At 38.8% G+C, this 54,069-nt stretch overlaps 3 protein-coding genes across 5 annotated transcripts in view; 1 reads left to right on the top strand and 2 right to left on the bottom strand.

The window, feature by feature from the left end:
* tti1 (TELO2 interacting protein 1) overlaps nucleotides 1-4,767 on the bottom strand; it is a 19,715-nt gene extending 14,948 nt beyond the window's left edge. The window contains exons 1-3 of the mRNA XM_049462965.1: nucleotides 4,716-4,767; nucleotides 1,901-4,237; nucleotides 468-632 (exon numbers count right to left, since the gene is read on the bottom strand). Of these exons, the coding sequence (XP_049318922.1) occupies nucleotides 468-632; nucleotides 1,901-4,237; nucleotides 4,716-4,767 (2,554 nt within the window). The remainder of the gene's footprint in view (nucleotides 1-467; nucleotides 633-1,900; nucleotides 4,238-4,715) is intronic.
* A 3,732-nt stretch (nucleotides 4,768-8,499) lies between these two features.
* On the top strand, nucleotides 8,500-27,634 carry rprd1b (regulation of nuclear pre-mRNA domain containing 1B). Of its 3 annotated transcripts, none has more exons than XM_007233436.4 (8): nucleotides 8,500-8,633; nucleotides 15,864-16,122; nucleotides 16,367-16,496; nucleotides 18,660-18,799; nucleotides 20,006-20,133; nucleotides 20,248-20,374; nucleotides 21,529-21,704; nucleotides 23,102-27,634. In XM_007233436.4, exons 2-8 carry the CDS (start codon nucleotides 15,972-15,974, stop codon nucleotides 23,249-23,251), a joined length of 1,002 nt encoding a protein of 333 aa, XP_007233498.1. In that variant the 5' UTR covers nucleotides 8,500-8,633; nucleotides 15,864-15,971; the 3' UTR covers nucleotides 23,252-27,634. The 3 variants fall into 3 exon arrangements, with proteins under 3 accessions (XP_007233498.1, XP_022524304.1, XP_007233497.1); XM_022668583.2 differs by having other exon boundaries at nucleotides 8,501-8,633; nucleotides 15,868-16,122; nucleotides 20,003-20,133; XM_007233435.4 differs by having other exon boundaries at nucleotides 8,501-8,633; nucleotides 20,003-20,133.
* A 2,167-nt stretch (nucleotides 27,635-29,801) lies between these two features.
* LOC103031113 (protein-glutamine gamma-glutamyltransferase 2) lies at nucleotides 29,802-50,301 on the bottom strand. Its single transcript, XM_022668584.2, has 13 exons — nucleotides 50,219-50,301; nucleotides 47,283-47,471; nucleotides 43,759-43,986; nucleotides 42,985-43,103; nucleotides 42,762-42,890; nucleotides 39,819-39,996; nucleotides 38,940-39,069; nucleotides 38,691-38,794; nucleotides 35,654-35,896; nucleotides 33,800-34,075; nucleotides 31,732-31,892; nucleotides 30,966-31,102; nucleotides 29,802-29,971 (listed from the first exon to the last, which is right to left on the bottom strand). Exons 1-13 carry the CDS (start codon nucleotides 50,226-50,228, stop codon nucleotides 29,824-29,826), a joined length of 2,052 nt encoding a protein of 683 aa, XP_022524305.2. The 5' UTR covers nucleotides 50,229-50,301; the 3' UTR covers nucleotides 29,802-29,823.
* Nucleotides 50,302-54,069: the final 3,768 nt, after the last annotated feature.

The following is a 54,069-nucleotide window of genomic DNA, read 5'->3' as shown; positions in this document are numbered from 1 at the left end:
GCTACCAAAAAAATGACAGCATTCTCTGTGTAATTTTCACTCACATGTGACTTTGATTAGAACAGTTGTACAGTTTTGAGTAGAAAAGCTCTAATGAGGCACATATATGACCGGAACAGCACTCCTAAAGTAAATACATGATTAGAATTACACTGCTGAGGTAAATGAACTGGGCTTTGTTCGTATTGCACTTCTGTAGTTGCTTTTTTCTTTCAAAACAAGACAAAAATACATTTTATTTAATTTATTCAGTGATGAATGTGTAACAAAAGTGTAAATATAAGAATGAAAACTTAATGAGAAAAGTTGTTTGGTACTTCTCTTAATTTTGTTTGGATTTTTTTTTTTTGCCCAAAATTCGAATTCAGCTCATTTCAGTGCATCTCTAAAACATCTGTAACAAATAAAAAAAATCAGAAGGTACAACCCTTTTAAAAAAATAAATAAATAAATAAAAAAGCACAAACCTGTTTCACCTGGATCTTCCTCTTCAATGCCGATTCCTTCAGCCAGCTCTTTCTGCTTTCTGTAGTCCAGCAGAAACTGCCGCAGGTCCAGCGGCTCGGGGTTCTGGGTCTGTGTGATTGTAGACGGCTGCTTGTGGCCTCGAGCACTGGAAGGAAACCATCTCACTGCAGAAGATGATGTGAAAAATGTTACGGATTTGACTTTTAAAAACATACATTATACACTGGTAAACAAACAAACAAACAAAAAAATATATCTCTTTTTGGAAAACTAAAATCTGGTTACCCTAGTTTATTGACTCTACTTTTCTCAATTTTCATTAGTTTTCCTAACACTGACTTTTTTTTTTGTTTGGGGTAGAACAATAATATAATATTATTGTTGTAATAATAATATAACAATAATATAATATTATGAAATAATATATTATCAGTATTTCTGTGCTAATATGAGGCTTGAATACATTCTTAGTATTGTAATGCACATAAAGATGGTGTTTTCTGTTTAGATTTAACAGTTCAGTCAGTATTGCTGATATAGTTAAACAGAAGGTACGATGCCTTTTATCAGGCTCCCCAATACCATCAATAAATGAACAAAAAACAATGCAATGATTTGCAATCTCAAACTTTGATTCATCTGACCAAAGGATGTAGATGGCAGCATTTCTGGATAAGGACTTGAATTGCGGCTGTTTCTCAGCATGATACAGCTTTAACTTGTATTTATGGATGGCATGGCAAACTGTGTTCCCAGCAGTGATTTACAGAACAGAATCATGCCTGTTTGGTGTAATGCCACCTGAGGGCCCAAAGATCACCAGCAGCCAATACTGGCTGTCGGCCTTGTGTCCCACGAATACCGGAATTTCACCAGATTCTTTGAATCTTTTGATGATATTATGTACTGTAGAGGCTCGGATATCAAAAGTCTTAATTGTACGTTGAGGCACAGTTTCTGAAATTCTTTTACAGTTTTAGACCTAGTTTCTGGCAGATTGGGGACATTCTGTGTATCTTTGCGTCTGAGAGATTCTGCCGTCACAATGTAAATAAAATGTGGGTCTATTAGATAGATAGATAGATAGATAGATAGATAGATAGATAGATAGATAGATAGATACTTTATTGATCCCCGGGGGGATCAATAAAATGTGGGTCTATTAGATAGATAGATAGATAGATAGATAGATAGATAGATAGATAGATAGATAGATACTTTATTGATCCCCGGGGGGAAATTCTTGTTCTTATTAGATTTGCAAATCACTGCATACTGTTTTCATTTACATTCATTTACATTTTACACAGAACTATTGGAGTTGTATCTAATATTGTCTATTTGAGACAGAATTTGCTGTTTGCTGAAACAATGTTTAATTTCTATGTTTAAAAAAATATTCTGAATAAAAAAAAGTGACATAATATCTCACCCAGTGCCTTCAGGAGTGAGTGCAGTACTTTACACAACTGCAGGGACCTCTGGTCGTAACTCAGATCAAGCGTTGTCAGAACGTCCTGCACCACGTCGGACACAATCGGTAAAAGAGAGGCATCTGAATGGGTGAACATCACGGCGAGGACTCGCGGGGCATGAGGGTGAACGCTGGGTCTGCCCAGGTTTAGCGAGACGTCGTTTAGCAGGTAGTCGGCATTGCTGATGACCAGTTCTTTGAGAGAGCTGTAACTGCAAGCTACACAAAGGTTGTGCATGGAGCAGAGAGCAGACTGGCTGACCAGCAGAGACTCGTCTCCGGCCTTCTCCAGCACTGGGTAAAGGGAGGTCATCAAGAGAAGACGGAAGTCTACGCCCAAAGCCAAAGCAAAGGAGCCAATCCCCTCCAGCTGGATGCATATCTGCCAGATGTTGCTGTTTAGCTGGTGGAGCGTTAGAGGTTTGGTACCATCCCTAGAGGCTGAAAGCATCTGCAGGCTGTTTCCTTCATGGCCACTCAAAATAGAGGAGACTGGAGATGGAAGTTTCTCCTGGTGTTCTCCATCAGAGTGCTCTGTTACTGTGGGGAGATGCCAGTTGCTCAAACTGATGTATTCCTCAATGATGGACATGACTGCAGATTTCAGGTCCTCCTGGTTTGTTTCAGAATTATCTGAATGGTTGACTGTACTGGTTGAACGTTCTGCTTCCACGTCAAATCCTGCAGCTCCCAAAATGATCTCATTGAGAACCAGGGCAGCTTGCTTACGATAAACCGAAGACTCCTTGTAGAGATCTAGAAAGTGATCTACCAAAAGGTATAGGTTTCCATGCTGACCTAACATCCGGCAAACTTGCTTTAAGGCAGAAAAGATCTTATCATCTGTAAAGTAGAGAAAGTATTTTCTCTGACACGGTGCCTCATGAGCACCAGACCCCAGGTCCAACGAAGGCACAAAAGATCTTTCTTCTATAATCCTCACATCTGTGACATCCAACTCCAGCACCTGCATCAGTGCTTTGGAGATCCTTTGAAGATGCGCTGCTGACGACAGCACCAAATCCACCTGGGGTCCTAGGATCTTCAGGTACCCCAGGAAGACGTTGAGCACAAAGAGCTTGTGCTGGTCATCTGTTGTTCTCATGAGTCGAGGCAGCGAAGATGCCAAGCCGTGCAAGTTTTCCGACAAGACGTCTTTGAGAGCTTGGCCTCCATTAGCTTGGTTTCTTTTCGATACTTTATCCAGGACTGCATGGCATCTTGCCTTCACTTTAGGTTCTTCATCATTGATTGCTCCAACCAGTGCCTCTAGAAGAGAACCAGTACTCTCTGCTAAGGACTTACTGCAGTTGGTGAGGAGGTAGTCAGATAGATTGACCAGTTCCAGTCTTACTCTCCAGTGCTGATGTGCAGAGGTACAAGAAATGATTTTCTGCAATGCCAAAGCAAGTCTTTTGGAGGTAGTCTTGCTCCAAGAAGGAGTCCTTTTAACCATAAGTTCTCCAACCTTACCCAGTTCAGACGATTTCACATTCTCTGGCCCAGCTTTTTGAAGCTGGTCATCATCCATAACAAGCCCAACTGTGGTGTACCAAGCCCTCATGGCTTTTACTGTCACTGCATGCCCTTGTCTTACATCTCCGCCAATAACTTGACTCAAGGCCCTTGTAACCCCAGGTAGAAATGTGGCCAAAGTCCTTCCAAGAACATGCCTCTCCATTTCTTTTGGTTCAACGTGAGTTCCTGAGCAGTCACACTGCAGGAACAGAGAGAGTAGGCACTTCAAAGCTGCTGTCTGCACTTCTCTGGACTTCTCTTGCTCTGCCAAAGCCAGGAATAAAGACACAGCAGCTCCGATTCCAGGCAGCATAGCAGGTTCATAGAGTTTAAAGACAACATCCCCATATGCTGAATGCAAGAGAGCATCCAGGCATCGCAGAACCGCCAACTTCAGCTCCTCCGAACCTGGAGATGGCTTTCCAGGGTCCGTTGGCGAGCACAGGCAAAGGCACAGTTCCGAAAACAGATCCCGTAGAGATTCCCAGCTTCGAACACAGGTGTTTTCCAGAACGTAGGCCATGGCCTCCATGACGGCCTGGACAAGACCCTCACGCTTGGATCCAGGGGTCTTGAGGACAAAGCGAAGGGGGAACAGGACATAGTCCTGAAGTTGCTGGAGGGCGACATCACTAACATCACGGAGGTGGCCACTCAGAGTCTCTATGTTGGAGAGAGTGGGCTCTTTGGTCAAAAGAACACAGGAAGGACGCAGATAAGCAAATGCGATCTTGGGGTCATCGATCTGGTGATCAGCCATTTTCCATGAGTGGAGATCTGTTTAAAACAATGAATTACCAGTGAAGAAATTGTATTAAAAATGGGAAACTTGTGTGGCTCTTGACCAAAATATAGCAAGTCTACTTAGCTGGTCTACAAGAATGATCAACCAGACAAAGCTACACAACCAGCATGAACAAACTTAATCATGCTGGTTGACCACCATGACTTTGCGTTTTCCTGTAAAGTTGAGATATTTTACAGATAGTATATTTTTGTGTGACAGCAACAAATTTATGTATTTAATTTTTTTCCCTATGTTTTCTCCCAGATTGGTTATCCAATGGTACCACCCCTTTGTGTGTCCCCATCACCAGTGGCATCTGCGACTTTAGGAGGATGCGGACGAGCACATGCCTCCACCGACACGTGTGAAGTCCGTCACCAATTTTTTCGAGCTGCTGCTGATGAATCATTGCCTAAACGGCTAGCGCGCTCAGAGGAAAACACAACGACTAAATTCCGAACCTCTCACTTCCTCGTGCCGCCCGGCGCCACCTTTGAGCGTTATGGGAAGAGAGCGCCATCTACCCACCAGGAGGGAGCAAGGCCTGTGGGGGCCAGCAGCTGATGGCAAGCTACATAAACGGGATTCGAACCTGCAAACTCCCGCTCATAGTGGCAGTGCGCTAGATCACTGGACCACTCAGCTTGCTATGACAAATTGCACGTATACTTTGAAAGTCTGGACAATACATTGAAAATTTTGATATATTCAAATAATTTTACACCAAATATAAAAACCTGACTACAATGACCCATAATAGATATTATCTCAATGTAATATATTGTTTCAGAATTGATATCACAATGTACACATTCGCAATATATAATGTACACATTCGCAATATACAATGTACATATTTAAAGTCAGGCAGTCAGGTTCTATGCTACCAAATATTTAATGTTATTTATGTTAAGATTATTTGTTTCTTTACTTTTGCTAATCTAGAAATACTGTGGTATAGCACAAACAGTGATATATTTTAAGTTGTTAAACATATCTACATGTTAATAACAGAAAATGTTTAATCTAAATATCTTCAGTGTACAACAAAAAGGGGAATATTCCAATACTTTTGGAGGGGACTGTATTTTGTAATCTGTAAAAAAACTCTGTATAATACATTACTGTTCAGTTAAGTCTAATTTCGATTGTTTAGTCTAAAAGAAATACAAACATAATTCTTAGACTGCTCATTGCTTTCCATAATAATAGTTTTAAAAGAGAAAGTACAGTGTTTGTGTTGGGGGTGGGGGTGTTAAACTCTCTGTAGGAGGAGAGGTTTGAGCACCATTACTCAGCACTACTGTATTTATAATCCAGCAGCAGATAAAAGAGTTTATATTACCTTCAGTCCAGCGTGTCTGACACTAGAACCAGTAGTAGCAGAGCTGAACTCTCTGCAGGGTAAATAAAGCAGCGCTGCAGCGAGTCATGTGCAACAGCCATCCATCGTGTAGCTCCAGCAGCTCGTCTATGGGTCATGTCACTAGTATGCGACGGGCGGGCGCGTTCCAATCTACGTACCTGTGCCCTAGCTAGGGAGCTAGAGAAAACTAAGATGAGCTAGCGAGTGGTGGCCACTGCTACCATACTTCAAAGTATTTAGTACTCTGTGTCTGGGTTTAGTATTAACGTACTAACTAATTTAATGTAACGAGAGTAATGCTGTCCATACACTACACTTCACAGGCTAAGATTTTACAAAGAGTAGGGATATGGCAGGGTCACTGTTTGCAAGACTGCAACAAGATTCTTTCTGAGATTATTTCCCATCATGCTTCTGGTGGAGTTTACATTCAACACCTATTACATATTAAGTTACAAATAATGTTTTATATCAATTCTGTGATTTTTTTTAGAGATTTTTGTCCCCATCAACAGTTTATTTTTCTGTTAGTTCTTGATATATCTAGAATACATTTTGTATTCAACCCCCCCGCCCCCTTTTTTTTGCTTGTATAGCAAGGAATCACTGTTTTTCTGCTGTACATTTGCCTTTGTTTTAGATGAAATGAATGCAATAAATATAAATATAAAAATAACACTGCACAGTAAGACAAACTAGTGCAACATAAAATAACTTTAAATATATGATTTTAAGGTGCTATGTGTGTTTAAAATACTGCACATCTTAAAGTAGAAACCATATAAGGCATATTAACTGCAAAATGTGTTCTTTTTAAATCGTTTGTAAAATAGCTTTACTATTGGTTGTTGACATTCTTTATATCACTATTTGCATGAGCCAAGGCTTAAGACTTGCACTAATATTTTATCGGAACACCAGGATGAGAAAAAAAGTGAATAAAACTTTTAATCCTAACCACTTTACACTGAACTATCAAGATGACGCGACTGCAATTCGACTGCAACTTGACTCTAGAAAGACTTTCGTAATTTTATCCCCAAATTTGCCTGAGACAGTGAAATCGCTTGAAAAACGTTAGGTGTAAGTTCAGCATAACTTGTATAATAGCTAGGTCAAATTAACTAATGCTACCTTGCTAAGGCTAACTTGCTAATAGATGTAAGCCTAGATAGCTTAAGCTTTGTAAACTGTTTGATCAGCTTAGCTCTTGAGCACAAATGGTTTGTTTAAGATAGAGTTTGATGGTTTGGCTGGATTACCAGAATGGTTGACAACAGTGATGAATGATGAAGTTGGGTGGCCACCCATTCTGTATAATACGGAATTGTCATCCATAGACCACTGCAGTCATGTTGTCATTTTGGCACTATGTTGTTTATGCCCATATTTGGGGTTCCGTGTCTAAGCGAGTTTTTGCCTATGAGGAAAACAAAAGGGCTTTTTTAAAAACTTACCTCTTTCAAATTTAAATTAAGAAATATGTTCAGAACCCTGTATATTTTGTTCAGTGTACATTTTTCTCTTGAACACTGGATCCTCTAAATAACAATATTGTTTAAGAGTTTTAATAAGTAAGCGAGGAAGCCTGTGGAAATATGACACCGGCTGTAGAGCTCCGGTCGTATCACATTTTGAACCATTATAATGTTGAGCAGTGTAGCCTGTGCTGAAGCTTTAAAAGTCGGATAATAAGAGAAAAAGAGCTGTAATATGCTGTAAAAATACAACTGGAATTTGCAGGTGTTGCGCCAAATCGAGTCGGCTCACGCTCTCTGCTGCTGTGGTGTGATGTCAATTCACTGCGCGGTAGCAGTAGCTTATTAAAGCTGGCACTTTTCTAAATACGACTCTTAAATCATCTAATAATTCAGAGGATGCAGTGTTCTGAACATATTCATTTACCACAGAATGTGATAGAGGTGAGTTTTTGTAAAGCCCATTCCTTTTCCCCTAGGCAAAAAAACGCTAAGAACGCGCAGAACCCCAAATATGAGCATACGAAGACTGCAGAATGACGCGTGACTGCAGTGGTTAAAAAGTTAAAAAATCAAATGACCAATTTTGGTCCCAACATCCTAATGCAATTCACTCTTAGCTATATTGAACAATGTGAAGTTCAGAAGGTAGATTACTTTTGAACTATTTCAAATAAAAAATACAGATCTTCTTTACGTTCCTCTCTATCTCTCTTTACAGTTTTCTTTCTCATATTTTGTTGTTTTTGCCTTCAGCTAATATTTATACATAGTTCACAAAGGACAATCTGTGTTCAAAGTTAAAAAGCTACAAATAAACAAACATTTGAATTTTGAACTTTCAATTATTATTTTATGTTACATTTAAAATGTGCACTTTATTTGTTTTTATATTATCTTTATTTCCTATTTTTTTACAGTGTACAGTTAGATCTAAGTCTTATAGCTGTATAATTATAAAATTATACTTCTTAACCATTATATTTTTGTTGAAAATAAACAACTAATAAACACAGTTCATTGAACATAACTTTGACATGATATGGTTTAATTAACACATATACAGTCATTCTGCATCAGTAAAATTTCCTTTATTCATGAATGGAATTGACTGTTTTGTTTTTCTTAGGTCGCAATAAGCTCTGCAAAGGACTGTGCGGCAAAATCGGCACACTGTATTATGTAACTGTGACACCAGGGCATTAATATTCAGCAGTATTATTAGAAATCGTTAGCTCAAATTAAAGAAATAGTTTGCTCAAACTAAATGTTCACTCAAATGAAAGAAAACGTGAACACAAACTGATATTTCGTTCGCTCAATTTAATTTTTTTTTAATGTAACTAAGGGGTTCATGCACTACTGAGGTGCCCTAGTTAGTACACGTGAGCCGAATGGAGCGCGCCCGCTGTGCACTGGACCCCGTGGACGCTGTGAACGCTGCGCGCCGGAGGCCGCCTGCTTGTTTGTTTACCAGCGAAACCGTCCGTTCAGCGAAACTTCTGGACAGAAACATGCGGATTCCTGCGGAATAGCGAGCCGGTAAGAAACAGCGCTGACAGTTTCTGTAGAGCAGCGGTGCAGAGTGAGTTCAGAGCCGCTTTACTGCGGGTTTAGGGCTGAAGGGGTGTGAGTGTGAGCTGGAGAAGAAGCACAGGGGGCAGATCCTCACCACCAGCGCCACCATCACTGTTTTAGCTTAGCTTAGCATAGCCTAGCTTAGCCTGGCTTAGCGTAACCGAAAAGTGGATAACCCAGGTCCAGAAAGTAAAAATCCATCCCAGGGTTTGTACCAACTACAGCAGATTCGCTCAGACAGTTGGTACGAAACCCTGGGATGGATTTTTACTTTTTAGACCTGGGTTATCCACCTCTACAAGCAGCTCGTCCCTCCAAAGGTTAGTTAGTTAGCTATCCAGCTAGCTTAGCTTAGCTTAGCTTAGATAGCTAACTAAACACTTATCCGGAATTTTCTCACAGTTATAAAGTTAATATGAAGATATAAGATAAGTGTCAGCCCTGTTGTTTTATTGTTGTAACGTTAGCTAACCTAACCTAGTTAGCTTAGCTAAAGCAGCTAAACAGACTCCAGAACTCTCTTTACTGCAGCTGAACTACTTAACCCTGGCTTTATCTTCTCCTGTGAGAGTGGCCTCATGAGTTTGGAGGGTTTTAGGAACAGATGTTTAGCTATTTCTATTTTTTCTACTCCAGTTTCATTGCATCTTAAATTGTGCAGCAGTTGTGGTGCCTTCAAGAGCTCCTCGGAAGTTCATGCTTACTACTTTGCATCTTGTACTAAATACAGCTCTGGAAAAAGAAATTAGAGCAAACTTCAGTTTCTGAATCAGTTTCTCTGTTTTATTCTATAAACTAGAGACAACATTTCTCCCAAATTCCAGATAGAAATATTGTCATTTAGAACATTTATTTGCAGAAAATGAGAAATGGTTGAAACAACAAAAAAGAAAAGATGCAGAGCTTTCAGACCTCAAATAATGCAAAAAAAAAAAAAAAAAAACAAGTTCATATTCATAAAGTTTTTAAGAGTTCAGAAATCAATATTTGGTGGAATAACACTGGTTTCTATTTGCAGTTTTTATACATCTTGGCATGTTCTCCTCGATCAGTCTTACACACTGCTTTTGGATAACTTTATGCCACTCCTGATGCAAAAATATTTCAGAGGTTTTCAATTTGGAAAAAAATCAAAGAAACTAATAATTTTTAAATGGTCTCTTATTTTTTTAATATTTTTTTTCCAGAGCTGTAGGTTAAGATTGGTTCTTATGTTGGATTTTGTCTCAAACCACACACAAACCCTGGGAAAATGTGTTTTACATTCATTTACTAAAATAATGCAGCAGTAAGGATTTGATGGAGTCTAATTAAATGTTTTGCTGAATGTAATGAGGATATACACTAATGGTCAAAAGTTTTAAAACACAGTAGCAGTGCTTTATGGCCCAAACGAGCTGCTTCTTTATTTTCCCATCCTAGCAATGACTTTATTACTGCTTATCACTTCACCTGTCAAATGTCTTAGGTCTTCTCTTCACTGCTGAAACTGAGATTTAATCCAATGTTATGCTGAGCTAACGGTGCTGTTGCCATGTGAGTCAGCCACACCTGTTCCTGTACCAGTTTTCTCCAGTTTTTGAGAGTCTTTTGAAGGTGTAGGAAACAGTACTTGCCATTCTCTGGCTTCATCTGTAATTTCTCCAAAGAAAAGACTTATATTTTGAATAGTTACAGAGTAATATCTATTTACAGTTTTTGTGTTTTTTTCTACTTATTATGATGAAAATCTGAATGTGCTGTGTGTTGTGTAAACGCTGCAGTAAAGAGAGCAGTAACATGATCAATACTTCTTTACTACAAACAAATAGGCATTTTAAGGCTCTGGCAGTTTACTGCAGCATTTCCATTTATTGACTGGACCTGAAGAGCTTAAATGGGCAAAAGTGAGGGTATTCTTAAACTTTTGACCGGTAGGTATGTGTAAGTGATGACAATAATGGATCAAAATTTTAAGTTGAAAACTGTACATTTGAAAGGAAGCTCTAGTATCCTGTAGACTATGGGTGTCACGATTTCGATATTTTATCGAAATCGATCGAAATTATGTCATGGTTTTGAGCCTCAAAGTCAAAAAGAGGATCGACGATCCCTCCCTCTAAGCTACGCAAGCACGTGCGCGCTACGCAAATGGAGCAGCACACTGTAGCCGACCTTTCTCCAGAGAATGTGGACATTCTTATCTTCTTAAAGAAAAACTTAAAAAAATATAAAAATAACAGTTAATTTGTCTAACCTCAAATATGTTAAAAATTGGTACCTTAAGGAGCTTCTGTCTCTCAGATAAAGTTAATAATATATCTTTGTTAAAGAAAAAAAAACTTGTCATTCTCAGGGACCAAGTCTTACTTTTCATGTTTAACTGTTATAGTAGGATAGAGTTCAGTTTGTTAAGGCTCTAATTGTTCTAGATGGCATTACATATATATCTTTATTCAATTATTTAAAATTGACCATTAGTGCCTAATGTGGTGTATTACAAATCACTTGTATCACTTTGCATCAGTTATATCAAGCCCACCTTTTTAAATAAGATATTGTAAATGTGATGAATCAAACCAATGACTGACCATAGACTAATCTAAAACTGGCATAGGCCTCTCTGCTGTAAAAAAGAAAATCGAGAATCGAATCGAATCGTGACCCTAAAATCGGAAATAAAATCGAATAGGGGTGTGACGAGATATCGTGCCACGAGATCTCGCGAGATTAAATGTGACGATATTTCTCGTCAAGCTTAAACCTGTCTCGCGGGAGAAAAAAAAAACAGTTTAGTGTGGACTTTTTAAGAGGGATCTGGCAACCCAGAGTGTGAGAGCAGCTCTCAGCAGACCCAATGCGGACCCAAACCGATAAACTACTGAGAAGGATTTAATTGTGCGGCGCAGTAAACTCACAGACCAATCACATGCGGGGTAAGATCACTAAACGCTCTCTTCAGTCAATCAGATCTGTGCAGACGCGGTAAGGAAATAAATAAATAAATAAATAAACACACCGCTCCTCACGCGGGATCGAACCCGTGTTGTCAGGGTCGCGGTCGTGAAAAACCGCCTTTATAAGGAGATAGGGAGCCCGAGAACTGGCGGAAAAACGAGAACGGGCGGAAACTAGTCACGCGGAGCGCGACAGAGAGACAGGGGATTAATGTAAACAAAATCTGTCCAGAGAGGCTCTTCTTCTTCTTCTTCTTCTTCTTCTTCTATATTTTTACATCATTCAATTAAAACAACCTTACAGGATATAGCACTTAAGTTAATTATTTAATATAATTAAATACTCCTGATATAGAAGATGCTTCTGCTACTTTTAAGTTGTATATCTGGCTGCATTTTGGCTCCAGTGGAAACAATAAACGGTAACAGAGTGACCAACAAGACTCAAACCATATATAAATACTGTAGGTAAATCCTACACGTGACTGTTTCATAGGCAGGTGTACTAATCCCTTAGCTCTGTACTGTATTTAAAAAACATGTTCTGTCTCTGTTTGCACTTCAAGCAAAGTCTTAATCTAACTGGTTATGTTTCTGCATAGTTAAATTACAAGAGATTTAGGAGAAAAAAAAATACACAAACCATAGTCTTAATATGACTGGTTGTAGTTTGCACTATAAGACCTAGAAAAGTTGTATTTTTATTTTTTATTCTTATTTTTATTCCTTAAAGAATCAATGTGTGAGAGAAACCAGTCTGTTAAGTTTGTGGTATATGATTTTGTCCAAAAAAAAAAAAAAAAAAGTTTTTAAGTCTCGTCTCGTTATCGTGAACCCAATATCGTGTCTCGTCTCGTCTCGTGGTATTAGTGTCTCGTCACACCCCTAAAATCGAATCAAGGATTTAGAGAATCGTGACACCCCTACTGTGTTGGTCTGCAATTTAAACCGCGAAGGTGGGAATGTATACGAGGGAAGTGGACCAATCACAGCTTTGAATGTCTGCGGCCAGCGACTACGCTGTAGCCTGCGGCGTCGCATACCCTCGCATCAGCGTAGGTTCAACACAGAAGTATAAATTGCCCTTGATTCTACTGAAATATGCCAGTTGGAAGCCCTGCAATGAAAGGCAATGCATTTGGTCTCGAAAAGTGCTGCAGTGTTGCTGAGCTGTTAGTATTAGTGTCCTCGTTTTACTACTAGAGGTATCAGACTGTTGCTCCATTTAATGTCTGTCAAGATATAACTGCCTTCAGTGTTTTGCAACAATCTGGAGTGTGATATTTGTGTTGGAAGTTAGTGTACTTGAGTGTGTTTACTGCAGAAAGCAAAAATAGACAATTGATCTATAGACAATTGTTTTTAAACAATAATGCCTTTAACAAAAGAGTACATTTAATACATTTTTTGTTTTCTAAACTGATACACAAGCCAATTTGACTGTCCTTACCTTGTCTTACGAAGATGAATGATCTATGAATCTATTACATAGGAATTTCAATGAGTTGTTAAATAGTAGGGGTGGGAATCGATTACTATCTCACGATTCGATTCGATTCCGATTTTGGGGGCCACGATTCGATTCAAAATCGATTTTTGATTCAAAACGATTTGAATTATAAAAATTTCTGCTTCTGGCTTATGAATCTTATTGAAAAAAAACCCTCCATAATATACACTGGTCCTGGAGCAGGTAATGTGTTACAAAAACAATAAAATGTGCAGGAATGTGGGTCCTCAGTGACAGAGGAATCACTGGGATATCACAATGACGTTAATGAACAATAAATAAATAATAAATAACACTGCTTTATTACCAGGCTACTAGCGGTGGTGTGTAGGTGACGCTGCTGGGCTGATGTGATGATAGCAGTGGAGCGCTAAAGTTCAGGAGCAGCTGCTGATTAACTAGTTAATTTAAGGTCGTTGTATTTCTTCAGAAAGGGGGCAGGAGGTGGAGAAATTAATTCATATTGTCCATTCCTTAATTCCTCTGTGATGAGGAGCTGAAATGAGCTCTGATTAGCTTATTGTTATTTTTCCGTTCCGCCTTAAATGCTGCAGCCCGCAGCCACCTGTAGCGTTATTTAAGGTGGAACTGGAAAGTTAGCTTGTTAGCTAGCTAACAGTTACTGAAACTAACTACTAGCGATCTTTTTTATGCTTGTTATGAAGCATTCTGCCATAAAACATTAAAACTACACGTTAATCTAAGGTAATATAGTGCTTGTTCTGCCATCTTACCGGTGATTCTCAAACACCTACTACGCTCTGTGTGGGTCTGGAAGACCTCGGTTTGAAGGGACAAGCGGGTTGCCAGGTCCAACAAAAATACCCAGCCCAAAATCAGTCCAAAACCCGCCCCTCAGAATCGATTTTGGGACATTTTAAATCGATTCTGAATCGTAGTAAATGAGAATCAAGATTCTTATGTGAATCGATTTTTTGGCACACCTCTATTAAATAGTCATGACATAATATTACACTATATTTCCACTATGAATAACCAGACACCATTTAAACACACATTTGCATTATATTTATTGCACATGCTCCAGAGTGACTTGCATGTGAATCATGCTATACAACTATAAAGTGTAGCGTTGAGGGTCTTGTTGCTGTTGTCAGGTGGGCTTGTTGTATTGTACCCTAGTTTGTCAAAGGTAGGGTAATGTTGTTAACTACAACACAGTACTAATTACCACACCCAGCTGCTCCCTGGCAACTACCAAAGAGGAACGTGACATGGCAAAAACAAACAACTACAGACTTTTCACACCAAAGCTTATTCATTGTATGTGTTATTTGTTTGTATTGTAACATACGGCATCCACATTATACTGATAATTACTAATAGAAAGTGTTATTATTATCATATAATGATGCAGCAGGCCTTTATAGTTATATATAGCAAATATTATAACTGTAAAGTTGTCTTAGAACGTGCTCTACTGACTTGCTTAACATATTTCGTGACCAGTTTACACCGCCTGTTGCAGGGAACACACAGGTGTTTGGTTGTGCCAACACAGCTAGTATTATCACCATTGAGGAGCATTTATGATGGAATAGGAAGCTCTAGAGCAGCTGCCCATGAGTCTAAGGTCACCACAGGCCAATCATTAGCTTAAGAGGTGTAGACATCCACCCCCCAAGCATTGAGCCGTGGAGCAGTGAAGCCATGTTATCTTTTCTGTACTTTTGCATCATTTGAGACGGGACTGACAGTCTTTGCTCATGACAAACTGCACAAACTGGCAAACTTAACAAGTTATCTAACTTAGCTGAGGCTCTTTGAACACTAGGTTACGTTTTCTTCTGTGTTTCTGCATGCTGCTGTAGATATTGTGCACCTTTTTGACACTATTTTGCATTTATTACTAAAAGAATGTGTTTTTATTGTTTGCAGTTGATGTAATTATGCTTTATGCTGGGGGAGATGGCAAGTCTGCATGGCCATTAGAGGACCAATGCACTTAATGTTAGAATACTTTATTCAGTTTCTGTTTTTAGCTTTCAGCGACCCACATACAGATTGGGCTGCAACGATTAGTCAATATAATCAACAATGTTGATTATTTAAATTTGTCAACTACAAATTTCATTGTCGACTAATCGCTAATTTGAAACAGTACAACATTAAACAAACTGCTGGGGACAGAAATGCAATGAGAGATGGGTTAATGATTCACTCACGCAGGTTACACTCAACTTAGTCTGTGTCTCCAAAAGTGCCCAAACACAACAGATTACATATTTAATCACTAAATATCAATACTTTCCACGTTTAAACAACATCTACACATTTAAATGCCTTTTAAAATCTCATGTTCAACCATTTCTATTGTTTTTAGAATTGGAGGACATGGCAGAAATAATCGTTGACTAATTGAAACAATAATCAGATTTGTCCACAAGCAAAATAATCATTAGTTGCAGCCCTACATACAGAGCAGCTCACAGGGAATTGTCCCAAAACTCCTTATGGCCAGTCTATCCCTGGTCGTGGTTACGTAGCATATGTTTAAATTTAACAGTTATCAAAACAATTGACCGGCTTGCCCAAAGTCGTCAACCCATATATGACCTTCTTTACAACCAGTTTGGTCAAGTTAGTCATGCTGATAGAGCTAATCAGTAAGAGCTAATTAGCTAGTCAAGAGCAAAGCTAATCACCTCTTTCAATTACACTGCTATGATTGTTGTCTATTACTGTTATGTTTGTTAAATTTCTCATCACCAGCGTTCTCTTGTTCAGGCAGTCCTCAGGTTACGAGATGTGCTAACATTGCAACAAAGAACCCAAGACGTCCCAGAAGCCACTTGAGCCGTTTATGAGGACCTGAAGGTTGGGAAAGACGCCACCATGTCGTCCTTCTCTGAGTCTGCTCTGGAGAAGAAGCTGTCTGAGCTGAGCAACTCTCAGCAGAGTGTCCAGACTCTTTCCCTGTGGATTATTCACCACCGCAAACACGCATCCCCCATTGTGAGGGTTTGGCACAGAGAGCTAAAGAAAGGTGGGTCCAGAAGTAACAATTCCAGTGATTGGATTTAAGGTAGTGTCTTTTCATGTCTTGTCTACAATACCTTGTCAGCATGTTTGCACATTTCTGTTTATGGCGGAAATCTATTTTTGAAATCATAGAACCTTCCTTAAGTACTGATTAACTAAAGCAACCCTTGCTGTAATGTATGTTTGTTGCCGTTTTCAGGATTATGTAAGTAAAAAAATTTTTTTGTGTGTGTGTGTGTGCTTTACAGCCAAAAGCAGCCGGAAGCTGACCTTTCTGTACCTCGCCAATGATGTGATTCAGAACAGTAAAAAGAAGGGACCTGAGTTCACACGGGACTTTGAGGGAGTTCTCGTAGATGCGTGCTCACATGTAGCAAGGTTAGAAACACATCATGTTTAATTCACACACTTTCCTCTCTACTAATCTCTTCTACAAGTTCACATTATAATCCTCGTTTATTAATCTATATAATTTATTAATTTATTAATTATTACTATAATTTTTTTTTTTTTTTTTTGCTCAGAACAGTTTTGGTTATCTTGATGTATATCTCAAAAAAATTAAATATCATTCAAATAAACTTTATTTCAGTAATTTAGTTCACAGTGTTAATTTCATTAATGAATAATTTTCGTCAACAAAGCTTTTTTTCAAGACGGTAACTAAATAAAAAACAGTATTAAAAAAATTAATAAAAACGAGACGAAATTAACTGACATTTAGTCAACGAATAAAAACGAGATGAAAATGTTTGGCAGAGACGAAATCCAATTAGAACTGATTTAGTTCTGTGAAAGGTAGGGACCAGTTAGGAAGAGATCCAATCACTGCTACTTTAGCGGTGGTGGAGAGGCGGGACAAGCGGGGTAGTCAACCAATCAGTACCTGTCTCTTCTGCAGCAGCGCGGTTAGATACAAAACCCGTTACTTACGGAGCTCGACTGGAAGTTAACTCGACAGTGTCAGCAGCAGGGAGAGAGAGAGAGGAGATGCGATATATTTTTCCTTTGACGTCGCGGAAAAACAAGATAACGTGTAAACCGCGTGGAGCGACTCCATCTCCGGTAAAAACACCACTAATCTTTCAGCTTCTGCAGACCAGAGTCACACAGATCTCCATGCAGAGATCAGCGTTTTAATGCTGATGTTATTTAATGAGCTGATGGTGTTTTTAACTCAGCTGTGCACTAAAAGACACCACTGCTGTTCTGTCAGTTAATGTTACTGATACTGAACTCACTCATTAATATAAGATCATCTGTTTAGTCTCACAGTGGGAAACATATAGCTAGTGTTACAGCAGCAACAGGTCAGAAAGAAACTCAATGGAAAAATATATATATATATAACAATAAAATAAGTGAATCTATGAACCCAAAAGTCTGTGTAAATTCCTTACAGCACTTTCTCATAAGTTTCTCACTTTAACTCATGAAGTGTCTTAGTTCATCCTGAGAGCATCTCTACAGGACAGTAGAGGTAGAATGTAGCAACAGTAGGTGTGCTGGGTTAGTGCTGGAGATTAAACTAGATCCTTTAAAAGCTGTTTTTCCGTCTACAGCTCTGTTCAAACTATAATTTAACTATGAAAATGTTTTATGACCTGATTTCTAGAGCAAAATTTAAAATGTAAAATATTTATAGCCACATACCTACAGTAATAATATACATTAAATCATATATAAATATATTTCACATTCAAACATTAACAATATTACACAACTGGTTAATAAATGTTTAATTTTCAAAAGTGTGTAGTTAATAATTCAAGAGAACTGATGGAAAAGCATTTACATTTACACCCTTTACATTTTAGTCGACTAAATTGACTGTAATTTTAGCCGACTATATTCTTATGATATTTAGTCAGCTAAAAAAGACTAAAACTAAAAACATTTTAGATGACTAATTTATGACTAAAACTAAATGCTACTTTTGTCACAAGAACTAAAACTAAATCAAAATTTGTTGTCAAAATTAACACTTAGTTCAAAATGTGAAAGGCATATATTATGTATATGTACTACACACAGGTGTTTATCTCTTTTATTGTTGATGATTATTTATAGCTTACAGCCAATGGAAATCCAAAGGTCTGTGTCTTAGAAAATTAGAATATAAGACCAATTGGTACTTTTGACAGTGTGGGCAGTGTGCCAAGTCCTGCTGGAAAATGAAATCCACATCTCCATAAAGGTGCTGTAAGATTTTGTGGGAAAACTCTGCACTGACTTTAGACTGGATAATAAAACACAGTGGAGCAACACCAGCAGATGACATGTCTCTCCAAACCAACACTGATTGTGTAAACTTCACACTAGACCTCAAGCAGCTTAAATTGTGTCTCTCCACTCTTCTTCCAGACTCTTCTCCCTTGATTTCCAAATTAAATCAATGATGTAAATCAGTTTAGAAACCCTTTCGGTGTGAACTGTGAATGCATAAGGCATCAGTCATCTTTTATCTTTTCCTCATAATTTAGTACTTCAGTAATATCTTATGACAAAGTGCAATAAATCTGACCTTGTGTGTGTTTGTAGAGAGACAGATGACGGCTGTAAGAAGCACATGGAGAGGCTGCTGAATATCTGGCAGGAGCGTAATCTATACCGCGCAGATTTCATCCAGCAGCTCAAACTGGCCATTGAAGACTCCAACAGCCCGAGACAAAAGACTCCAGGTACTTTTCATTCACTGACACACAAGTCAAACGACTCAATACTCAATAGTTCTGTAATATTTGGCATGGGTGTAAACATCTAGTTTTGAACCAGTAGCTTTCAAGAGTATGAATAGGAAAGAAGTTGATTTAGATACAATGTAAAACAACAGATAACCAAACTGGTTTTGGTGTTTCCGCGTTTAGTAGGCTCTGTGTTGTTTGTAGAAGTGCAAATAGTAATGGGGCAAATAGTAATATTTAACTGATTTGATTTACTATCAATAACATATATTTTGTAGCTTTTTCCAAAGTGTACTGAATGACATGTAGGGCTGGGTTTTGAAATTCTATACCAAAAAGGTACTGATCGAAATGTCTTGGTACTAGCAACCACTGAAAGGTCTAAACAAATTTGGTGCTGATATTTCTTTAAAAGAACTCTTAAAAACTGAAATGCATCCAGTAATATGCTTAGGGAAAATATCTGTAGGTTAAGCAGTTAAAGTAATGCTGTCATATTTGTTCCAAATAAAGCGCCACAAATAAACATGCTCAATGTTTTTGTAGCCTCACATGGGGACAGTATGAGGATGAGATTACTCATTTTGGCTGTTAAATAAATACGGTGTGTGAAAATAATGATCACTTTTTGTATTTTTTGGTTAGAATTTTGAAAAAGGTAGTTAAAAAAATATTAGTTGTTTAAATACCGGTATTTTTGTACAACATCTGTACAAGTTGTAAGGTGTTATCTTGAGTTGGAGCGAGGCCTGATAGTGGGTACCAGATGGATGGAATATTCCATTTTCGAAGTTGTGCAGGAATTTAACATTCCTCAATCCACATTAATGCTTGTGTACAAGGAATACACAATAGAAGGCATTACCAGCCACAGTGGACAGCACAGTAAGTGGTAATGGTCACACCCACATTCAGTGCAGCAGGCCACATGTATGTACTGGTCAGAGCAGCATTATTTAGATCCCATAGCATGTGGCAAAAGTCATGGGACACGATACTTGTTCCGTGTGTGCATTACAACGTAAACTTCAGGTTTGGAACCAGTTTTTTGTTTTTGGCACAATGTAAAGAACATTTACATTATGGCAGAAATGTCCAAATTAGAGATTATTTTTTTTTGTTGCATGAACATGATGTGTAAGAACTGGCAACACACAAATGGTTTTATTTACTTGTTCTTCTTTAATTAAAAACAACTAGTAGATGACAGGAAAGGCACAAAAAGAAGTTTCCAGAAAGTCCAGGAAGAAGAGGAGGAAGAAGATGATGATGATGACGATTATAGGGCTCACTATTCACCGCGTGAGACAGACACAAATGGTCCGCAGCTGGTATGACTGCTGCATATTTTCTGACATTCTGACATGTAAAATATTTTACTGTAACATTTTGCTGTTTAGTGTAGCTGAGAGTTTTCTGTTCTGTTTCTGTGTGCTCTCGACCAGACTGAGGAGCTGGTGAAGGCCCTACAGGATCTGGAGAACGCCGCATCAGGAGACGCAGCCGTCCGCCAGAAAATAGCCTCACTCCCACAGGAAGTGCAGGACGTTTCCTTGCTGGAGAAGATCACAGGTGAGGTTCACCAAAAGACCTGCCAATACCTGCTTCTAGTGCGCTTGCACTGTTCCATGTTGTAAAGTACACATATCCTTGAGTTCAAATGTCGCCAGGTTCAGTCAACATTTCATAAGGTTGTCAATGGAGTTGATTTAATCGCTGAGCTGCAGAGATCTGCATCTGCATGCATGCTTTCGACCAATCCAAACCACCCAGTTAGGGCTACACAATATATCGTTTAAGCACGAGGGGGAGGGGGAGTGCGAGGGAGAGGCAGGAGTAAACATGAGGTACACATGCTTGTAAACGCACGTGTTGAAAGGTGTGCACCTCAGTCCAGCACATTTTTGCGCAGATATTTACCTTTTTAAAAAGCCATTTAAATGCCTGATTAAAGAGCTGATTGCTGTTTCCTCGGGTTTTAAGTGCTCGGCGCTGACTCAGCTCTTGATCGGTCCGGACGTGAGAAAGCGAATGGGTGTGGGCGGGGCTGGTAATGTCACGGGGTCCTGCATTGTTTAAAATTGCGATATATATCACCAAAAAAAGGAACAATTGCAATGCAAAATTTTTCCAATATCGTGCAACCCTACACCCCACCCCGCCTTACTTAACATCACGCTTCAGTCAGATACTCAATTAATGAGGTGATTGGCCACTGACTACAGTTTGAACAGGATTTCTCGCAATGTGAATCATGGCTTTAGACAAAAAGAGCCAATCAACTTGCTGCTAGTGGGTAGGCTAGGCTACAGGTAGTGCGCTTTCACAACAAAATCTACTAATTTTCCCCTTTAATATTACGACTTTATTCTTGTAATATTACGACTTTAGTTTCGAAAGTCTTCCTGGTAGGCTACTGTATTTTTTTTTTTTAACCGGACATGTTAATGTTATGTAGTTTTATTTGTGTATGGCCTATATATGTACAAATTGCATATTTTTTTGTATTTAAGGGTGTGGCTTACATTACATTACTTAAAGCCAAAACTCTGATCACATGTTAAATGGGATTCAGTGTCCTTTAGGAGTAGCTCATAGTGCTGCAGATTTCAGTCACTGACTATAGTGGGAGGTACAGTTCTCACATAATGCTGCTTTAATTCTGTTCTCCAGTAACTACATGTGAACAATGAACTGAAACTCTGAAATTTGTTTCCTCACTGCAGATAAAGATGCAGCAGATAAGCTGTCGAAGACGGTGGACGAGGCATGTCTGCTTCTGGCAGAGTATAACGGGCGTCTGGCTGCAGAGCTGGAGGACCGCAGGCAGCTAGCGCGCATGCTAACAGAGTACATCCACAGCCAGAAAGAGGCACTCGGAGAGAGAGAGAAAAAACTCGAGGTATATATAAAATGGCATTAATTAATCAATCAGTAAATCAGTGTAACACAAGCACAGCTCATCTAAATGATTAGCTGTTTTTTCACCAATCTAAAGAGCCCTTTAAACAGGCAGAGGCATCTAGAAGGTTCTTTAAGCAGAAGGTGGTTCTGTTTTGATGGTTTTGATTGTTCAGAATTGTTCAAAAGTTATTGAAACTATTAAGATGCCTCTACAGAAGGTTTTTACCAGTTTGAAGAACCCTCTTACCATGCAGAATCACTGAGCTGTTCACAACCATATATAAATTGTTTTACACTAATATGATGCCCTCTCTAACCAGGCAGCATCTTCCATCCGTGTTTTTTAAATCATCATTTAAATCCTCAATTCCAATCAATTTGTTTAAACCTGAGATTTTGAACAAAACTTTAAATTTGTTGTTCATGTAAACATATGTTTTAAATAAAGGTAGGTTGAGGATTCATTTAATAATAGCAAAAATTGATTCTCTGAAAATCCCAAACAAAACCAGTTGTTATAATTAAATTATTAATAAATGAATCAACATTTAATTAAATCTGAAATTTGGGGATGGTATGGGGGTTGGATAACCCCAATTTGCAAAGGACCAGATTTTCAGTGTACGAACAGCTATAGTTAATATACAGTACCGGTCGGAAATTTGGTCAGAATTTCTTATTCCAAGTTTTTATTTGTATTTCCTACATTGTAAATATAGGAAACACATAAGGAATAATGTAAAAACTTAAAAATGTTAAACAAACCAAAATACCATGTGAAGCATGTATGTGCTCTTATCTGGGGTGCTGTTAACTTGCGGTTTCTGAGGCTGGTAACTCTGATAAACTTATCCTGTACAACAGAGGCAACTCTTGCTCTTCCTTTCCTGGGCCAGTCCTGATGAGAGCCAGTTTCATCATAACGTTTTTGATGGTCTTTGCGACTGCACTTGAGGATACTTTTAAAGTTCTTGCAATGCTTCAGAATGAATTACCTTCATTTCTTAAAGTTTTTTTCCTTTCCTTAGTTGAGTAGTTCTTGCCATATTATACATTAGATTATTACTCAAATAGGGCTATTCACTGTATACCTGTAACTCTACCTCCTCACAATCGATGCTCTCAAACACGTATTACCTATAGCACAGCTGTTAACTGAAAGCCATTCCATGTGACAACAAAACACCAAAGAAATTTGACTGGTACTCTGTTTGAATTACAGTTTTTCAGGCAATACAGGAACTTAATATTGGTGTTGGTGTTTTTTTCATTTTGCTATTGTGAGATTGGTCTTAATTTTTTTCTTCTAGTTTTAAAAAGATTTATGTTTAATTTCTTCATATCTGCAGATATTTGTTAGAGATTAAACCTGATTTTATGTTGTGGCCGTTGCAGGAATACAAGCAGAAGCTGGCGCGAGTCACACAGGTGCGCAAGGAGCTAAAATCTCACATCCAGAGCCTGCCTGACCTTTCTCTACTGCCCAGCGTGACTGGAGGACTGGCCCCACTCCCATCTGCAGGAGACCTGTTCTCCACTGACTGAGCTACACAAGCTCCTGTACTCACATACATACACACACATACTCCCAAAACTCACCACAGGATCGTTCCTCTTCCTCCAGCCATCCAGCCCTCCCTCCGTCTTCCTCAGACTCCAGCGCAGCCAGCCGAAAGGTCTGCAGAAATATCGGCCACCAGAGGCCAGCGTGGAGTGCAAAGGCAACCGAACTGGGATTCCACTGTCCTCAGCCAGGCAGTGCAGATCCCTCTCATCAGTCCTCATCCAGCGTCTTTTCGTTTGGTTTTTAGAAGTCTGTTGGCCACTGACATTGATTAGTGAGCGTGGTCTTTTGCTGGTCCTGCTTTCTTAATTTTTTTTTTGACCCTGCTGTGAAAAATAACAGCCTTCCATGCTGTTTTGTTTTCCGCTAGAGTTTGAGTTTTATTGTTTTAGTGTCGTTTCACTGCTTCGTTTTGCTTCGTTTGCTGATAAACACATCCGTGGGATGTTGGGTATGTCCTGCATATTATGAAGAGGTGGCTTAAGAGATTATGTCGCTCATTTACTGAAAAAAATTGTGTACATGAAATTCTGAAAGGTTGAAATGTTGGGTGTACTTTTTGAGTTTCCGCTAACAGAAAATCATACACTTTTAAAATAAATAGACAAAAAGTGCTTCCAGTGGTTCTTTTAGCAGAGCCATAGAAACACCGGAAAGTCCAGATTTAAACCGGTTTAAACCAAGTTTGATGTGTTTCTTACATTTTATGGTGTTAATTTAAGGACGTTTTATACTTTAGTGTTGAACCTACGCTGAAGCCTATGCGTACTCAACGCTCACCTCCCTAGAAACGAAAGTACGTGGACAGCAGCAGCCGTGATTGGTCCACTGAGCCTTGTGTTCCCACCCACACCTTCCTGCCCTCATGGTTTAAATTGAAGAGCGATGTAGAGTCACAGACGCACAGCGCAGAAGTATAAATTTACCCTATTATAGGGTTTAAGTATAAACCAGCCTTTAGTGTGCAGTTTAGAACTTTACTACATCCTGTCTTCGTCACCTACGTGCTTCACACTGATTGGTTTGAAGAATGTTGTCATTTTAGCAAGTTGCCATACTAAGTGTTGTGCTAAATTCTGCCTCCCAGTCAGAATCCGACTCCCTTTTAAGTGCTGGCACATCCCAAAGCAGAATGTGCATGACAGATTCCTCTGATTCCTTTTATTTCTGTTTATAAATAAGGGTTGATCTACAGTTACAGTAGATACAGAAATCACCAGTGTAATCTGTTGTATTTATACTGCCTGCGCACCAAGGGGAGTCTGTTTTCAGCACAGCACTGCTACTTTTCCAAATTTCTATCCTTTGAGTTGACCCGTGGTCTTGATCTTGTGTTATCTTTCACACTATCCTTTTTTATTTGGACCAAACTAAAAAAAAGTCAAATGAACCATTAGTTCAAGAAAGAATCATTTAAAAACATACAGACTTTTAAAGTTTCTACAGAAACCATCCCTGGTGTGAAGATTCTGCACACTCATGTAGCTCATGGATCACTATTGCAGACATGGTTCTTCTATGGTACGGCTTAAAGAACCAATTGTAGCACTATTTTTTTTTTTATAAGAAGTGTTGGTCAATGAGTAGCGATTGATGAATTGGTGGTCCCAACTCAGACCGCTGTCAATTGTTTTGGGCTGGGCTAGCTAGGGCTGGGCGATGCATTGGGAGCTTATTTTTATAATATCAAATCTTATTAATATAAAGATGACAATTTTTGAACTATTTTTTGTGTTCAAAAGAAAGCTAAAAGTGTGCAACCTAGACAGATTTTTTTTCCCTTTTTTCCAAATCTGCGTTAGTTTTGTTATGCTATCAATTTTATAAAGCTAAAAATATAAATTGTCAAGATCTTGATACTGATTTTCGCTCATATCGCCCAGTCCTAGGTTTCCCAGCTCCAATTATGTAAGAGTGAGTAAATGATTGACCTGTTTAAGCACCAATCAGAAAGAAGCTTTCATTTCATAATGAGTGGCCTACCGCCCTATGTTTGTGTGGATCCAGATTTGGGAAATTTCAGGATTTCCTTAATCCAATGTTCAGGGTCATGTTCATTATTAAGTGGACTCCCTCTTTTTAACAGCTTGATGGAAAAGCTATAAAATGACGTCTCTTAAGGTGTGAACTTCTAACAGACATTTTCACATACATTTCACTTGCAAAACTGTTAAAAATAAAAAAGACAAGCCTAAAGCCCTATCTGGACGGGATTAGTTTCTCAGGGGGACGTCTGTGAAACATATTTCACACTTCTACTCAGTGATAAAACTCTTGCATCCAGACTGCAATTGAAAAAACAGGAGGGCCAGTGAGTTTTTGGCTTTCTCGGTCACATGACATCGCATTCGGTAGCTCCATTTCCACTCGCTGTTGTGTTTTACATGGATCTTCGTGGAAACTTGCGCCCAAAGTGTAATTACGGTGTGTAGTAGTGGACAAATTTTATTTTATTAACTGCTAGGTGACAAAACTCCGAGATGTGCGTCTGGACAGGATTAAAATTACCGGAGGACCACAGAGTTGAGTGAAAAACAGCAGTAATCTAGCCTGTAATTTTTTTTTCAGAGGACGTCTGAGAAAAACACATACATGGTCGTTCCGGACAGGAAGAAAATCACAGAAGACCACCATAAAAGAGAAATTACTCCAGGACCCTCTGAGAAACTAATCCCATCCGGATAGGGCTAAAGACAAGCTTTGTACCCTACAGACTACATCCACTGTTCAAACACTGTTACAACCGGTTCTTGTTCCACTAAACATCAGCGGACACTTTTATTTGTTGAGTGCAACAGACAGGTACTCCGATCCAGCATAAAATTATGACCACCTTTTGTTTTTACACCCATTTTAGTACGAGTGGATCAGACAGAAGTAGTTTTTAGCGTGCTTCATCATGTACTATTGTATTCTAAACATTTTAATATCATTAAAAAAAACTTAAATTCAAAATGTGAAACTCCTATATTATATAGATGTATTACACACAGACTGATCTTAAATGTTTATTTCACTAGCTTACAGCCAATGAAAACCCAAAAATCATTGATACTTTTGGCAGTGTGGGCAGTGTGCCAAATCCTGCTGGAAAATGAAATCCACATCTTCATAAAAGTTGTCAGCAGAGGGAAGCAGGAAGTGCTGTAAGATTTTGTGGGAAAACTCTGCACTGACTTTAGACTTGATAATAAAACACAGTGGATCAACACCAGCAGATGACATGTCTCTCCAAACCATCACTGATTGGTGGAAACTTCATACTAGACCTCAAGCAGTTTGGACTGTGTGTTTCTCCACTCTTCCTCCAGATTCTGATCCCTTGATTTCTAAATTAAATGCTTTAAAATTAACTGATGGTCAGTGATGGTAAGCACTTAATGCTTAATGCTTTCCTCTGCTGACAACCTTTATGGAGATGCAGATTTCATTTTCCAGCAGGACTTGGCACACTGACAAAAGTACCAATTGGTCTTATATAATATTCTAATTTTCTGAGATTCTCAGATTTTTGGGTTTTCATTAACTGTAAGACAATCATTAACAATAAAAAATAAATAAACATTTTAAATAGATCACTCTGTTTTTAATACAGCTAAATTACTGAAATAAAGTAACTTTTCAATGATATTCTATTTTTTTTGAGATGCACTGCTATAGTAGTTGTAAAGTCAGAGACAGAAGCTCTGAATCTGTTGCTGCACAATTTTGAATGTTGGTCATCCTCTAGTCCTTCATCAGTGCTCACAGGATGCTGTTGGTGGAATATTTGTCATTTGTTTAAAAACACCAGCAGCACTGATGTATCTGATCCACTCAAACCAGCACAACACACTACTAACTACTAACAAACCACCACAGTGACCCACCAACCAAATAATAGCTGCACTGTGGTGGTCCTGTGGGAGTCCTGAATATTCTATACAAAGAAGCAGGTACATTAATACAGTATGTAATTATAGAATTACATAGTATGTCATGTAATCAGTGTGGCTGAAGAATAGATAGATAATGCTTGTAGAAACATTAGGTGAAAAGGAGGTGGTCATAATGTTATGCTTGATCAGTGTATACTACAAAGCTGGATTCTCAGCATCATCATGAAATCTTAAGGTAGTCATCCACACTGTCCACACAAGTCAAGGTTTGTTTAAGCTTGTTAAGCTTTGCAGTTCACAGTGAGAATCTTCAGGGCTGCTTACCAGTAGTAGCAGTAGAATGTATCAGTGAGAAACATACACACGTTGTTTTGTTTTCTTTAATAGCATAAAAAATATACTTTGTCCCTGCTGATCCTTTTCTTTACCAGCTTTTTATTTTTCCCCTCAGAGTGAACAGACAATAAACAGGAAGAGTGAACTCCATTTGTCCTCAGGTTGATTGTGTATGTTAAAAAGTGAAAAAACTGATGATTGTGATGGTGTTTGCGTTGATCAGATGAACCATGATGTGGAACATTGTAATTGGTGATGTCACACTTAATAGCAATAACACACAAGAGGGAGTGCTATAATGTGTATTATTGGCACTGCGTAGATCAGCAAAGCAGTATGAATATAAAGCGTTATCGCATGAACCTCAAGGGTATTAGTTGAAGAGTACGAGAAAATACAGTATGTTTGGTTATAAACACTTTGCGAATTAAAATAGTTCCATTGCTGCTCTGTTTGTTGCTGCGCTGTTTAGCTCGTAAGTGCTGCATCTAGGTTGCTAGGTTACCTGTATGTGGTGGAGTAATACATGGAGAGCTATGGTAAAAGTGCATTACTGGCTGATAATGGTACTCATAGAACACCTCTCTCAGCCAATCACATTGCAGGGTCGGAACGAACCCTGGTATAATTAACCATTTTTTAAAGTGTTATGAAAAAATTAAGTTTTCTGATGAGAAACATGCCAATCTAACATCCTATGAATACCTTACCATTTGCTTAAATTTCATGACAAGTCTTTCAGCAGCAACCCTGCACTGCCCCACTAGAGGGGGACTCGCTTTCTACAGCCCCAAGTTCTTCTGGTAATTCTCTTCCCTAATAGCCATAAGCTGATGGCATCTTTCAAACTAGCAAAGGTGTATTTAAAGAACCATCTACAAGATGCTTTCCTTGTATATGAAGAAGTAAACCGCCACTGTCCAATTTCCAAAAACGCACCTTTACAGGAGAGAGTTAAGTCAGTGTAAAATAGTTTATTTTAAGGTAATTTCGTAGAATTTCTATTGGTCCATTCAACAAAAAATTTGCAGTGTAAGGGACAGTTTGTTCCAATTATGTAGTAAACTGAAAATCAACAAAGTGAACAGTGACGATATGCCTAAGGCCATACATGTCCATGCCACAGTGCTATCCAAATCACTGTGAATTAGAGCTGCAACGATTGGTCATTATAATCAACAGTTATATACATTTGTCGATTTCACATTTCAGGGACAGAAACGTAATAGTGGAGATTAAGGGCTGAACAATGAGCTCACGCTCAGCTTGCCCTGCTGAAAAATCCAGCTCAGTTCTTCTGAAGTCTTCAGAAGAACTAGCTGATGTCACTTCCTGTTCTAGATGTGACTGGTTGTAGATTGTTCCAGATGTCAGTAATGACAGTAATGATGTCAGTAACTCAGTTCAGAAAAAATTGCATCTCTAAAGGATTTTAATAATTACATTTCATGGTAAAGTTTATAGTTTACAGAGAGTGAGGACAGTTGACAAATGCTATTTTTTAGTGTTCTAAGTAGTTTATATTAATGTTTTTAATTACTTATTTTACTTTTGCAATTAAGGCAATGTTCAAGACACTTAATAATGCTTAATAATAAAATGTTAGTTATTTTGTGTGCACATTTAAACATGTAACTTCCTGGGGACAGAAATGGCACCTATTCCGTAGAATGGCATTGAACCAAAAAATATATATATATAAGTAAATACAAGTTTGTCACTTCACCAGTGGGAAGCAGGGTCTTCCAGCTAGCATGTTGATGCAGCATTACTGAAGCTGGGTAGCACAAATCATATGAAATACTGTTACGCAGATGATACCAGTAGAATTAAATGAAGAGATTTAACTCAGAAATTTGCTTTTTATGGCTGTTTTGCAAGACTAGCAATGGTTCACCGCTGTGAAATGTTTGAAATCAATCAAACATCTAGGAATGCATTATTTATACAGGTTTTTTTTTTACCAGTATCTTTTCCACTGTATACTCTTTTTGCATTTTGGCTTTTTTCCATTTATCCTTTTTTATTCGCATTTTTCAAAAATGCACAAAAACATGGTGGATGGAAAACCTTTTATCATTATGTTTAACAGATGATCTAATACTGTTTCAGTATTCAATACTTTTCTGTGTTTTTGCTGTACTTAAGTTAGATCATAAGATACATATAGAACATATTTCAAACATCTTGCCCCAAAACCAAAAATCCTTCAGAAAACAGTTGTACTTCCTCACAGTATTTAAAGGGCAAAGTCGTGCTCTTGGTCAAACTGGCCATAAATAGTTTTCTTTGGTGAGTGAAAGAATAAGCGATGACATTATGAATAAAACAATATTAATTTATTCTTCAATTACTATATTCTCAAAATCCTGGATGTTACTTAGTTTATCTGAGCTAAAATCGATCACTAATTTCCGTATTCCTGTTGCCTTGGGTGTGAACTCCAGCTCAGCAATGGTACTCTCTTCAGGACCCACCGTCCCCACCCTGAGAGGAGAGATGAAGAGAAAATGTCTTTCACATTGTTCATAGGGAGTGTTGCTATATTTTGTTTTGCAATACTACAGCTCTGGAAAAATAAGAGACCACCTAAAATTATGAATTTATTTTATTTTACCAAATAGAAAAACTAATATAAATATAATCAAGAGGAAGATGGGTGATCACAAGCCATCAAACCAAGCTGAACTGCTTGAATTATTTTTGCATCAGGAGTAAAGGCATGAAGTCATCCAAAAGCAGTGTGTAAGACTGTTGGAGGAGAACATGCCAAGATGCATGAAAACTGTGATTAAAAAAACAGGGTTATTCCACCAAATATTGATTTCTGAACTCTTAAAACATTAGTTGAGGTCTGAAAGCTCTGCATCTTTTTTTGTTATTTCAGCCATTTCTCATTTTCATGCTCTAAATGAGATATTTTTATTTGGAATTTGGGAGAAATGTTGTCTGTAGTTTATTGAATAAAACAACAATGTTCATTTTACTCAAACATAAACCTATACATAGCAAAATCAGAGAAACTGATTCAGAAACTGAAGTGGTCTTTGAATTTTTTCCAGGAGCTGTAAATTGATTTGTTTCAAATACAGAGTATTGATTTTTTTACATGTAAAGATTTGTGTCAGACACTAGAGAGCAGTGTTGTTCAATACCACTGTTCTGATTGGATAAGTAGTAAACTTTTCTTTTACTAAGATTTTAAAACTATAATAGTCGTTTTATCACCATGACAAATTTTACCACCGCAACATATCCCCTTGAATAACGAGGATATTTTTGATACTATGATTCTGTGGTACAATATAGTATTGCAAATGAAAATGCTAAAATATATCGAAATACCAGTGTTTTGTCCCACTCCTAGTCTACATGAGTCATACAAAATCAAGTGTCTTCAGGACTTCGGGACAGGATTTTCTTATGATCTATAGGATAAGATTAGATAAGATCGACAGACAATAACTTCATGTGCACCTACTCTTTAGTGATGGGAGCTCCATCAGTGAGGTTGGCTCCATGTAAAGAGAAGACGCAGTTCTCCAGTGCTTCTGGTAGAGGATTCACCAGCAGGGCTTTAACAAGTAGTGTCTTGCCAACTTTGGGTTCCCCTTCAACCTGTAGAGGATCAATAGGTAACTCAAAAAGTGTGGATATATGTGCCCCTATGCTTCTATTAATTTAAACATTTTCCAAAATATTATGCAAGTGATATTTTTCCCAGATTTTCATTGCAAATGACAGTCAGTATAATGTTTCATTACCCATTAAAGTATAATTCCAATTTTATTGAACAAACCTCCCAATGATTATTTTCTAAACATTTTCTCAGTTCTAAAGAACAGATTTTTTTATTGCAGCGCTAGGAGGTCACATTCACTAAAATCAAAAGCTATTTTAATAAAAAACATCCTAACAGGTTTTCATACCTTGACCAAGGCATTTCATTGTTTCATACTTTTCTTTCCCATATTGCTTGAAACCTGTGGCCTCCTTAATAATGTGGAACAGTGCATATTATTATTATTTTATTATCACTGTGATCATTGGGAGGTTTCTTCAATAAAATTGGATTTATATTTTTAATAGGTCATGACTTTGCAATTAATAAAATTATACTGACTGTCATTTGCATTGACCATTTAGGAAAATCAGAAAAAAAAAAATGATTTGCTTAATATGGAACACGATGTAATGCAGGACCAGTTGTGTTACTGTGCAGTTTGTGAGTAATGAATGGTTCATACAAGGATGGTGATGGAGGGGCTGTCCAGCATCAGGGTCTTGGTTGCTCTGTAAAACTCCTTGGTCTCTACATCGACGAGGAGCGCCGCCAGTTTGATCATCCTGTCCTGAGTTATGGCTTTTCCGTATTCAGAATAAAGCAGCTGAAGAGTTGCCTTACCCCCTAGAGTACAAGATCAAAACAGGTGTAAACACACAGCAACTAATGGTGATACTTCAGTGTGAAACTGTCAGTTATATTTTACCCGTTTGGTTCTCATTGTTTAGTTAGGTTTTAACTCTGACTTTTCTCCAGTTACCATGCTAGCTAATGTAACAAGCTACCTATCGATCTATCTGGTCATTTCTTTAACGTGCAAAAACCATGGTGGGTAACTGTTTAAAAACATTTATTCTGAAAGAGCGTATTGGTAGCAAACCAGACAGCACACGTTTTTTTTTTTTTTTAGAAATCCGGTGTGAAATGCACTTGGGCTGTAGCGAAACACGAGTACAAACTCTTAAGTTGATGTTGATCTTTTGTCTTATATTCATGTTTTAATATCAAACCCAAATGGTTTCAGTCTACAGCAGAATTAAAGGGAGATCGGCCTCACTGTTCCAATTCTTTTGGAGGTGAATACATTTGTTTGTGCTTATTAGACTACTAATCGTGATTTAATTCCAAGATGGCAGCGCTGGGAGAACTATGACTATAAACAGTATATTTATTAGGCTATCTGTGTACTTTCTGTGCAAGTCCTCAATGTCTCGTTTTCAACATAAGGGCCCTCAGAATTCTACCAATGAAGTGTGGAGCTCCTTTGAGTTTATTAATGGTAAAAACATATTTCCAACAGTATTTCTTTGCATGGGCAACTCTATGCCTCTTGTTAGAAATTCGCCTTTCAGGAATCAGGATTCAGGAGTCAGGAGACAGCTTGAGAAATGACTTGAGTTTATTCTCGTGCAGACAGGAAATCTACACCGGCACAGCTTAGTTGGTTGTTGCTCCCTCTCTGTGTATCTGACTAGTCCATCTGACTTGTCTGTCTGTTACTGTCTGACTGACTTGTCTCTATCTAAGACTTTACATACAGTAGAAACTGTTTTGAACACAGCGGGGGAAGAAAGGGTAGGGGTTTATGGAGGAGTATGTGGGGGGTGTCATCATTGGGGGTGTAGATAAGGGTGAGGGACAAAAGGTTAGGATTGTATAGGGGAATAGGGGGGTTAAGGAGTGAGTCAGTATCTCTCAATGTTGAAAACTTAATAAAAGTACAATTTGTTGTTGACAGAATCTCTCACCCTATTGCTAAAAGCAGAGTATTTCAGAATGCTGGCGTTCTCCTTTAAGGCTAGTGTTGAGACTAGGAATGAAGAGCAGTACAACCAAAAGATTAAAGAACAGATGCTGGAGACCTGAGGCCCCATGTCAGTGACTGGTCTGGAGAATTGGTTCGACCAGTTGGTGTAGAATTTTGTTTCACTGTGTCCTAAATAATTTGCATATAGTTAAGAATCTTGATTTGTCATTTGCCATTTGACACTAAACCACGACTGGGTCATTATCATTATAACATTGTCTGTGTTGCAGTATAATTGTTTAAATGTTTAAAATTTACTCTAAATCAACAGATTATTACATAAATATAAAGTACTGATATCCCTCAATTAAAATATTTTTATATATATTTTATAGTTTCTTTGCCTGGTTTAACTAAATAATTATTTGAAGTGGACAAATGCATGCAAGTGAAAATAAAAAGTGGTTAGGCTGTGAATGTAAAACATGATTTCTGTGTTATCACTCAAAAATTAATTTTGAGGGTCAAAAAACACAGTATTTTAATAATGACCCAGCTACAAACCATGTCCTCTCCTAGAAAAGGAAATTGTATGAAATGTGACATTGTTTATATGTATGAAATGTGATATTGTGTATTTGTAATTATATTTGTTAATTCTTCAATAAAGCTTTATTTAAAAAAAAAAGAAAAAAGAAAAGTACTGTCACTTGCTGCTGTGTCACATGCTAGTGTGAACAAACAAACGGAAAGTTGACATTAGAAAGAAGTAATAGTTTATTACCTTCTGTTGGGGCCAGATTCATCTCTGCGAGTTCCGTCAGTCCACAGGTCTCCCCGAGTTTGCCGTTGTAGGTCACAGCCTGGGCGTAGAACATCAGTCTGCAGTTCTTCTTGGCGTCTGTGTTGTTTTTGACCTGTGCATACACTTCAAAATCACTTCCCACCATTGTGTTGGAGGAGAGTTTGATCTTCACGTGAACACCAGGCTCCTCCTCGTTCTGGATGAGCCGGTTTTGATGGCTGGCCTTCTCAAACACCTGCCTCTCCTCTTCCGAACCTGCAAAGGATTTGGACAAGGCCCTCAAGACATCTGAACTGAATAGGTATTGTCTGGTTTTGTGTGTGTGAGAAACTGGAAGAAATACATTAAAAAGAAAAGGGTGTGGACAATTTTCAAAGAATCCATAAATGCCAGATTTCCTATTTCCACCCGGGTTGACATCCTTCTAAAAAAGCTCCATTATCAGAAATGGAGCAAAATGCAATTGGTAATGCTTGATAGATAAAGGCAGCTTAGAGCCCAGAAAGACTACAAGTCAGATACTGAGGTGTATATAGTTCCTCTGAACAGGTAGGCACTGAGCTTTAGCTAAGTTAATTAACCTTAATAATGTAGTTCATTACAAGCTCTAGCAAGAAGTTAGCACCTGCTCCAGCTCCGTTTTATTGTTGTTTATTATCATTTTCTATATTTCTACCATTTCCATTAAAAAAAAACAATAGTTAACTTTATTTACATGGCCTAGTACTTAGTACTAAATAGTATAATCAACAAAATATTATTCGATTGATTCATGGCTGAATCAGAATTAGCAGTTCAGCACTGTGTTGTTCTCCTCCTCTGAATAGAAACTGTTTTATGGTTCTTACATCATGTTGTTTCACACAATTATGCATAAATTTATGAGATCTCACAGCCCCGCTCTCTGGCTGAACGTAGTACATGTAACAGCAGGCCAGAAAACAATAGGCATATTGAATAGGCGGGGATACTGTCACTCACGAGTTCTGACGATGCGGTGTGTTTTTACAGAGCACGCTCTCTAGATGAGCTTCATACCCCTCGAGCGTGCGCCACATATCATTTGAACACCAAAATTGGTCTGTGAGTTTTGTTACACAGCAAAGCATCCACCTTAACAGCTAGTAAAATTCCAGCGCTTAAAATAAACCTTCCTGTGACTGGGAGATCGCTAGTTAAAATCCCAATCATGCAGCTTGCCATCAGCTGCCATAGCCTATAGAGAGCATAGTTGGCTTTGCTCTCTCTGGGAGGGTAGATAGAGCTCTTTCCCCTCATCAGTCCAAAGGGTGATGACGATCAGCACAAGGCATCTGTGAGCTGATGTATCAGAACCGAGTCGCTGCGCTTTCCTCTAAGAGCACTGTAATGTTACTTGGCAATGCCGCATCAGCTGCAGTTCAAAAAGAGGCTGTGGCTGACTTCACATGTATTGGAGGAGGCATATGCTAGTCTTTACCCTCTTTGTGTTGTGGTATCACTAGTAATGGGGGATATAGAGCTGACTAGCAGTCAATGGCTGGGACAATTGGCCTAGCTAAATTGGCTAAAATTTTAAAATTAAAAAAATATATATAAAAAAGATGCCCCTCTGAGATACAGAGATCTGATTTTTTAGTTTTGCAGTCACATTGGTTTGCCAGAGACACTCTCAGCCCTATAAAAGTGCAATATATTTTGATAGATTTGCCAAAACACATGTAAAGGACTGTCTAAGCTCAGCTTTAAAATTCTTTAACTAACTATTTTTTTGGAAACCCTATAGAATTATGTGAACGTTTAAAACAGCAGAAGCATAAGTCAACTTTACCCTCTCCCGCATGTCTCCCTCACCTTCCGGGTATTTATAGAGGTGTGTGATGTTCTCCCTCTCGTCGCTGCCCACTGCTTTAGTGCTGATGCACTGACCCACCTCTGTGGTAGAGCCGCCTATTTTCACGTGTCTGCCGTCTCTCAGAGTGATGTACTCCACCACGTCCGCGTTCACCTCCGCAAACACGAACGGTGCATCAAACTTCACGCTCAGATCACCCTCCTTAATGGCTCTCACAGGAACTGGACCACAGCAGTAAACATCTGAAAGAGGAAAGAGAACATAGTGGAAGAGAATTGGAGTAGGTTTAAATGAAAAAAAAAAAAGACAAAATTCAGTGGAATGGAAGGAGAATTATTTGAATTAGGGGTGGGCAATATTATATCGTATATAATATATCGTGACACAGAAATATCATGATATTAAAAATTCATATCGTGATAATAGGGATGGTTTGTCTTAAAAGTAGTTCATTATAGTTTATATGCATGAAAATATACTGCAATATTTTTTTTGCTGCATTATATTATTTTATGCTATATTATTTATTTTGCCACATTATGATTATACTGTTATACTAGTATACTATACTCCTGAAATTAATTAATTATTTTTTTGTTTTCCTATATTGCCAAATATATCGTTATCGCACAAATACCGTCTATCGTGCTATTATTTTAGAGCCATATCGCCCACCCCTAATTTGAATTAAATAGAAGTAGAAGTAAATTGTTTCCAAATGTACATAGACACAAGTTGTAATCTGAGAAATTAACAACTGAGAGGCATAGGTTGCTTACAGAGACCTTTAGTTAGTTGGAATAGAGTCTGTATAATCTTTATAAAATATACCCAATGCCAAAAATCAGCAGGAGAAGTATAAATCCTTTTACAGACTTTTGTCTGTAAAGCAAGTAGTGATGGGGTCCATTCAATACCCCAACACCATTACCTGACTTAACTAATGGTTTAAAGGCTGAATGCAATCAAATCCTCCACAGCACCCACCCAGCAATATGTATTAAAAAAAATGTTGACAAAAAATAAGTATTGTTTTTTGAAACTACATTAATTATTAAAAATACATATTTTTGAAGTGGTTAAAAAGATGCTTACGTTGGGAAGCACTTTCTGTGTACAGATTTGTGTTACGCCCTCGCTATGTTTTCCTGTGTTTTCCCCATTTCCTAGTGTGTTTCTCTAGTACTTTTCCATCACATGTGTCTAATTTGTAGCTCCGCCCCTCGTTACCTGTCTCCCCAGGTGTTCATTGTTTCATGTTTAGTATAAATAGTACCTGTTAATCTACGTTTGCTGTCGGTCTTTGCACCTTCCCCTGTTGTTTTGTCACGTCATGTTATTGCTTTCTCTACGTTTCATATTTACTGCCTCTTGTAGTGATGGGCAGATGAAGCCTCATTGGGTGTATGGCACATTTCCCAAACTGTATCGACACTGTGTTGAAACTGTGTTGCTGTATCACTTAATGGCGACATCTGCTGGACTAAGAAAGTCATTGCAAGCAACTGCGCGAGGAAATGCATCGGTCACGTGGTTTTCCTTAAAATGATACGCGGTCTGACACAGGGGTTCGCCTTGTTTGCTCGGTGCATGCGCTGAAGTTTCAGTGTCGTCAGACCCATCGCTACCAAACGATACAGGAAGTGTATCGGTCACGTGGTTTTCCTTAACTTGATACGCGCACCGACACGGGGTTTCGCCTTGACAGCTCGGCGCATGTGTCGAGGTTTCAGGGTCGTCAGACCCATCACTAGCCTCTTGTTTATTGTCTTTCACGTTATTTCTAGTCACGTTCATTTCCTGTTCGTTTCTTTGTTTATTTTGTATATATTTTCGTATTTATCCTTTGTATATATATCCCTAGCCTTGTTTGTACTTATCTGTTTAGCTTAGCTCTGTGTTGGTTTTCCCTGTTTGTTTATGTATATATATTTATTCGTTATTCCCCTGTTTGTTTATTTGTTTATTTGTTATTTAATAAAGTCTGTCTTACCCGCGTTTACGTCCGCCTCCCATCTGCTCGCTCGTTACAATTTGGTTGAAAGTGAAGATAAAAAATGTCAGTTTTTAAGTTGCTGAAAACAAATCTTCACAAAAATGATTTTCAGCCACTTGGAATAAAGCCTTTTCAACTCCAACCTTCAGAAAATATGAACTCACATATGTAGGGCAGTAACGAATCGACAATGTCAATTATAAAATGTATCAACTCCAAACAAAGTGCTGCGGCTGCTCACTTACTTAGTTCACACTCAGATCAGTCACCAAAAGTGACCAAACACAACAGATTTTTCACATTTTTTCAATAAATATCAGAACATTTTATTTTTAATATCTTGTGGTTTTTTTTTAGAAGGTATTTATCCTCCTGAGCACCAGACTTTTGCTTGGTGTACTTTAATTTCTTCTAGCTATTTGGAATGACTAGGACCTAACCAGTATAAAAACTACAGTCTGTTTTTGTACAGTCACTTTTGTAAAGAAACAATGTCCTCATATGTGGACAGTATTATTTATTTATTTTTCTATTGTAGCTTCCTATTATTGCTAAAATATGACAAATATGCACACCAAAATTGATGAGAATTTTTACCGGGCGTGTGTATCTGTTTGGACTGGCTGTAGAAACTTTTGACTGGGATTCCCACCCTCTTGTTTTTTTAATCAGTCGAGTGTAATGTTGTCATGTTACCACTAAATGGTATTAGCAGTGTCTCCATATGTCCATAATGTCTCCACATTTTTAAAAAATGAAGTATCATAGACCAGAAAAGCAGTAATATGATGTCCCCATATGAGGATGCAGGGTCTCAAGAGCTTTGGAGGGCCGGATTAATTGTTGAATAATTGACTAACCAGAAAAATAATCGATAGAGTAGTTGAATACCTAAATAATTATTAATTGCAGCCCTGTACATAAGCAGCCACTCCAAAAACGTGTAGTCTTTACACCTTTCACCTCCATCCACCCTCTCGCCTTCCCAGAAGAGTAGGTACAAAAGTGACTTACAGACCATGAAGCCTTGCATGAGTTACCTTCACTCTTCTCCTGTGGCGTGGGGTCACTGGCCTGCCAACCCTCATAGCCAAGCTTCAGGTCTGGACGGGTCATCCAGCTCTCCACCCACACATGAAAGTTCCTGCACACCATCAGCAGAAGTGATTTAAAGAACTACATCAAACTAATATTTTACGGATGAACAGGATCATTTCTACATATTAAGTTAAAATTCTCCACAGTTGGATTTGAGTAGTTCTAGAGAAATGTGAGATACTTTTGGTTACCATATGGAGTCGTCACCAAGATCCTCAGCAAACTCGTCATAGTAACGCTCGATCAGCAGGTTGCTGTTCGTGTCGTGAGCTGATCCGTAGTTGGTGACCACTCTGCATGGGATTCCCAGAGCCCGAGACACTTCACAAATCAGAAAGAGAAGCATTAAGATCAGGGGTCAGGGATATCTTGCCTTCAACTTCGGGCTGCATGATATATAGTTAAAGCATTGTCATTGCAATGCGTGCGTGCATGTGTAATAGTCACATCACAGGACGTGTGATGTCACTTGAGAAAAGTAAATCAAACACGTCATATTGCAGTGTTTTGATTCTTGACACAAGAAGTAGATACACAGTGATGTCTCTGTGTCTCTGTGTCTGTGTGAGTGATAGGCTGCTGCTGCCTAAGAAGCATGAGGGGGAGGGGGAGCAAGGGGGGGGGCAGAAGCTAACAAGAGGTAACTTCATGGCCTCCATCCACATGGCTGGGCACGTGCTTGTAAACGAACATTGTAAAAGAACATTTGCAATGTAATTTGTTTTGCAATATCGTGCAGCCCTACTTCAACTTGATTATTACCTTGAGAAATGGCTTGGGAATGCCCACACCTGTGTTATCTAGTGAAAAAGGTTCACTGGCCAGCATGCTCTTGGAAAGATTATGTGAATTATGGAAGGTAAAGGACTTTCCGTTTCTTGGAAGTCTTGGAAGTTGTGTGGGCATTTAACATTTCTCAATCCACAATGTCACATGTACACTAGGAATATGTCATAGACGCCATTACCACCCACAGTGGACAGAGCAGTGGTAATAGTGGTAATGATCTTGACACATTCGAATTCCATCAAAAGTTTGTAATTACATTTTGTAGCAATCTCTGAACCTACCTGTGCACGCAACTGCAGCAAAAACCCAACACTGTCCGTATTCCACTGCTGTGCAGTTCTGGTTGTACCACTGTCGTAAAATGGAGCAGCTGTCCTTCCATGCAGTTGGCCTGACCCCATCCGTATAGTCCCCAGACCAGTTCCCAACCAGCACACCCTTATCGTCCTGACTGTTGATCTGATAGAAAAAAAGTAAACAGATACAGTGGTGTGAAAAAGTGTTTGCCCCTTCATGAATTCTTATTTTTTTGCATGTTTGTCACTATAAAATGTTTCAGATCATCAAATCTAAACCCAAATCCATAAACCTAATAACTGGTTGAGACACCCTTAGCAGCAACAACTGCAATCAAACGCTTGCAGCAACTTGCAATTTATTTTTTTACAGTGCTGTGGAGGAATTTTGCTTCACTCTTCTTTGCTATATGCTGTAATTCCATCACATTGTAGATTTTTCTAGCATGAACCACATTTTTTAAGTTCATGCCACAGCATCTCAATAGGATTCATAGCAGAACTTTGACTGGGCCACTCCAAAGTCTCCACAGAGTTCACTTCACTTACTGGTGTGTTTTGGATCGTTGTCCTGCTGCAGAACCCAAGTTCGATTCAGCCTGAGTTCACAAACAGATAGCCGGAGATTCACCTTCAGGACTTTTTTGTAGACAGCGGAATTTATGGTTCCTTATATCACAGCTTCAAGTCTTCCTGAAGCAGCAAAACAGCCCCAGACCATCACACTACCACCACCATGTTTTACAGTAGGTATGATGTTTTGTCTTGTTAGTTCACAGAGTATTTTTCCAAAATCCTTAGGAGTTTTTTTAAGGCAAATTTGAGACAAGCCTTAGTGTTCTTTTTGCTCAGCAGTGATTTTTGTCTTGGCACTCTGCTATGCAGGTTATTTTTGCCCAGTTTCTGTCTTATGGTGGAGTCATGAACACTGACCATAACTGAGGTGAGAGGGGCCTGCAGTTGTTTGGATGTTATTGTGAGGTATTTTGTGACCTCTTGGATGAGTTGTCGCTGCTCTTTTGTGGTGATATTGGTTTGCAGGCTACTCCTGGGAAGGTTCACCACTGTTCCACATTTTTAACATTTGTGGAGAGTAGGGATTCCCAACACTTAGGAAATGGCTTTATAACCCTTTCCAGACTGATAGATCTCAATTACTTTCTTTCTAATTTGTTCCTGAATTTCTTTAGATCTCGGCATACCTTTTGGTCAACTTTGCTTTTTTAGGCAGGTCTTATTTGAGTGCGTTTTTAATTGAGGACAGGTGTGGCAATATTCAAGCCTGGGTGTGGCTAGAGAAATTGAACTCAGGTGTGATAAACCACAGTTATGTTTTATCTCAGGAACAATTACTTTTTCACACAGGGACATGTAGGTTCGGATTTTTTTTTCTGCCTTAATAATAAAAACCTTCATTTAAAAACTGCATGTTGTGTTCCCTCATGTTGTTTTGACTAATATTTAAATGTGTCTGATGGTCTGAAACATTTAAGAGTGACAAAAATGCAAAAAAAAAAAAAAAAAGAAATCATAAAAGGAGCAAACATTTTTACACACTATTGTATGTTTGTCATCTTATTTGTGCTTCCTGTTCGGGGTTGAATTCAGGTTGAGAATGTACTTGGAATCACTGAGCACAAGATAGGAATGCCCACTGAACAGAATGCCAGTTTACGGTATCACAGCTTTTGACCAATTGCAACAACCTGTTGAATTTCAATCTATAAGTGCGATTTTAACACCCCTGAGGTTGAATGATGTTCAGTATACAGAGTTATTTGAGAGACTTAAATATTTCAGTGGTATAAATGAACCCAAATAAATGAATAAAATGCCGTGCTCCATAGAGACTTCATTAAACTCCACACATTTATATTACTGAACTGAACTGGACCTTGGAGGAAGGCCAAAACGTCACCTGGTCTAAGGAGGACTTTTGTCTCGCCTGTCTAAGTATGTTAAATAACACTTAAAATATAAATATATTTCCCATATCATAGTTTTGCACAGGTAGATGCAAATTAATGATATTTAGTCAAAAACAGTCAAAAAACACATCAGTTATTAGTGAGGGCTAGATTGATTTGAAGAGTTATTTTTGTATTTTAATAAATACAATTATAATTTTAATTTTTTATATTTACTCTGATATTAAAGTTTTTTTTAATAATGAGAAAAATATCTAAAAAGCAAAAAGAGCTGCTTTATGAGAAAAATATGAGAAAAATATCTAAAAAGCAAAAAGAGCTACTGTGTGGTAAATATGCGCCTAATATTTGGCAACCAAGAATGTTCAGCCATAAATGGCAATAAAAGCACTTTTAGTGTTCAGCTGGATAAATAAAAAAAGAACAAAAATCTCTAATATTAGGATTTTTTAAAGCACCAACGGCATATCAGAGCACTGCTGTGTACAAGGTAGCAGGTAGTGAGGAAGAGAGCCAGCAGGGAGAGCTGACAAACATCTGCTTTAAGTTATAAGATTTTTACTCTCCATTTGCCCAAAATTAAACTAAATAAAGCAATTAACATCACTTATAACGCTTGGTATCAATTTACTCAGTTTCCCACTTCTGGCTGAAAGATACAAGCTGTACAGGGCTAGGATAGTAACACTAGCTAACTAGGTAACTATCTTTTTTAGCCTTTGTTTGTTTACTAAAAGACTAGCTGCCTTTCTATGTGTAAATTCACGTGACTCACATGTGACTTCAGTACTGTAGCACTGCTGAGGTAGATTTATGACTGAAGTTTTCCTGCTGAGGTAAATATATTGGGATTTGTTTAGGTTTCTGCTGGGATATTAAGTGTTCAATATATATTTACTTTGCCATTTTGTTGTGCAAGTTTGGTTTTATTTGGTTTTGACCAAGAATTTCAATGTTGGTGCATCTCTGCTTTGTAGGAACAGAAGAAAAGACTACTCACCATGGCACTGATGACACGAGAAACGTACACTGGGCTCCTCCTGTCGGAGCAGTCCTGGGCTGGGTCCTGCAAATGCTGAAGGCTTTTATCCAGAATCTTCAGACAGATGTCCAGCATATCAGGCTCAAACTGGAGAAGAATTAACAGATGTTAGTGTGAGTGTGTTTGTGTGCTGCTGTATGTGTTTCTGCTTTGTCTTTTTTGATATGAGATGAGTAGTCACCTGTCCAAAAGTCCATGGTAGCACTGTGATGCGTTTAGGTTTCCCACGATAAATCAGCCCATCCTGGGACAGGACATACTCCTGCCTCTCAGCCTCGTTCACCAAATACACTGAATCTCCTGTAACAAGCCGTTTATGGATCAAGTATGAGAATTAAACTGGAGAATTAAAAACTAATATTTCAGGGAAAAAAAAAACATATATACAGCTCTAGAAAAATAAGAGACCGCCTAATGATGGTGTTTTTCTTTGATTTTACCAAATTGAAAACCTCCAAAATATAATCAAGAGGAAGATGGATGATCAGAAGCCATCAAACCACCATGCTGAATTGCTTGAATTTTTGGAGCAGGAGTAAAGGCATAAAGTTATCCAAAAGCAGTGTGTAAGACTGGTGGAGGAGAACATGATGCCAAGATGCATGGAAACTGTGATTAAAAACCAGGGTTATTCCACCAAATATTGATTTCTGAACTCTTTATAATAAGGTTTTTTTTTGCATTCTTTTAGGTCTTTTTTGTTATATCAGCCATTTTTCATTTTCTGTAAATAAATGCTCTAATTGACAATGTTTTTATTTGGAATTTGGGAGAAATGCTGTCTGTAGTTTCTAGAATAAAACAGAAAACTAGAATTAATCATTTTACTCAAATATATACCTATAAATAGCAAAATCAGAGAAACTGATTCAGAAACTGAAGTGGTCTCTTAATTATTATTTACAGAGCTGTATAATAAAGATGACAGTCACTGTGAAGTAAATACATATCTTACTTTTGCACCAGGGGTTGAAGAGCAGTACAAACTGACCCAGACTGACTCCACCGGCCTGGTCCAGGGTCAGCTGGTACAGTCCGATGGGAGCGTTGGGGTTACTGCACACGGTAAGTGCTACAGTATTCTCAGACGTCACCTCTGCGGTCGCACTCCAGCGGACCTTCGAAATCACCTTACTGAGTCCAAATTTTACAGCCGTGTCAGCTTCCTCTGAGGGTGCAGGACCTAGGAAGGTTACATATTACAGTTTGACCATATTTTACTCTGATTTTTAGTTTATAACCAATTCTGCTTTTTGAATGTCAAAGTTTTTTATAGACAAGCCTTCCTGCGACTTCCTGGAGACTAAGGAAAGCATATCTTCCACCTCCATGTCCTACAGAGAGACATTAGAAAGCATCTTGAACACCTGCATACCGTCTGATTTGAAATTAAAACATGATTTCCCGCAAAATAAGACTCTTAGCTTTATAAAGGGAAATGGATGTGTTTGTTAGCAGCTCATATGTGGAGCATCTTTTGCTGGAGTGGAGAAACAAGAAACAGCTGGTCTGAAGTTCATGCTCAGGTCGAGGAGGAGAAAAGAGGCCAGGCAGTTTGCTTTTGCTGTTTTTTGCAGCTGTAGCTGCACAGCGGCACCAAGAGATGTGTGGGTACGAGAGAGAAGCACGTAGTGCATGCATAAAAGAAAAACGATGCATGAATTCAAATTTGACCGGTCACATTCGTGTCACATGTCCATGGATCCGATACGTATCTGATTTAGGAACACATATGGAAGAAATCAGATCTGAGTCAATTGCAATTTGAGCCTGGTGATTATATTTGCTATGCTCTTTTTTGATTATATTAATCTTGTGGACTGATTCTTAGGTTATACAAATAATCTTACGTTTTGTTTTGATTTGTTTGCAGCAATTTGCTTGACACTTGATAGCATGAAGAACCGTCCGAAGAGCAGCTGATGTATAGCAAAAATTACTGTTATTTGCCTGAACCATGCAGGTTAGGCTGAATGTGTTTCATATTTGGCAACCGGAGAGTTGGCAAAAGCATCATTGGCCAATTGCTATTGTATACTCGGAATCCGGGCGTCGGCACAAGTACCTCTGGCTGACTACCCCATTATACTGTCAAAATGGAAGTGTTGCCACATGCAGCACTATGCCCAGATGTGAACCAATAATTTGGGCCAGAAGTGGAGCTGGATTCAAACTGGATTCAGTCTGATGCAACTCAGAAACAGCATGTGGAATTCAGCTTGGAAATGAAAATGAAAACATGCCATATGCTGCTCAAAATTGAGGTTTAAGCTGGCCATGCTCTTTTTCCCTAGGAGATTGTAGCTTCTAGGAGATACTTTTGCCCCAAATTTGTACTTCAGAAGCATTCGACAAAAGGAGCCACAAAAAAAACAGCTAACAGGTTAAGTGGAAAGGCAGGAGTGTGTATAAAGAGTGTGTGTTTACAGAAGTCACATAACTGTCCTGAGGCTTTATACACACAGTCTTGCTGTTAGAGTCCAGAAACAGGTGGGTTAAGGTTGTGGGGTTGGCTGTGCCCACTTTCCTCTGTCCAAGTGTGTCACAGAGCAGAGAGTGTGCATAGATTCTACACCAGCTGCCCTTCAGAGTTACACCAGTGACTGGCTAATCCATGATGTAAATCATTATAAAATACTCAATATGACACACACTCTTACTTGCACTGAATTATGCAAGAATGCACAAGTATTTTTATAAATAGAACAACCCCTGACAACCTACTGGTAGAAACTACAGCCCGCAGTAATAAATGGCAACCTGCTATTAATAAAGTACAGCCTCATACTGTTTATAACCTACAGCATACTGCTATAATAAACCACAGGCTACTGTTAATAAACTATAGCCGGATGCTAATAAATAAAAGCCTCCTGTTAATAAGCTTCAATTTATTAAACTACAGACTACTGTTAGACTTTTTTTTATTATCAATACTTTATTTTTAAAATAGTGCAGAATAAATAATACAAATATACCAAAGATACATACCTGCACAGGCATGTGTAAAAATACACTACACTACAATTACCCCTAATCCCCAAGGTAGAAGATGAGCTACCTGTAGGGGTGGGTGATGTACATGTGGAACTGAGTGAGGTACATGTAGGGGAAGGTGAGGATCCTGTAGGAGTGTGTAAGGTAAATGTAGGGGTACCTGTAGGTGATATACATGTTGAACTGGGCGCGGTACCTGTAGGTGAAGGTGAGGTACCTGTGGCTGTAGGAATGGGTAAGGGACATGAGGGAGTGGATGAGGTACCTGTAGGGGAAGGTAAGATTCAAGTGGAACTGGGTGAGGTACCTATAGGGTAGGTGAGGTACCTATGGCTGAGGAATGGGTAAGAGACCTGAGAAAATGGATGGAGGTACCTGTGGAAGAGGTTAAGAGACCTGTACGAGTGGATGAGGTACCTGTATGAGAAGGTGAGGTACCTGTGGCTGTAGGAATGGGTAAGGGGAATGTGGGAGAGGGTGAGGTACCTGTAGGTGTGGGTGAGGTACCTGTAGGTGTAAGTGAGAAACCTGTGGGTGTGGTATCTGTGGGTATAGGTGAGGTACCTGTAGGTGTGGGTGAGGTACCTGTAGGTGTAAGTGAGAAACCTGTGGGTGTGGGTGTGGTATCTGTGGGTATAGGTGAGGTACCTGTAGGTGTGGGTGAGGTACCTGTAGGTGTAAGTGAGAAACATGTGGGTGAGGTACCTGTAGGTGTGGGTGAGGTACCTGTGGGTGTGGGTGAGGTACCTGTAAGTGTGGGTGAGGTACCTGTAGGTGTAAGTGAGAAACCTGTGGGTGTGGGTGTGGTATCTGTGGGTATAGGTGAGGTACCTGTAGGTGTGGGTGAGGTACCTGTAGGTGTAAGTGAGAAACATGTGGGTGAGGTACCTGTGGGTGTGGGTGAGGTACCTGTGGGTGTGGGTGAGGTACCTGTAGGTGTAAGTGAGAAACCTGTGGGTGTGGGTGAGGTATCTGTGGGTATAGGTGAGGTACCTGTAGGTGTGGGTGAGGTACCTGTAGGTGTAAGTGAGAAACCTGTGGGTGTGGGTGTGGTATCTGTGGGTATAGGTGAGGTACCTGTAGGTGTGGGTGAGGTACCTGTAGGTGTAAGTGAGAAACATGTGGGTGAGGTACCTGTAGGTGTGGGTGAGGTACCTGTGGGTGTAAGTGAGAAACCTGTGGGTGTGGGTGAGGTATCTGTGGGTATAGGTGAGGTACCTGTGGGTATAGGTGAGGTACCTGTGGGTGTGGGTGAGGTACCTGTGGGTATAGGTGAGGTACCTGTGGGTGTAAAAGTGGGTAATGTACCTGTAGGTGTAGGTGAGGTACCTGTGGGTATAGGTGAGGTACCTGTGGGTGTGGGTGAGGTACCTGTGGGTATAGGTGAGGTACCTGTAGGTGTGGGTGAGGTTCCTGTGGGTGTGGGTGAGGTACCTGTAGGTGTGGGTGACGTACATGTGGGTGTAAAAGTGAGTGAGGTACCTGTAGTGGCGATCAGTCTGATGTTAAGTCCGTTGTTAAGTGCAGCGCTGGGTCGTAAGTGAAGGATGATAGTGAAAGGTTGACCTCTCCTCACGATAAGCCTGGTTACTCCATTCAGATCAGTCTGATGTTCGGTGTTGTTCACCTTGCAGGACAGATCAACACGCTCTAGATCCACAGCTGGCACACCTGAGGGGCACGAACCAAACATTACAGCACGCAAACAGTGTGCTGCAGCCATGAAAATAGGAATTCTGGCAATTTGCTGAACAGGTAATCACTAAGCTTCAGTAAGGCTACTGACCATAGCTAGGTAATTAACCACCACCAGTTCTGTTGTAAAAAAAATGGGCATTTTGGACATTGTAACATTTATAATCACTGATCAGCTACACATTAAGCTTCGTTGTCACTTGTCTAACTGGCAATTTGTGTCAATCTGGCAACCCTTGTGAGCTTCATGCCTGGGGAGAAGCAGGTGGGGCAGAACACTTCAGTCTCCAGTGTTTAGAAATTGGACTCCTGTAGCTATTTCACCCTCTCGCTCTCATCTTTGGGAAAAACTAAGAGACCACTAAAAAATTATGAGTTTCTTTGATTTTACCAAATTGAAAACCTTTGGAATATAATCAAGAGGAAGATGGATCACAAGCCATCAAACCAAGCTGAACTGCTTGAATTTTTGCACCAGGAGCGGCATAAAGTTATCCAAAAGCAGTGTGTAAGACTGGTGGAGGAGAACATGCCAAGATGCATGAGAACTGTGATTAAAAACCAGAGTTATTCCACCAAATATTGATTTCTGAACTCTTAAAACTTTATGAATATGAACTTGTTTTCTTTGCATTATTTGAGGTCTGAAAGCTCTGCACCTTTTTTTGTTATTTCAGACATTTCTCATTTTCTCCAAATAAATGCTCTAAATGACAATAGTTTTATTTGGAGTTTGGGAAAAATGTTGTCCGTAGTTTATAGAATAAAACAAAAATGTCAATTTTACTCAAAAAGATATCTATAAATAGCAAAATCAGAGAAACTGATTCAGAAACTGAAGTATATATATATACAGTGCCCTCCATAATTATTGGCACCCCTGGTTAAGATGTGTTCTTTAGCTTCTCATAAATTGAGTTTTGTTCAAAATAATATAGGACCACGATGGAAAAAAAGAGTAAAATACAACCTTTAACTCAAGTGAATTTATTCAGTAGGAAAAAAATCCCACATTAAGAAATAATTATTTAACATCAAATCATGTGTGCCACAATTATTAGCACCCCTGATGTTAATACTTTGTACAACCCCCTTTTGCCAACAAAACAGCACCTAATCTTCTCCTGTAATGTTTCACAAGATGGGAGAATACAGAAAGAGGGATCTTTGACCATTCCTCTTTGCACATTCTCTCTAAATCATCCAACGACCTGGGTCCTCTCCTCTGCACTCTCCTCTTCAGCTCACCCCACAGGTTTTCAATGGGGTTGAGGTCTGGGGACTGAGATGGCCATGGGAGGAGCTTGATTCTGTGTGCGGTGAACCATTTCTGTGTAGATTTGGCCACATGTTTAGGGTCATTATCTTGCTGAAAGACCCAGTGACGACCCATCTTCAGCTTTCGGGCAGAAGCCACCAGATTTTGTTTTAAAATGTCCTGGTATTTTAGAGCATTCATGATGCCATGCACCCTAACAAGGTTCCCAGGGCCTTTGGAAGAGAAACAGGCCCACAGCATCACTGATCCCCCGCCGTATTTCACAGTGGGCATGAGGTGCTTTTCTGCATACTCAGCTCTTGTGTTACGCCAGACCCACTTAGAGCATTTGTTGCCAAAAAGCTCTATCTTTGTTTCATCTGACCAAAGCACACGGTCCCAGTTGAAGTCCCAGTACCGCTTAGCAAACTCCAAACGTTTGCGTTTATGATTGTGAGTGAGAAATGGTTTCTTCCGTGCATGCCTCCCAAACAGCTTGTTGGCATGTAGATAGCGCCTGATGGTTGTTTTGGAGACTTTGTGACCCCAAGAAGCTACCATTTGTTGCAATCCTGTAACAGTGAGCTTTGGAGAACTTTTTATTTCTCTTATCATCCTCCTCACTGTGCGTGGTGGCAAAATAAACTTGCGTCCTCGTCCAGGCTTGTTTACCACTGTTCCAGTTGTTTTAAACTTCTTAATAATTCCTCTGACAGTAGATATGGACAGGTGTAGGCGAGTAGCGATTTTCTTGTAGCCATTGCCTGACTTGTGAAGGTCAACACACATCTGCCTCACTTGAATGGTATGTTCCTTTGTCTTTCCCATGTTGAAAATAAATGGCCTCTGTGTCACGTCATATTTATACCCCAGGGAAACAGGAAGTTGTGAATTACTAATTAAATGTTCCTACATACTCTGATCAACTTCGTAAACTACTGTAGAAGTGACAGAAATACTTTTATTAAATTTATTTCCTAAGAATTGTTAGGGGTGCCAATAATTGTGGAACAGGTGATTTTATGAAGAATAATTATTTCTTATTCAGGGATTTTATTTCCCCCTTAAAATTTACTTGAGTTAAAGGTTGGACTTTACTTTTTTTTTCCCATCGTGGTCCTATATTATTTTGAACAAAACTCAATTTATGAGAAGCTAAAGAACACATCTTAACCAGGGGTGCCAATAATTATGGAGGGCACTGTATATATATCTATATGGTACAAAGTCAAATGATTGCAGCATGAATGGATGTAATTTCCTACATAGTATACTAATTAAACCTTGTTTGCTTTAATAACAGTTTTGTAAGTTGGAATCGATGCATATTTGGTAAAGGAACATAGACATTAGCCAAAGATTAATATAAATGAATCATGTTTATTTAAAGGTATATTGCAGATACTCTATCAGTGCACCCTTCATCATTCTTTGGCATTATATGTATGAAAAATGTCAGTCTTACCTTGATCCATGCTCTCGGTTTGCAACTGGGACTCTGCATGTGTGGAAATGGATCAGCGTTCCGTGACTTATGGCGTTCTGCTGGGGTCACTACAAGGATATTTCAGGCATGGCTAATATTACTGCAGCATACCACCTGTGTACAGTTTTATTTTTGGCAGTTCCTTCTCACCAGAAGACGCTGCTACCATGTGCGCACATCATATTACAGTATACATTACTCCATTATTCTGTACTGTAGATCTAATACACCTTACTTCTTTTTCAAAAATCCTGGTTAACTTGAACTATACCTGCAGCTTTACTGTACTTGTAGCTTTACTATACCTGCAGCTTTACTGTACTTGTAGCTTTACTATACCTGCAGCTTTACTATACCTGCAGCTTTACTGTATCTGTAGCTTTACTATACCTGCAGCTTTACTATACCTGCAGCTTTACTGTACTTGTAGCTTTACTATACCTGCAGCTTTACTATACCTGCAGCTTTACTGTACTTGTAGCTTTACTGTACCTGCAGCTTTACTGTATCTGTAGCTTTACTATACCTGCAGCTTTACTATACCTGCAGCTTTACTGTACTTGTAGCTTTACTATACCTGCAGCTTTACTATACCTGCAGCTTTACTATACCTGTAGCTTTACTATACCTGCAGCTTTACTGTACCTGCAGCTTTACTGTATCTGTAGCTTTACTATACCTGCAGCTTTACTGTACTTGTAGCTTTACTATACCTGCAGCTTTACTATACCTGTAGCTTTACTATACCTGCAGCTTTACTATACCTGCAGCTTTACTATACCTGCAGCTTTACTGTACTTGTAGCTTTACTATACCTGCAGCTTTACTGTATCTGTAGCTTTACTATACCTGCAGCTTTACTGTATCTGTAGCTTTACTATACCTGCAGCTTTACTATACCTGCAGCTTTACTATACCTGTAGCTTTACTATACCTGCAGCTTTACTATACCTGTAGCTTTACTATACCTGCAGCTTTACTGTACCTGTAGCTTTACTATACCTGTAGCTTTACTGTACTTGTAGCTTTACTGTATCTGCAGCTTTACTATAACTGCAACTTTACTGTACTTGTAGCTTTACTATACCTGTAGCTTTACTGTATCTGCAGCTTTACTATACCTGCAGCTTTACTATACCTGTAGCTTTACTATACCTGCAGCTTTACTATACCTGTAGCTTTACTATACCTGTAGCTTTACTATACCTGCAGCTTTACTATACCTGTAGCTTTACTATACCTGCAGCTTTACTGTACTTGTAGCTTTACTATACCTGCAGCTTTACTATACCTGTAGCTTTACTATACCTGCAGCTTTACTATACCTGTAGCTTTACTATACATACCTGCAGCTTTACGGTATCTGTAGCTTTACTATACATGTAGCTTTACTGTACCTGCAGCTTTACTATACCTGCAGCTTTACTGTACTTGTAGCTTTACTGTATCTGCAGCTTTACTATACCTGTAGCTTTACTGTACTTGTAGCTTTACTGTATCTGCAGCTTTACTATAACTGCAACTTTACTGTACTGGTAGCTTTACTGTATCTGCAGCTTTACTATACCTGTAGCTTTACTATACCTGCAGCTTTACTGTACCTGCAGCTTTACTATACCTGTAGCTTTACTATACCTGCAGCTTTACTGTACCTGCAGCTTTACTATACCTGCAGCTTTACTGTACTTGTAGCTTTACTGTATCTGCAGCTTTACTATAACTGCAACTTTACTGTACTGGTAGCTTTACTGTATCTGCAGCTTTACTATTCCTGTAGCTTTAATATACCTGCAGCTTTACTGTATCTGCAGCTTTACTATACATGTAGCTTTACTGTACCTGTAGCTTTACTGTACTTGTAGCTTTACTATACCTGTAGCTTTACTGTACTTCTAGCTTTACTATACCTGCAGCTTTACTGTACTTGTAGCTTTACTATATCTGTAGCTTTACTTTACTTGTAGCTTTACTATACCTGTAGCTTTACTGTACCTGCAGCTTTACTATACCTGCAGCTTTACTGTACTTGTAGCTTTACTGTATCTGCAGCTTTACTTTAACTGCAACTTTGCTGTACTGGTAGCTTTACTGTATCTGCAGCTTTACTATACCTGTAGCTTTACTATACCTGCAGCTTTACTGTATCTGCAGCTTTACTATACCTGTAGCTTTACTGTACTTGTAGCTTTACTGTATCTGCAGCTTTACTATAACTGCAACTTTACTGTACTGGTAGCTTTACTGTATCTGCAGCTTTACTATACCTGTATGTTTAATATACCTGCAGCTTTACTGTATCTGCAGCTTTACTATACATGTAGCTTTACTGTACCTGTAGCTTTACTGTACTTGTAGCTTTACTATACCTGTAGCTTTACTATACCTGCAGCTTTACTATACCTGCAGCTTTACTGTACTTGTAGCTTTACTATACCTGCAGCTTTACTGTACTTGTAGCTTTACTATACCTGTAGCTTTACTATACCTGCAGCTTTACTGTACCTGTAGCTTCACTGTACCTGTAGCTTTACTGTACCTATAGCTTTACTGAATCTGCAGCTTTACTGTACTTGTAGCTTAACTATACCAGTAGCTTTACTATACCTGCAGCTTTACTGTACTTGCAGCTTTACTATACCTGTAGCTTTACTGTACTTGTAGCTTTACTATACCTGTAGCTTTACTATACCTGCAGCTTTACTGTACCTGTAGCTTCACTGTACCTGTAGCTTTACTGTACCTATAGCTTTACTGAATCTGCAGCTTTACTGTACTTGTAGCTTAACTATACCAGTAGCTTTACTATACCTGCAGCTTTACTGTACTTGCAGCTTTACTATACCTGTAGCTTTACTGTACTTGTAGCTTTACTATACCTGTAGCTTTACTATACCTGCAGCTTTACTGTACCTGCAGCTTTACTGTATCTGTAGCTTTACTATACCTGCAGCTTTACTGTACTTGTAGCTTTACTATACCTGCAGCTTTACTATACCTGTAGCTTTACTATACCTGCAGCTTTACTATACCTGCAGCTTTACTATACCTGCAGCTTTACTGTACTTGTAGCTTTACTATACCTGCAGCTTTACTGTATCTGTAGCTTTACTATACCTGCAGCTTTACTGTATCTGTAGCTTTACTATACCTGCAGCTTTACTGTATCTGTAGCTTTACTATACCTGCAGCTTTACTATACCTGCAGCTTTACTATACCTGTAGCTTTACTATACCTGTAGCTTTACTGTATCTGCAGCTTTACTATACCTGCAGCTTTACTATACCTGTAGCTTTACTATACCTGCAGCTTTACTATACCTGTAGCTTTACTATACCTGTAGCTTTACTATACCTGCAGCTTTACTATACCTGTAGCTTTACTATACCTGCAGCTTTACTGTACTTGTAGCTTTACTATACCTGCAGCTTTACTATACCTGCAGCTTTACTATACCTGTAGCTTTACTATACTTGCAGCTTTACTATACCTGTAGCTTTACTATACATACCTGCAGCTTTACGGTATCTGTAGCTTTACTATACATGTAGCTTTACTGTACCTGCAGCTTTACTATACCTGCAGCTTTACTGTACTTGTAGCTTTACTGTATCTGCAGCTTTACTATACCTGTAGCTTTACTGTACTTGTAGCTTTACTGTATCTGCAGCTTTACTATAACTGCAACTTTACTGTACTGGTAGCTTTACTGTATCTGCAGCTTTACTATACCTGTAGCTTTACTATACCTGCAGCTTTACTGTACCTGCAGCTTTACTATACCTGTAGCTTTACTATACCTGCAGCTTTACTGTACCTGCAGCTTTACTAT

Source organism: Astyanax mexicanus, chromosome 13 (genome assembly GCF_023375975.1).
Source record: "Astyanax mexicanus isolate ESR-SI-001 chromosome 13, AstMex3_surface, whole genome shotgun sequence".
NCBI lineage: Eukaryota > Metazoa > Chordata > Actinopteri > Characiformes > Acestrorhamphidae > Astyanax > Astyanax mexicanus.
Note: the sequence above shows the minus strand (reverse complement) of the source record. Positions and strands in the feature narration are given on the sequence as shown.

Coding starts and splice junctions, on each gene's coding strand:
- rprd1b (XM_022668583.2), top strand. CDS start 15,972: ATGTCGTCCTTCTCTGAGTCTGCTCTGGAGAAGAAGCTGTCTGAGCTG. Junction 20,375..21,528: donor CTTGCTGGAGAAGATCACAG/GTGAGGTTCACC, acceptor TCCTCACTGCAG/ATAAAGATGCAGCAGATAAG. Junction 21,705..23,101: donor AGAGAGAGAAAAAACTCGAG/GTATATATAAAA, acceptor TGGCCGTTGCAG/GAATACAAGCAGAAGCTGGC.
- LOC103031113 (XM_022668584.2), bottom strand. Junction 43,104..43,758: donor CTTCAACCCCTGGTGCAAAA/GTAAGATATGTA, acceptor GGCTTGTTACAG/GAGATTCAGTGTATTTGGTG. Junction 42,891..42,984: donor TACCATGGACTTTTGGACAG/GTGACTACTCAT, acceptor ATTCTTCTCCAG/TTTGAGCCTGATATGCTGGA.